We start from the raw sequence: 72089 nt of genomic DNA on the forward strand, positions 1-72089 counted from the left end.
ACACCTACCTGTACCCGGTTGTCGTAAACTGCTTCCTCGCTTCGTGGGGCCGTATCGTATTACCAAAGTCATCAACCCAGTAGCCTACAAGGTTTCCCTGCCAACCACTTGGCGAATACACCCTGTGTTCCACACTTCCCTTCTCAAACCATGTCCTCTCTCCACTCGTATCATCCTACCCCCTTCCCCTGTAATGAAAGGTACTTCTGAAGAGTACGAGGTCAATGATATTCTTGGATCCCGTCTCACGAAGGGCCGTCTTTATTATCTAGTGGACTGGTTGGGTTACGGCCCGGAGGAAAGATCTTGGGAACCTGCTGATCAAGTACATGCCCCACTCCTAGTTGCCCGGTTTCATAAGAACAACCCCCATAGCCCACAAGGACGTGTGCCTTTGAGGGGGGGCTCTGTCATGCTTTCAGTCTCACCCAATCACGACCAGGTGATATGCAGGTGGCGGAGAGAAACATGGACCCCTCCCGCGATCACCTCTGCTCGATCGTTAGTGGGACGCTACACTCTGAGGCATCCCCGGCATCGATTTCCACGCCTGCAGTGGGGATTGCCTTGGAGACTGCAGGCGCGGAGGAGATCACCACTCCATACTGCGGTCCTCCGCTCGATGCGGATCGTCACGAAGAAGGGGTCATGTGACATGGCTTCCAGCAAACAGGCACCAAATGAACCACTGGATCACGTGAGCAAGTGAAAGATCACGTGACCAGGAAATGGATCACGTGACCAAGTGAAAGATCATGTGACCAGGAAATCGTCCCCGATTGGCCAACGAATCAGGAAGACTGCAATAAAACGGGCTTGGCCTTTGCACACATTGCTTCTCAGCTGATCTCTCGGCGTTTAGCGATTTCCTGCGTTTTGAACTTCATGCTTATCGAATTTCTTGGATTTTGGACTTCGTTTTTCTTTTGGATTGCCCTCAAATTTTGGCGCTTGGATTTCTTCTGACCTGTATAACTGGATTATCTGAACTTTGAACTGTTTTCTTGGATTGTTTATGGATTGACCTTTGGATTTGGCGCTTGATAAACCTTCAGCTACCTTTTGTTTGAACTCTTGGAACTTTGTCAAGAACTGTGCACGTACAATCAAACCCTCTCCTCTCCCTTCAGATCCCGTGGTCCCGTTATCCCCTCTGCACTACTCATCTGACCCTTGCTGGAAAACTCACTTAGGTTCAAGTCACTCATCTTTCACCTCCAGGGTAGGTCTTTCTTATTATTTGTTTATGCTTGTTGTGAATACCGTGTAGCCATTAGCTAACCTGGTATTTTCTTTGCAGCCACCTGGGACCTGGAGTTTCCTGTTTACCCCCACCTGTGGCTCCAATAACCGGTCAGCGAGTACTTTGCCCCTCTCTGACTGGTGCTTGGGGACGGAGGTATACTAATCCACGTGGCCCTCAGGATTTGACACAAGGAAAGCAACACGCGGCCCAAATGGTGTACATTAAGAGTAAGTATTGTCACTTTGCTATAACACCATTGCTGCAATCATTCTAAGGTAGTGCCAGCTGTGCTATATGTTCTAGAAGCAGGGGGAGAGGTTGAAAAAATTGATCTGAATAAGTTGGAGGGGCACATTTGGAAGAAGGTTTGGCACTTCCAAACTGTTTGCCTGTATCTAAATTGCACTTTGAACGGCGCCTGTACTCAATGAACAGTCTAGTATATTTGAGTAAGTTGCTGTTATATCGAAAATGACTTTTGAGTAATTCAAATACATTATATGCCTTGATGGAGAAAATGACGGAAGCGCTTTGGGGCGGGGTCGTTTGCTCCTTTAAAAAAAAGCTGTGAGGAAATAATGACCCAATATGAGATCACCTCATCGACTCTGTTAGAAAACCCAGAGAAGGTGAAAAAGAAATTCCTAGAATATGACTGGATTCATACCTGTGAGGAGAGAAGGAAATATAGATCTTATGGGGCAATACACCTGCTCTACGTTTAAATATTTGATGTAGTGTCCAATCAGTTGGTATAGAGAAACCTTTATGAGATTTCGCTTTAACTTGATCCAAACTAGCAAAGTTTTATTTATCAGAGGCCTAAGCGAAAGTGCAGCTTGTCAGTTTTGCGGAATGGCCACAGGAACTTTAAAGCACCTCATGATTACGTGCCTGAAACTGCAGATATTTAGGGTGCAATGTTGTACTCACTTCGTTCATGACCCGAAGTCCATGAATGAGGAAGCCTTTTGATTCTATCTGTTCACCTCCACTTCTGATAAGTATTGTTCAATATTAAAAGGAAGTGGGGTTACAAAATAGAGCTTGTTTAAAGCTCATTCCATCTGCATTGTGGGGATAGAAAAGTAATATGAATGGAACATTATGATGACATGTGTTTTACGATTATTTTTATTGATGTTGAATTATTGTAGATCTGATGAAATATGTTTTTATGGTCGTATATTATGAGTGTAATGTTGATCAATTTTTTCGGGCGATGTATAAAGTTTGAAATAAACAATGTACAATAAAAAATGTGCTCCACTTGAAACACATGTGCAAGCTTATAAAAATGACATTTGCTTTCCAAACGTGCTTCCATTTGCCGTACATTTCTATAATGCAAACTAGGTTTTCTTTTGCACTTAGCAACATTTCACAAATATTTCTTTCACAATGGAAATGATAAGGTTCTAATATGTACATTCTTTTCTTCATTTGTAGCAGGAAGTAGACATGTTTTATTCATAAACGAGGCTTTCTTGAGTCACCTTACAATTCTGGAAAATTCTGAAAGTGTGGCTGAATCCGAATAGTGTTTCTAGTGCTGTCCCTGCATCCTGCTTCCCATAGGTGCACTCTTTTTGTGGTAATGGAAGACAACACAATTTATGTAAATTAGCGGTGCACCGTTTAGGCATTCAACAATTTAGATTCTTGAAGTGTCATTTTCCCTGACAGACCTTCCTCAGGTATCTGGGTCTTGTTAGTATTACGTTTAATCAACAATTGCACATGGCCATGTGGCCTCCATGAAGTCTGGGAGAAGGTATGCCACTTGCACAGATCCTGTCTCTTGGGGTTATCTGCACAGGAACAAAATGCAATGGCAAAGGATTGTATGAGCATTGCCAGTGACCAGACATATTTTTATTTATTTATATTTATATATGCTTCTATAGCGCCGTAAGCCCGCAGGCATCAGGGCGCTGTGACACACAATGAGTACAGGGTAATTAGACATCCAGATCTCTGGCTCCGGTGGGTATCAAGAGGACTATTTAAATAGGGGGGTTTTCAGGAGTTTTTGAAATTGGAGGTGATTTTCTTGGCTTCTCAGAGCTATCGGAAGTGTATTCCATATCTGAGCCGCCTTTACTGTGAAAGATCTGCTCATAACGGATTTGAGCCTGTGTTTCTGTTCGACTAATAGGTTCTTACCAACTGAGCGAAAATGTCTCTTGGATGTATACAATTCGATATTTTTCTTCAAATAGTGGGGCGCTTTGCCAAAAAGGCATTTGTGTACCAAGGTAAGGGCTTTAAATTCAATCCTGTCTTTGACTCTGAGCCAGTGGAGAGATTCTCTAGCTGTGTTAACATGGTCTCTTCTAGCCAGTTGTTTTACAATCCTGACCGCGTCATTTTGTATGACTTGGCAAGTATCTATGTCTTTGGTGCTTGCCCCTATCAATAGGGCATTGCCATAGTCCAGCCTTGATAGCACCACTGCCCTGCAAATGGTAGCCATTGTGTTGTCATTCAAGAACGGTCTGAGGGCCCTCATTAATAGCAGATAATAGGCAGTGTTCTTACGTAAGAGATTTGCCTGAGCCTCTGAATTAACCGAGGAATTCATCATCATACCCAGCGTCTTTACTTCACTGGAGACTGTGATGATGGCTTTTTTAATCTGGAAAGTTTTACTCCCCACCCAATTTTTCCAATTGACGGCTGGAGCCAAAACGCATCAGCTCCGTTTTTGAGTCATTTAGGCACATCCATTTGGATTGCATCCATTCATCAATTTTGCTATATATTGCGCCTAATTTCTCACTGTCTTTCTGATGTGATCCCTCTATCTCTATTATAGGCTGCGTATCATATGCATAATTGCAGAAAAACACTTCCAGTTCTGTCAGTAGGTCACACAGTGCTTGCATGTATAGATTAAAGAGCATGGGTGAAAGGCTCGCGCCCTGTGTCACCCCAAACAGAATTTGGGTGGGGTCTGAGAACTTGTCACCCCAGTGCACTCTGGCTTGACGGTTGGTAAGAAAGGAAACCAGCCACTTCAAGGCCAGGTCCGAACAGCCTACGTTGTCTCTGAGTGCTCTGACCAGCAGGTCGTAGTCCACCAGGTCGAAAGCCGCACTTAAGTCTAATAACTTCAAAATCCCCATTTTCCCTTTGTCCATGAAGCCCAGCATATGATTTTAAGGTCTAACATGGCTGTTTCCGTGCTATGAGCAGCTCTGAAACCCGATTGCCGATGGTGTAGGTATTCTTGAGTTTCCACGTGGGCCTGTAATTGCTGGGTAGCCAGTATTTTCAGGATGAAATTGGTGTTTGTTATGGGTCGTAGATTCCCTGGGTCCTTTGGATCTAACCCCACCTTCTTTACTAAGGGTGTGATTGTCACCTTTTTAATTTCTTCCGGAACTGTACCTTCTTTGAATGATGCATTAATGATCTTAAGTAGTATAGGGGCAAAATGCTCCTTGTGTTGCAGAATAATGTCAGGGGTAAGACATTTTCCGCGCACGATGTAGGTTTCATAAGATCGAGCAATTTTAATAATTCTGGTTCCGTTATTGGTGTAAACATAAACCTTTCCTGGCTATGTTTCTTTTTACACTCGTAGGTGCTGTCATCCCTTTTTTGTCTAGCTTAAATGATGTTTTGCCTGGCTTTGGCTATTTTTGCTATAAATGCATTTTGAACAGTGTTACAGTCTTCTTTGGATGGAGCTAGTGATGGTGTGAGAGTTGGCGGTTTTTCCACACTCTTTAATATTTCAAAAAGTTTGCTGGTTTTGTTGTCTGCTGACTCAATTTCCTTATTAAAGTGGTCAGCTTTAGCTAGTTTGATTTTTTCTTTGTATTTCTTATTAGCTATTTTCCACCGTTCTTTATTTTCAGTGGTTTTGTCTGCGAGCCACTTCCTCTCAACGGCTCGCTTCTCCATTTTGATTGCCTCTATGTCTGAGTTGAACCATTTCTTATGGTTACAATTTTTTCTGATAAGCTTAGTTTTGAGGGGTGCGATCTCATCTACTAGTAGTTGTATTTGTGCATTATATACCTTAAGCATTTCCTCACAGCTGTCTTGTTCCTGAAAGGAAGTAAGTATTTTATCTAGGCATGGCCGGATTGTGGTCTATGGTGATTTTTTGAAAATTTCTACTGGTGACCTTCGAGTGGGGATTGTCATTGGTGCATGATGCCTGTAGTTCAATATTTAGGGTGACCAAATAATGATCGCTCCATATGCATGGCTCTGTCTTGCAACTAGAGTATTTGAGGTTGTTAGCTATGATCCAATCCAACTGATTACCTTGAGGTGTAGTTGGGACCTCATTTATAATGCTAAAATACATATTCGTTAATTGTTTCTCTAAGAAGATGGCTTCCTTATCCTTTTTGTTTCCACGCCAAAGATTAATGTCCCCCACCACCAGGTTGGATACATTGGTAGATTTAAGCATGGCTAATTGGGAGCATAGTTCATTGGAGAAGTCTGAACTCAGTGAAGGGGGTCTATATATGACTATTATGTTGAGGCAGTTATGAGGGGTGAAAGTAAGTTTCATATGGATTGTTTCGCATCCTTCACAGCTAAAGGAGGCCTTAAACAATTTAAACGTCTCTTTTGCTATGATAGCAACTCCACCACCTACTGCTCCCTCTCTGTTAGCGTTATACATGATGTATCCAGTTGGGACCGCTACTTCACATGTGGGGCCAATGCGGTCTTTTAACCAAGTTTCAGTCACGCAACATATGTCCAGTTTTTGTTCCAGAATTAAATAATTTATGTTGTGTGCATGTTTTACCAACGATCGTGTGTTAAGCAAGCCTATCTTTAAAGTGGAATATGCTTTAGTGGGTGTTTGGATGCTCTGATGTGTCTCGTGTATCTCGAGTGTACTTCTGACCCTGTCCTGCGTGTGCATGATGCTTGTAACTTTGTCAATCATGATAACTTGTTCAACACAAGGGAATTCTGTAACAAGAAAATAGTTACCTTTAATGTGAGTCGAAAAAAGGGAGTAGCGGAGCGGAGCTCTCCCTGAGCAAACCGGAGTAAACCGGTTTCGAGCGCGCCGGCGTTGGACGCGCCTGACGTCGTATCAAATAGCAGAAAGAACTACAAGAGTTCTGGGAGTTGTCGTTTTTAAATAACTAACACTCCTGCAGCAAGCAAGGCACACGAAACGGCTCACTAGCACGACGGATTCGCATACAACTTTCCTAATCTGGTCAACAATGGTATTTAGCAGGGATTCTGTATTAAAAAACAAATTAAACAGTTCTGCATTCAAATATAAAAAACTACGTATAGAGCCTAATGAAGCAGGCGGACAGGCATGGATCACAACTTCCGCTTTAATGTTAAAATGAGTGTGTCTTTACCTGTCGGTTTTTTATAGCAATCCATAAAACATAGATATGGTCAGTCGGTCAGCGCCCTTAGGCACTCCACAGTGAAAGAGATGAGAAGGGATAGTACAAGCAGGCAGACAGACCACTTCAGTGAGATCTTAGAGAAAAGAGAAGAAACAGAGTAAAGCAGTTCCAGCAATGCCACTGGCAGCAATGTGACTGAGTAAGATGGCAAGAATCACACCATTAACAGAATCACGCCCCTGACATCATGAACATCAGAGGCCAGGTGGAGATCATCCCGCATGGACACAGAGACACACTCAGAACCAACAGCCTGGCTGAAGTCACAGTGAGAAGATTTGATATACTAAGTGGACTCAAGAAAAGTCATTAAGTATGACAGTGATGATTAATTCTACAATGTTAATGGTATGTCCCTGGCAGAGTAAACTGTACCTACTTTAGGATGTATGTAATACTAAATGCAGGACACTGCTCTGTGTATTACATGTTTATCTTAGAATATATGATTCTGACTATGGCATCGCACACTGCACTTAGTCTATGAGGTATGTTTGCACATATGAATATGGGGCTACATCTGATGTACACATAATGTGAGACAGTATCTTTGCCATTTTGTATTGACCTTAACGTGGTGCATACACTGGTGTATAATGGCTATTCTTTGACAAAGCGGGGTGTCACAAGGCCATATTAGGCTACACTTTGGCATATGCAGCAGGACACATCTAAGCATGTAAGGCTGTTCCTAGGCATATGTGATCACACCTGGCTGCATGAGGTTCAACCCAACAAACAGATACATTGTCAGTGAAGGGACATATTAGATTATAGCATGTGATGTGTGCACCTTAGCATACAAGGCTGCACCGAACAACTGCCTTAAAATATGTGACTTGCTATTTTGTCTTCACAGTCCCTTGAAGATTTTGTTGGCATCACTTCCTAAACAGCATCGGCCCTGACACCCACCTGACCTTGACTGTTTCTCACAATTACTGCAGCCCTTACCTCTTTTGAAATTTTGAACTGAGGTGCTTTTTAGGAATGAGAGAAGAGAATTCTAAAACGAAACCAGAAGTACCGGTCCGTTTGGCTGTTTTGTGGTTATTCACAAATAGCATGCAAGTCAGTTTCAAATGGGTTTGTCACCCCTTAAAGGGAGTCAGAAGCTGTTTATTAAAACATTTTGAACTGCAAACATGATACCATATCATAAGTGGGTGAAAGTGCTAATAAAATAAATGTTCTAATAAAAGCTCATTTTAAATCATTCTTTTATTTGTAGTTCACTGAGGATGAGGGTTAACTATGTTAGGACTAATGTCTGGGTAAAAATCCAAACAACTGAAATAGAAATGTGAGCATGTATCCATTAAATGACAGTATTGCAACGTGCTGGGCTGTCAGAGCAGTTCAGGAATTGCTGATATATGTTCTATGTCAGAGTCCCTACTGTTTTCCTAACAGGTGTCCTCTTGTATTCATAGAAGGTCTCAGCAGTATGATGTAACATTTTGGTAGAAAAATGCAGATGAGTATTCCAGCACTGGAGGAAATTATGCCAAAGACCTCCACGGCCACCATGTATTTCCCCTGCGTACTCAGATAGCCTAGGACGAAAGAGAACCACACACTGAGGAACACAAGCATGCTGAACGTGATCCACTTGGCTTCGTTGAAGCTGTCCGGCAACTTCCGTGCAAGGAACGCCACAAGGAAGCTGACACACGCCAACATTCCCATGTATCCCAGCATGCACCAGAAGGCAGTCTGCGAACACTCATTGCATTGCAGGATGATGGTGCCTGTCTTCAGTTTCATGTTCTTCTCAGGGAAGGGGGGACACAGCAGCAGCCAGGAGACACATATAAGCACTTGCGAAAGTGTACAACCTGAGACAGTAACCATAGGAACCAGATTTCCCAGCCATCTCCTCATGTTACTGCCTGGCTTTGTGGCGCTGAATGCGATAACCACCATGATGGTTTTGGCCAACACGCAAGATATACAGAGGGCAAACATGATGCCAAAGGCAGGTTGGCGGAGTAAGCAGGTTGCTTGACTAGGTTCTTTAATGAAGAGTAGTGTGCTGAGAAAACTCAGTGTCAGAGACACCAGAAGTAAGTAGGTGACTTTTACATTGTTTGCTTTGACAATTGGAGTGTTTTGATGTTTAATGAAAGTACATAATATAATCACTGTAGAGAATGAGCAAAACATTGCAGAAGCAGTCAGTATGGATCCCAGAGGCTCTTGGTAAGAGAGGGATTCAATTCTCTTTGGGAAACATTTTGTTCTTTCTTCATTCGGCCACTCATCAATCGGGCAACTCCTGCAATTACGAGAACCTAAAAGAGGAAAGAATTGTATTTATGTTATTATTTATTTATTTATGCATTTGTAAAGCTTACCAAGCCCGTAGGCAACTGGGTGCTTAAGCTTATGAGATTGGTTACAGAGGTTGTGGTTACATTACTTAAGAAGTTGGTTACATTAGAGTGTTAGTCAAAGTTTGCTTAAATGCTTAAGAGATCGGTTACATTAATTGAACAAATTGGAACACAAATAACACAATGAATAACTCCTTTTGACAGTCTTGTGGCTATCACTCGGATCTTTTAATTCTCAAATAATGTACAATTCATTTAGGAATATGGATTACTCTTCTAAAACACAATGTGTGCGCTGGCTAATGAGATGTATTTCCTCTGCATTGTTCCATCCCTCCATGAGTGGAGATGGTTTTCGTTACCTGTCTCGTTAGATATCTCCCCTGCAGCGCAGGGGACACAGTCAAAGCAGCAGGCTGGCCGTCCTATCTTCAGAGCTTTCCTATACCCAGGGAGGCATATCTCACTGCACATGGAGAGCGGCACCTGGCGGAGGAAATGGGAAGAAATACCCGGATGCAATGTATATTAATTGCTGGTTTAATTTGGTTATATTTATGAAAATAAACAAGAAAAAACCTGTTGGAAGAGATTTAATTACAAAAACACAGATTTAAAAGATTTACAATAATGTATCAACAAATCGCGGAAGCATTCTCTCAAAGTATGCCTGTACACTAGCATAAAGATGAGAAGAAGTGGTGAGCCAGTTTATGAGGGGGTAAAAAAAAGAGGTTGGACATGTAGCAGGAACAAAACAATACTATCAGACAATATATATATATATATATATAAAGTTGTTAAATGGACGTTATGATTAAGTTGCGCCTACTAAAAACCTAGGACAATCAGTAAAAAAAAACGTTGTTAAAGGGAAATTATGGTTTGAAGTAATACCGAAACACTTATGGTAAGCTAAGCAACTATAACTCACACCACCACTGTGCACTGCTAAGACTAACACCCAGGACATCAAAGATGACATTACAAATGTCATTGATGATGTATGTGCTACATAATGTTTTCATTCTGAAAAGAGGGCATACCAACATCTATAAAAAGGCACAAACATGCTTTCTCCATTTGTGGACCACATGAAAACAAACGCAGTCACATTTGTCTCTGCGCAATATGGGAACAAATTAGTCTGGAGTTTGCATTCATGTCCATGACTTTCCCAAGTCCTTCTTTCATTGCAAATTGCAAATAGATTCCAGACACATGTCCTAAACTGTTCACTCCACAATGAATAATAATAATGTCTGCATGACACTGTGTCACCAAAGAAGCACAGAGAAGTACCAAATCCACCCACTTTCCATGCACTCCATGCCACTGCACTTCCACATGAGAGAATCCAAGATGTGCAGCCACTCCACAGCGATCTGCAGAGGAGTTGCTAGGTCTGGAAAAGACCCGGGGCTAAGCTGATGTTGGAACTGTTGGGACTGGGGGCTAGCTAGTCTTTTGGCTGTAGCTCCTGAGATTCTATCAGGGGCTACAACCAAAAGATCAGGGGCTATAGCCCCCTTAGCCCCCCCCCTAGCAACGCCCCTGGCGATCTGCATGCATGCACCTCCAACCAATGTATCAAGGAATCTCCCAAAATCCAAACAATCTGCATTCTGAAACACAAAGCCATAGCTATCTGCTCTTCTATCAGGAAAAATACCTACTGACAAACTCTCTCCTTACACAACAAACCCACTAAACTGTATTGACCAATCCCTTGCTCTGCTCAGTTTCATTTTCATGCCACTCAACCCCAAAATCCCCATATGTAATATCCGCTGTCCAAGGACAACAGCGCCGTCTGCGGACAAATCGAAATATTTGAGCATGGGGGATGAAAAATTAAATAGTGTGCCCCATTTCCCCTTTGAGATTGGCTCTGAAAAAAGTATTTTTTTGCAGATGCTTCAGAAACACCTTTTATTTTCTATTTTTGTTTTTTTTGTTTGTTATTATTTTCCTCCAAAAATCTTCACATTAGCTTCTCCAAAGCTACCCTTACGTGTCAAAACAGCATGGCATTACCCATGAAAGATAAAGAAAAGCCATCTTCCTTAAATTAATCAACATTACCAGAGTCAATGTTGTCATTGTTGCAAAACAACATGCCCGATCTAGTCATAAAACCAAACATGCCTCGGTTGACTAAGCACCTATCAACATTTTGCTGAGGACAAAAACCAGAACTATTGTCCCATATTCCCCTAGGTGTCAACCCAGAAAAAATAACCTTGGCATTTGGAAGGACTTTCATAATTGCCTGAACCACATGTTGCAGATCTTGCAACAAAGTAGGGCCACTAACATAGCCCAAATGCACAGCACCACAGTGTAGGACAACTACATGTGGACTATGAAACCTAGCCACATCCTGACAAACTACTAGAATTGCCTGCAAATTCAAATCAGGCACAGTGCTCCACACCACATCCACTCCTTTTGTGTCAAAATGGTTAGCCACATTCCTAGATTTTGCATAATGCTCCAAACCATTCACAAACATATCTCCAACTACCAACACCCTGACTTTCTGCACCTGCACCATCTTCACTACACACAGCCTCTCTCAATATGAAGCAGAACCTCTACACCTGATTGGCTAATCCTCAAAATACACTCCCACTTCATGCTCGGAAACCTCGGATATAGCATGTCCTGTCTGTGAACAGCCGCACTGTCCATGGAGCGCGTAAGTAACACTGAGGGCAGCCCTTATACCCTTTCCACTGCACGCTCTGAACCATTTCCTCATTGGCTACTGTTAAGCAGTCACACAATCATCCACCAATCACATCCAAGAACTCTACATCTAACTCTGTCATCACAGATCAGCACTTTAGATGTACTATTGATCACTCTCAGTACAATTTGGCTGTCACTTCAAAGGACCTACAGCAACAACTACTATAAAACTTCCCAAGATTTCCACTTGCAGATTCAAGCACATCCGAATGCATGAACGCAGACTACAGGTATCAATATTTTCTACACAGTACATGTACACCTCTTCTAGAAATACAATACATCCCGGGAGCATAGCTCAGCGACAAAGTGAACGCCTTAAAAGCAAGACGACACGAAGCAACACAGATTCGATCCCGGGGTCCGCGCTTAAAAACCTCTGGGTGTGTAAGCGCATTATAAATACGCAACAAAAACAAAATAATTGCGCAACTAAAAAACAAACAATTCCAGTATCAGCCCCTCGATGGCCGCGGGCTGTGTACAAGTAAATGCCACTGACCCTGTATAAACTGTAAAATGCTATGATGAAGTGTCTCCACATTTTTGTTTACACACCCACTTATCTAAAAATATGTTGTTTTATATTATAAAATGTGAAAAATAACAGTATAATTATGAAAAAGACTCTCACGTGTGTTATAAAATTACATGCAGCCAGGATGAGTACATAATCTTCATTCAAGCACACACACAGAAAATATCATTAGAAAAAGGCTCCCAAATCAAACAACACCGCTGCCTCTATATCAAATCCTTCTGCTTTATTTCCCACACCTTCACAAAGACATACATTGAATGCTTTTATGTACAATCTCTGCCATTTACCCTGTAAAAATAGCACAAAAAGGCATGATTATTTCTTCTATCTCTTAACATCCATTAACATAACATTAAAAAAACAAGTGTGCTCTATACGTTTACTATTATACTCATTCGAAAAACATATTCAACTAACAGATTCTAAATAAAATATACAGGATGCACATAGGCAAAGAAAAGTACAAAACAATGTCTACATTAACAAAAGTGCTAAAAACACACATATGCACTAACTTCTTTCTTTTACACTTTCAGTGAACGCCACTCTCCTGAAAACCAGCAGTGTCTGAAGTACGAACAAGGACTTAGAAGAAACCTACTCTTTCCATACAAAAAAGTAAGTACAAAACTAACATAATGTTCTAACTGTTACTCAAACACACTAGCATTTTAGTGTTGTAGAAGAAACACATATATTAACCCTTTACCATTAGATGTAGTATTAGTGCTTTCCCTTGTCAGCTACATAGTTTATATAGTCATCTGAAGCCCAGTATAGTAACACACAAATACAAGAATAGCCTTCCCCACTTGATTTACCTGCCCATTGCACAATCACACAATTCCACAATCATACTTACCATCATACTCAGACACTCATGCACAAAGCACGCATACACTGCATAACAGCCCAACCCACACTTTCTTTTTTTTCTCCAACAGACCCCAAAGAATGTCTACCAAAAAGCAACTCAGTAGAAAGCAACACAGAAGTAAAGCAAATCAAAATAAAAGTGTCCAAAATAAGCATCCGTCTGTAGCAGATTTTGTACAAAAAGTTCAAACAAAACAGCTAATACAGTCATTAAGCAAAAAAAAAAACAAGCTTCCACTAAAGGACCTTTCCCTCCTCTATCAAAATGTAAAACCAAACAGAAAGTGATTAACAAGACTTCAACTAACACTACTGCTAACACTGGACCTATAAATATTGATGTAGTGGCAAGTAAGCATATAAAAAAAAGGTTTTACAAAAAATTTTCCTCCAAAGAGTCCTTCAGAACCTTTTAAAAACAGGAGAGAAATCATGCACAACCCTTAAAACCTACCATAGAAAAACAATTCTAGAAGCTCTGGTAGCGTAGTGCAATCCTTCTCAAAAGGAAGTTATTTATTTTAGTTTTAAGCAGGATGAAACCACTAACAAAACTAACTACTAAACTACAAAAAAGACTTTTCAATAAACGGAATATCACCAAAAATAGCTTCTTAAACATCTGTGGAGGTGAATAGAGTCACACCACGACCACATAACCATATTTTAATGAAGAAGCATTTAAACAAAATCAAACAAACCCAAATGCCATACATAGCAGTGGACGAGGGTATGAAAAACTTAATAAAACCATTATGGAATGAGAAACTCTGCTCATAAAAATATCCCCAGAAAACTCAGTATCACCTCCCCAATCTACTGAACCAAAACATCCAGTCTACAAATGGCTGTGCACATCAATGTGTAACATTGCCAAAACAAATTTCAAATCTTTACGCCAGTTCCTCAATCAGTATGTAAAAAGCAAATACAAATTCAAAATGAAACTACTACAAAATATGGATTCCTGTCCAGTGCGCAAATACACAGGACTACAAGGACATTCATTACCCTGCATTTCAGGACCTATTTGCAAAAGCACCTTCCACCATATCAAAAATGATTCAACTATAAGAAATCTAGTCCAAAAACTCTACTATGATAAAAGTCCTACTTTATCACTGGCCAACTTAAATAACAATCTTCTACATGGTACAGCCAAACAACTACTCAAAGAAATAGACCATATCCAGGGAAAATATTTTGGAATTGAAAACCACTTACAAAATGAAATAGATGTACAACAAACTAGCAACTACTGTAGAAATAGCAACCTTCTATTAAACACATACAAAAAAGAAATACTAAAGTTTAAAAGTACCTCCGCTGAAGTACCAAACCATGTGTGCGTGTGTTGCCGCAGGACTTCTTATAAAAGTACCACAAAAACTATAGACATAACGTAGAAAATAGAAGACAATGAAAATTTGAAATGGTTCCAATTAGCTCTCTACCTTATAGCAAAAAGCAAATACAACAGTACTGACCCCGTAATACTTTGCAATTACTGCACTGCAAAACTTGACAACAACCAAACACCTTCACCTGCTATCACAAATAACTTGGAATTATTCCCACTACCAAAACCCCTGCAACAACTAAATGTATATGAGAGCATCATAATTCAAACAGTGCACCCATTTCAAGCAATAATACGCCTAGAACCAAAAACAGCAAAAGTACCTCCCTCTGAATCGGTCAAAGGCATTTGCGGCAAAGTAGTTTATTTACCATTAGATCTCACAGAAAATGTACACACTCTAGGAGTGCAATGGCCAATACATCAATCGTTAATTGTCTTAGTAAATGGCATACCTACTAAAGACAAAAACAATTGGCAGCAACTCGTGGACTTACATACAGTTAGACAAGCCCTGCAATATCTAAAAAACAACAATGAATACTGCAAAGAAATTAATATTGAATAAAACCTGAGAGCAACCATTGAAAAATTGCAAGAGTCTCCAGAAACCGGTCAATTTGAACTTCTAAATCCTACTACAGAATCCAATATTTTAGACCATTTTATAATTCATCTTTTACACTCTAAAGACACTATAGATGATACACTTGAAAGGTACCAAATGCGACAAGCCAAAGGATCTCCAATCAACACATGGGAAAAAAGTATAGATCCACATGCCTTTCCGCTACTCGTTCCTACTGGAAAAAGAGGAAGGTACGATGATAGACCCACACAGATAACAGCATCAGAATATCGCTCTCTACGAATGTATTCTGACGACCCCATATTCAGACAAAACCTTCTGCTTGAAAGTGAACTAGCAACTCTACACTACGGAGTTGCTCACACATTAAAATCAGGTACCCATTTTCGAAATATGTCAGCTATGCCATTATTACAAAAAAGTGCAAGAAAAAGATGAGGTTTTATAGTCAAGTATTAAAAATCTTTTAGCAAGCATGCGTGCTGCGAAAGAATACTGGTTCCGATATCACGGAGATGTACGCTGTATGATAAGAAACATTGGCCCACCCACTCGGTTTGTAACATTAAGTTGTGCAGAATATGCATGGGAAGATTTACACAATTTCCTATGCATAGCAAACAAAAATAAAACAAACATAAATATAAAAACACCAGGAGAACTCTGCTCTCTAGATCCTGTAAATGTATCAAGATATTTCAATCATCGCTTCATTGCTATGCTACACTTTATTAGTTCAACACTTCTTTTGAAGCAAAGAATACTAAGCCAGAGGAGTACCACACATCCACATGCTATTATGGATTAAAGATGCTCCTAAATTTGGTCAGGACAGTGATGCCACTGTTTTGCAGTTCATCCAAAAATATGTCACTTGCGAAATCCCTTCACAAACAACACATAGTGACATGCATGCCCAAATCTTACAATTTCAAAGACACAAATGTGGGAAATAGTGTTCTCACAAATATTTTTAAAAAAGGCAAATACTACACCAAATTCTGCTTTAGTTTCTCTAGACCAGTTTCAACACCAGGTTAAGTAAACAACTTCATGTCTTCAGTCAGATATAGTGTCAAAGGTAAATCACCTAAGAACACATATTACATAAAAAGAACAGAATAATCAAAATACATCAATGATTACAATGCAATCCTTGCCCTTCTATGAATTGCAAACATAGATGTGCAGTACATTGCAGACAATTCCACTGCAGTTGCACAATATGTCATAGCCTACTTAACCAAAGCAGAGAAAACAGAGCTTAAGGACCTCTGGGATGACATATCATCTGACAAAACACTATCACAAAAATTGCACAGCTTAGGTGTAGAAAATGCTCTCTCATAGAGAATGTGGCTGCTATGAAGCTGCAGACCATTTAACCAGTACTGCCTTTTATGGAAAATCTGACCAAATAGTATAGCTTAGTCTTGATCCTGCTAAATCTAGAAAAAGAGTTCTCAAATCATATGAGGCCATAGAAACAATAGCCACAAATGATCCCAACAGCCAAGACGTTTTGAACAAAAATTGACTAGACACATACTACCCAAACAGGAGTACCACTTTGGAAACCATGTGTCTCTACCATGTATGCCAAAATTTCACATACAATTGAAAAGAAAGGTAGATACAGAGTGGTAAATTGTGAAGGCAGCTTAGTGAGACTTACCAAACGCAGCTTAATTAATCATATCAAATTGTCACTAAAAACTCAACAACATAAAGTACTGTATTACATACCACTGCTACAACTTTTTTAAACCATGGAGAAAAGAAGAAGAGTTACTGGATACATATGACTCCTATGAGGACGCTTTCAAAGCAAATAAAAGCACTATAACAGACGTAAACTTTACATAGTACCAAACAATGTTGCACAATGAACAGCGACACTCCCGACAGTAGTCAACCTTTTGTAACAGGAAGCCAAGAACCACTTGGAAAGCAACTAATAGCAAATGAGGCAGAATGAGCCATGACAGAAGTAGAAAACACCATGTGTCAGTATGAACAAGCTCCAGAAGACTTTACTGTACTGAAATCACAACTGAACAATGAGCAGCATAGCATTTTTTAAAAAAATAACAAAACAAATTGAACATGATTCGGAACATGAAAACAAAAACTGTACCTGCCAAGACTACAAGCCTACACTGCTATACGTGAGTGGTCAAGCTGGTTCAGGCAACACATTCTTAATCAAAATCATCAGCAAGTTCCTTCAACAATTGACAAAAAACAAACTGTCAGCTGTTGTAACTGCCCCCACAGGTTTAGCTGCCTACAACATAGGCAGTGTCACTTCACACCGATTGCAACTCCTTCTAGTAGAGCACCAAAACAAATTAGACTATTACAAACTTTCCACAGAAGCTGCAATGGAACTACGCAGAGTTTTCAAACAAATGAAAATGCTGCTAATAGATGATGTGAGCATGGTCTCCAACCTAATGATGGCTTAGATTCACCTCAGATTACAAGAGGTCCTCAAAACAGACTATGACCAGATCCTTGGAGGAAAACACATTATTGTTTTTGGAGATCTTCTTTAATTGACACCAGTGAAAGCTGAAGCTATTTTTAAAACCTTAGGGCACAAACTGTGCCGTAAAACTCTTGGCAACATAGGAAATGGCAACCTTTGGCAACATTTCCAATACTGAGAATTAACTGAAAACATGTGCCAGTCTGCAGACCTCACATACGCCAACATTTTAAAAAGTATTAGAGTTGGTGTACTATCTCAAGAAGCACAATCAATATTAAAAACCAGGCACAACCATCCACTCTATGGCCATAACTCATGTGCTACTGATGTCATGCAATAATTAGCACATAAAAATATCAATTGTATGTCCTTGATGCCACCTCTTGCAAGCTGTTCCAATTTCAATGAAACAATGTTGAAAAAAGAAATGCAACCAATAATTGAAATTTTCTCCACAGCTAAACTGGACATACATAGTATGACACTACCCATGTGTCAACAAGCAAATACAAGACTAAATAACCTAGAAAATCCTATTTCCAAAACAGCTGGTTTGGAGAAAATATTAAAATTATCTTTAAACTGTAGAGTAATGCTTAAATGTAACCTTGACGTAGAGCAAGGACTAGTTAATGGAGCACTTGGTACAGTTGTTGGCTTTCAAACAAACCCACGTGACAACAACATTCAATTTGTCAATATTGTCTTTGACAAACTATCAGAAGTTAAAAGGATAGGACGGTCAACAGCCCCCTTCCTTCTTTTCAAAGGCATGTATGTACGCAGAGAACCATTTTCACTAACTGTAGCATATGCAGTGACCATTCACAAATCACAAGGTATTACGCTAGATAAAGCATTAATAGATATCGGTAGCACAGTCTTTAAAGAAGGCATGCGCTACATAGCTACGTAGCACTATAACGCTTATGTACACTTGATGGGCTATTTCTAATCAACTGTGATGCAAGTAAAGTAAATGATGATATTCCTGGCATTCTAGAATACAATAGTCTGCATTCACTCCACACCCCCATCTGAAAACCTATCCTGTTCCACAACAAGCAAAAGGTTGTAAAAGAAAACTACTTCAAACTGAAATGATACAGGATATCACTACAATTCCTCCAAAGAAAAAAAAAAGAAACTAATACTTCATCAAGTACCACAATCAAACAAGAATCTAGTGGTCAAAGTAACTCAACTACTTCTTGAAAGAAGCAACACACACTCCAAGCAAATGACCTCCACACAGAACTATCAGGTCCATTCACATTTTCAAATATAACTGCTGTAAATTGCTACACAAATGTAGCAATAAATATTCTATTCCAATTGCCACCAATTATTGAAAACATTTACTTACACAGTACAGACCAATGTGTTTGCAAATGTTAGTCCTTCATAGAAATGCAACCAAAAATCTTGACAGCACTTTCAGGGGCCGATTCATGGAACAAACGTGCGCCGAAAATCCCAGCGCAAGGTGGCGCAAGCGTGAGAAAGCAAGCGCATGCGCACGCGTGCGATTCAATGAAGGTGCTGCACTTGTTTCCCACTGGTTGTGCACCAAATCGGTGCATGTCGCACGTGGGCACACACGCCATCAAACGGCGTGCGCTACGCGCACAGCAAAAGCGCACATAGCGCAGCGCACGCAAAACAAAGGGTGGCACACTTCCCCAAAGTGCTTGGTGCCATAGATTGCACCCATGTGCCCCTACGTCCACCTAGGGCCACTGAGCACATCTACCGAAACCGCAAGCACTGGCATTCCATCAATGTACAGGTGGTATGCGATGCAAAGGGAATCATCACCTCTGTCTATGCAAACTACCCTGGCTCCACCCATGACAGTTTCATATACAGAATGTCCGCTCTGAGCCGGGCCCTGGAAACTGGGCAGCATGGCGACACATGGCTCCTAGGTGAGTACAATTGCCCTTGCACATGCATGCATGTCACACACACACACACAAACACACAAACCCCAATAATCACAACCATTATCACTTCTCCAGGGGACAGTGCCTACCCTCTGAGCAACCACATGAAGACGCCAATCCGGAACCCCACCACACCACCCCAGGTAAGATACAACGCGGCCCATATTGCAACCAGGGCCATAGTGGAGCACACATTCAGAGTGCTCAAGTCACGCTTCCGCTCCCTTGACCGCTCTGGTGGGCAGCTACTCTATGCACCCCCAGTAGTGTGTAGTATCATTGTGGCAGCATGTGTCCTGCACAATGTTGCAACACGGCAGGGCATACCGGTGGACATGGTGGTGCCCCCAAATCCCCAACCACAGGCACAGGCGCTGCCCATGGGTGGGGATAGGGCACATGGCGAGGAAGCCGGGACCCAGCTTGTGGACACATTTTTCACCTAAACTCCCACCCCTGCGGAGTGCACACAGGCCTGGCACATACCAGGTGACAATCGATGATGACAAAGAGACAGTCACTGTCACAACCTTACCACCCTGAGATTGTTGCCATGGAAGTGCCACATTGTGTGCATCCCTAGCTACTTAAACACAAGCAATCCTGTGTGACCAAAAGGCACACATGCAAGGTGTGAATTACACACACCTGCAAAACAAGCCATGACTATCACTGGTATGTCACTCAAACCCTCCCAAACCACAACATGACATGGCAAGCAATACCCATACACCAACACAGTAACAATAAGGTACACATTGCCATGTGAAAAATTTAAATTGGCATCAGACAATGATGCCTGACATGGAATCAGATGAAATGATTGCCCAACAACCTCCCACTTAAAATAAGTCATACCCAAATGCATTCCAAAAGTCATAGTTGTAACATAACAATGAATGCCTATCTACATGCACATTGTGCATTGCAAAATCAACACTGCAGCTTCTGTGTGCCGTGTCCACCTCCTGCAACACACTGCTCAGTGCACAGCACAGTTAACAGCCATTGCGTGTGATGCACACCCTGACCATCACATCTAAGCGACAAACCACATCAAAAAGCAAATTAGGCATGTACAGGATCCACAATTGGTCATAGGACATGTGCTGCAGGGACACAGTGGGCAACAGAAGGAAAACAGAGTGTACACGTGGACATGGAAGGGTGGTTGTACATGTAGTGTATTATAGTGCGAGTGTGTGGGTCAGTAGAGACATGCACTCAACATATGCATGTGCAATCAAGTGACCATCAGTGTCCTCTACACATCACATGTGAACATTCACCATGTGTACACCCCAGCATGTCAAACCACAACTATCCCCTCACACCTGAAAGGTAAACACAACACATGAACATGCATTTATCAGCAGAACACATCATGTACATAGGATACCACAATTACAATGTCAGGGTGCCCATCACACTGCAGGGCAAGGCAACTATCACCAACAAAGCACCCCCACCTCCCTCACAAATCACCATGACCCACTGAACAACTGCACCGGGGTTATGGAGCCTTCATCCTTGAATATCACCTGGGCACAGGATCACCCTTCTCCTTTGTCACCATCTCCCACCTTGTGTGTAAAAAGTTGCCTGCACCCTCAGAGTCCACCTTGATTTGTAAAAACACTACATCCAAGAGAACTCAAAGCAGGCCAACACAGAAGCCAAGCAAAAAGCCTGCAGGCAGAAAATCTAACCAGAACAGCCACCAGTAGATGACTTGAAGTAGCAGTACCTCACAAAGGCCAAGTACTACTACAATGACGTAAATACCAAGGTAGCACAGTAAAACAATGTCACAACAGGATGTGTACCATGTGTGGTACATAACATAGAATGATCCACCACAAATGGATGTGTACTGTCACTGCTCCCGTGTACAGGCGCAGGAGTGGCGTGAACCAACCGCCCCCACCGTGGTCTGGGTGGCTGCAAGGTCAAACTCACACAGGCCTCTGAGACCCCGGTGGGGTAGGAGGGTCAGGTATATGCAGTCGGGACAGGCGTTGGCATACTGAATAACCGGAATGAGGGGCAGGAAAGGGGAGTAGGATTGACAGGGGAAAGTAGGGAATGCCCAAAAATGTAGTACTCACATTAACACATACACAATCATACCAAACTTGTTCATCATGCACATAGCAGCAATTCACTGAAATGGAAGTCAAAGAGAACCTTATCTCTGGGGTGAGTGCTGGCCTCCTGTCTGCGCACTCTCAGGTCTGGTAACAGGAGCACTTCAATGCTGCAATGAGAGCCACAGTTAAAAATCTGTGCCTGCCCATAACACACAAACACACCACCAAATATGCCCCAAAGTAACAAACTACTCTACAAACAAACAATCTGGTGTGGATGCTTCGTACCCATACGTAACATTACCCCTGTGATGGTTCATACACAGTCAATGCAGTAAGTCAGGCGCCGGTGGGTGCGTGGCAAATGGAACACCAATGTGTTATGATTCACACAACATGCAATGTTCCCTGGGTAAGCAGACAGACGCATATAGTAAGGTATGACTTCAGAACAAGTCGTATTCCACCATGACCGAAATAAAGTAGGCAGTGCATGTTTCAAATTCTAGATGGAAATGAAATGCACTGCACACGAGTCTGTCCCTTGCTGTCTGTCCTTGTGAGCTGCTTCTTTCCATGTCTCGGAACGATACATGGGTGATACAAGTGCCTCAATGGACCATGGTGGACCGGAGGGTATGTGCCACTGCCCCTGCAGGTGCCCCAGACAACCTTACAATCAACTATCCATGAGTCCACCAACACATATGAGCTGTATTGTGGGCTTCAACACCAATATTCGTCCAAGCTCACCCTCAGTGCTGCTACTAAGCATGCATGTGCAACTGGCCTGGTGGAAGGTTTGCTGTGTTGTGGCCCCCCTGTGCTGCTCACCTTGCCTGGAGTCCCTTGAAACACGTCAGCAGTTTTAGGATGTATGATTGCAATCCCTGTGCCTCTGCTTGCGCCCACATGTGCATGTGGGCACCACCAAACGTGTCCAGATTCCAGACGTCCAATGGCCCATGTCCAATGGAAAGGGCATGGATCACATAATTAATGCATTAGATTCATCTGTGTGTGTCTCTTCAGGCATCACATCACTGGACCATGTCAGAGACGTACATCAGAAATCACACCATCATTCCATCTTTCACAGCCAAAGTGTGGAACACACTATCTACGGCATGAATTGCAACAAGCACATGTACAGTAAAGATAAAAAACATACTACACAATGCATAGCAATGAATGTGCACATGAATCATGAAACAGCCCATCTAGAAAAAGCAGAACAGTGGTCAATAACACCCCGATCATCCCCACTAGGGGTGTTAACACAAGTTCCATAGCAGCAGACATGCCACAGATATGACAGTCCAAAGCCCTTGTGTAATAGGCTGTCACACCGAACCATCCTTGCGAGCCCATTGATAAGGGACGCAGGAGTGGCATAAGTGAGTCAAGGACCCCAAGCAGTAAACACATACACAAGACAAGCCTGAAGGGCCCAGCTGGAACAGACAGTGGATGCTTTCAAAAGCCACAAAGCACCACACTGTCACATGAAAGCACAATAGACTAGCAATTTTAAACTATATTAACTAATTACACTAACTATGAAAAACCTACATTATCTAATTAAACTATCAAACAGAAACTAAACTGTAAGAAAAATCAAAAATGGCCACATACGACCCAGGGGGGGCACACAGGAGGGGGGAGGTACAGGGTGCTTCTCAACACCCACATGCGATGATGATGCTGAGCAAAAAAAAAAACCTCCATGAGCTCAACGTCTGCACAGCCCGACCTATGTGGGAGATAGATTGTCGTCCGAGTCTGGCTCATCCTGGAAAGGAGGACGTGGCACAGTAGCCTGGCCACACCTAGCCGCAGCTTGCCCCTCGACGACAGCAAGTCTGCCGGGCGGGTGAGCCTGGTTCTGTGTGGCGATGACTTGTAGGTCTGCATGCAGAACCGCCCGTGATACACGTGCTTCCTCTTGCAAGGTAGCACGTGTAACACAGAGTTCCTCCTGCAAGGCCTGGCTGGACAAGCGCTGCACCTCCCGGCAAGCCTGTAGCTCAGCCAAGAAGGTACGCTGAAGCTGTGCAAACCTCTCCTCTGACCGCTCCCTCTGGGACATCAAAAGGACACCCAGAGTGGATTTGAGGGAAGCATACTACTCCCTCAGGGCCCCCCTGTGTGCCTCTGCGTGAGCAGCAATTGCTTGATGCAGAGATGACATTTCAGCCTGGCGTGCCCTGTCTGATGCCGCCATGCCCAGCCTGAGCGAGCGGGCCGTGGACCATGCCGCCTGCTGCTGGAGAAGCACCTGCTAGCAGGGGGGAGCACGGATCGGGCAACACGCTCCATGCTCTGAGCGATGTTCTCCATTGCTGCCCCCTGCCGTTCTGAATTGGCAGTCATGTGTTACTCCCACTCAGTATACTTCGGTTGCACGCGGCGACCGCGTTGCCGGGCTTGACCCCTGCGGGACCCAAGGACCGGGTGTCCTCGTCATGTTGGCACCGCCCGCGGCTGCACGACTAAATGCCCCCGACAACGTGATTTCCCAGGCACATCAGTGACTGGTGTGGAGGTTGACCCTGCGTCCCGATTCACCACGTGCAGAGGTTCTAAGACTGTCTGACCCCTCAGTGCAGGTGTAGCGGACAGAGGAGTGTCCACATCACAATCACTCACCCCTGACACATGGACCTGATGCTCATCCAACTCGACATGGACGTCAGAGTCGTCATCAGGGCTGGACTCATAGGCAGCCAGAGACAAGATGGCCTGTAGCACTTGGGGGTTTTCATGGCCTGCCACCCCACTACCCCCACTTGTGCCGGGTTGATGTAGTGATACCAACCCTGTGTGTCAGGGCTGGAGCCATTGGCAGTGTTGTGGGGGGCCTGGGAGGAGTTAAGGAGGCTTTTGGTGGTGCCAGCAGCTTGTCCAGGCGTGTTCTCCATCCTTTTTGCAGGAAGAAGGCCCGAGGATGGAGAACCGCCCGGAAACTACATCTCCCAGCAGGCCGTGTGCTTCACAGACCTGCTGGGAGCAACAGGACCACACGCGTGTTACTGCGCATGCGCGAGCCGCGCCCAAGAAGCACCGCTCTCAATCCTGGACACCGGCAAGAGAGGACGTGTTCTTCCCGAGCTCCAGGAGGCACGCCTACGCGGGGCACCGCCCGCCTGCTACACCCCGGCCCCGCGTACATGAAAAGCTAAGTACACGTTTAACCTAGAGCAAGCTGTTTTATTCTGTTGGAGGGAGACGCGCTACGCGCTGCAAGACCTAAGTTCCTAGGCTGAATCGAAGCACGGGAAAACCTGATTGCTAGTTGCATGCAGAGCATGAATACTAACCCTAAGTTGGAGTGGGCTAGGCGGTGAAGTAACAGCACCACTTAACAACCTTAAACCCCGCAGGGAACGTGCTAAAGGAACGACTTTTCGCACGCACGTGCATTGACTTTGTTTTACTATTCACAGCCTGTTGTTTGATCGGATCCGGTGAGACGTATCACAGCCCGTCAACACGAAAAGGCCAAAGGACGTCGAACTCACGCAGAAGCCAGAGCTAAGTGTTTAGCACTTTGTGTGCATGTTTTTTGTTTGTTGCCAGCACATGGGTTAATGTGGGGTACTTGTGATTTGCATACCATTCATGATATATTAGGCAAGCAATGTGAAACCAAACGTAGCACCAGAGCAAATGGTGATTATTGGTTAGAGGTTCCAATACAAAAGCCTTCCAAAAGAATAATCTCTGAGCTGAATGTGTGATTCTAGGATGTGAATGTGTGAGAGGGCGGTGTACCTTCAAACGATTACCTGCAAGATCGGCACAGGAGTCGAGGAGTATGTTACCCTAATATCCCCCTACCCATCCACAGTTATTTCCTGAACCTCTTTCCGGTCATCCTGAACTCCCTCTACCCATCCACTCAACGGACCCTAACCCTCTTTCCCCAGAGGGTTGCGGAGGCCTGCGGTGTCAATTTCCCAGGTGCCAAGACTCAATGGGGACGGAGGCGTTTGTGCTGCTTCTGCGCCTGTCAAGAGGAGTGAGGACCTGACACTGTGCTTGGCATGACAACACCATCCTCAGGCTCCATTGCGTCATCATCTGAAAAATATAGAGAAAAAAGGTCACTACACATGTCAGAAGCACACAACACACACACACACCGACAACATCAGGCAGACATGTGACACACAAAATAGAACCTGGTTGCATGCTGGGTCAACTTGGAATTGCTTCTGTGATCAGACTTGTTGAAAGGTGGCAGTTTGCATTGAAGTGGGTCTATGCAGTGCACCCAATGTGTATGTTACTCACTACCTACATGTACAAGTACTTCATGGTGTGTGTCAGAACATGTGATGGCAGTGCAAGGTCAACTTCAGGCATCACGTGCAATGTGCATTCAATGGGTAGCATATCTACAAGCAAAGCACCCCTCCACCCAAGTGCAAAAGCATGGATGCCTAGCATGGTATCAAAAGGCTGACCATAGACCTGTGTATTGACAGGCAGTGTTGACTAGCATCAACAGCTTCATGTGAGTCAAGTGACAACACTGCAAATGATGATGGGACAGTAAGCAGGACATGTGATGAAACGTCTGGAGGCCACCCACGTGTGAAGAAGACACTAGACCAGTTGGACAGAGCCATTGGCCATTAAACAGGCTGAGGCCTGTGACCCACCAGATTGTCAGACCCTAAACATATGTGCAACACAGTACTGAGCCACAGTTGACATGGGAAGTCTGATGAAATGCCATGCAATGTATGTCACCCAGGACTTGTATTACAGTGATCATCCAGTCAAGGACACATAGGGGCATGCGTGCAATGCACATGGAGCATGAATGGGCACTCATGTCCCTGTGGGGCATCTGACCTCTGCACAGTACAAGTGAGATACCCTGCATCAAGTACTAAGGCTGTACCACACAGCATATTTCTGGCAGATTGGTTGCAGGAAGTTAGCATGTACACAGGACGCATTAACAGGGAAGTACCGAATGGCAATATTGAAGCAGACCAGTGCAAAGGTGGAATTGGGGTGCAGAGTGGGGGGTGGAGGGGCAAGGGAGCATGCCTACATGGAGTACCCGCATGCAGGCAGAGGACACATGCAAGTCAGTCATGCTATGACATCGTGCCTGGGCTGAGAGGAAGGTCACCCCACGCTACATGCAGAAGGGCCAGTGAGCTGGAACATGGACTGGAGGGGCATACTGGTAACCAGCATGTGAGTAGGGTGCAATAGTGTTGATGCGGACAGTCCCCGTCTGCTCCACATGTCCACCATCCAGCAGAGCAGACATGCATCATGGAAGCAATGCATTACTTGCACATCAGAACCATGTACACGTCACGTGTAGTGGCAATATTGCACAACACATCCCACAAGAAAAACACACACATCCTCAACAAACACGCATCAACACTCACTGGACTGGGCATCAAAGTCCGGCATCTCTCCCACTCCTTCGACCGATTCAGATGGTATGAACTCTGCAACGAGTGACTCATGCAGAGTGAGGACTTCCTCCTCTGGTGCAGGCCCACCGCCAGTCACGAGAGTCAAGTTGTAATTTGAGGCACGCTTAGCCTTAACGCTGACTTTGATGTCATTCCAACGCTTTTTGCAATCTTGCGCCGTGCACACCTCATGGCCGAATGCACTGACATGTTCAACAACATGCTTCCAGTGGGTATCACGTTGGGCAGCCGTAGTCTGACTATTGGCACCCACTAGCATGTCACGGCTGTGACCCCGCACGTAGCACACGAGGAAGTCCAGTTCCTGTTTGCAGAAAGGCTTCTTCCTCGACATGCAGGAGTTTGTGGCTGTGTGTTGGGTCCCAGCCTGTGCTGCAGGTGCAACCTTCCTCCTCTTGGATTGTGGCTCAGACCATGGCTGGCTAATGCCGCCCTGACCAGTATGGCCAGTGGGTTCGGTGGATTGAGCCAAGGGAGTGGCAGGTGGAGGGACGACCAAAGGCCTGACTTCTGTCAGTGGCAGCTGGGTGCCCTCTAATGGACCATGCGCAGCAACATCGCTGTGGCAGGGTCATTGACCGCAACTGTCCTGGTTGGCAGACTCACAACCGGGGTGTTGTTGGGTGCATCTGCCCCTGCACTTGCCAACACCCGGCTGTTCGGGGCAGCAGATGACATAACTGCCCCAGGGACACGTGTCTTGGTCAGGGCAGCCCTGCGTGCCCCTACGGTTTCCCTCCTGGCCTGTTGTAAATCTTCCAAGGGCTCCTCAAGTGCCAACGCAGTCTGTGCTGGCAGACCCTGAGCATGGGTGGCGGTGTCTACAGCTGCACCTGCAGCTACCACTACCCTTGGGCCGGTGGCAGTCGATGGAACGGACTGCCGGGTCACACGGGCGGCAGTGCCAGATGCAGAAGCTGCATCTCCCGGAACCACAGGGGGTGGTGGCATGACTGCACCGCCACATGGCATGATATCGTGCTCAAGTGGTGCACCCCTGCCTCTTCCCCCTCTGCGGCCGCCCTGGCCACCCTGGAGTCCCCCTACTCCCTGGTCACCCTGGCCACGTCCCTGATCACGCCCGCCACGAGAAGTACGCCCAACTGAGACGCCCCTCACCTTTGGTGTCCTCCCAACCATGGCACAGACGCAGTAGTGCCAGCACAGATGGAGTAGTGCCAATGGGAGGTGTACACCACAATTGACCTGGGCAATTGGGGTGAAGGGGGTGGGAAGCAAGATGTTAACAGCCCCCCTGAACCTGCAAGGCTGTATGTGACCCCGGTGATGTAGTGACGGGTCACGCAACGTGCAGGCACCCCAAAACTGCAGTAAAACCGTGCACGCAACCCTGCAGCCTACGTGCGTGGAATCAACCTCCCGCATTACGCAGTGGCACCCAGTAACACGAAAAACGCGTACGCGTGGTACACGCAGGCTACTATGACATCAAAAATGGTGCGATACACAGGGGCATCCGCAGTGGGAAAAATAGCGTGCACGACTCACCGTCTGACTAGCGTGATGCAGAAAAACACGTGTAGCCAATACCCCTGCCAAAAGAAGAGATAAGTCCTTGATAGTTGTGAAGTTTTGATGGCGCGTGAAACAACACGAAGCAGCAACACACGTCGGTCTCCACGTAAGGCACGTACAGCGAACTGCTGGCCCTGCTCACCTTTAACCCATGCTGAGGGAAACGCCCGCGTGTGCCACGTCACTTACGCGCGTAGGCCCTTTCCTCGGATTACACGCATTCACACGGGGACGTGCATGTTTTTCACGCGCATGCTAATCCACTATGCCCACATCACGGGGGAAACGCCCGTGCACGACCGCGCGCGTCATGTCACAGAAGCGCTTACGCACGAAGGGCCTTTGGTCCAATGAAATCGCTGATGCGCTTACGCACTAAGGGCCTTTCCTCGAATTACACGCTGACGTGCAATTTTTTCACATGCCAAATCACTTCGTATCGAGCTGGCCACGTGAAAACACACGGAAGACCACGCTCCTGCCCTGAAGGCAATTTTCCTGCTCGCCAGAGCCCCGAGCTGCTCCCACCAGCCATCTGCTGCTGCCTGACTGCCTGCTGCCCACGTGCCCTGCTATTTGGTGCCTGCACATCAGCCATCTGCAGGGGTCCAGTTGCTGTGTCCACCCCTGCAGGAACAGAAGACTCCCAACTGGGATACCATTGCTCCACAGCCCAGCCCCAGGACACAGTTGCCCACCCACGCCTGCCTCGGCGGTCGCCATGTTGGGGCAAGCACCATATGAGACCACTGGTGACCCCCAGCCAGAGGGGCAGAGGGCCACCAGCTTCAGTCAGAAGGAAGTTGGTGTCCTGGTGGAGCATGTCCTGGGGCATTATGATGCCCTCTTCGGAACATCACGCGCCAACAAGGAAGGATGGGATAGGATCTGGGACGACTTTGTGGTTGCCATCAACGCGGAGGGGGTGGCAACCCGCAACATCAAGCAAGTCAAGAAGCACTGGGAGGACTTGAGGTCCAGGACCCTCATAAAGGCCTGGCGCCTCGTGGAGGGGGCCGGGGCAGCATGAGTACCATCCAGATGAGGGTCCTGGAACGCGTAGGCCCAGCACTCCATGCCCAGATCCTTCAGAGGCAGACCCGTCTGGAGTTGAGCGGTAAGTGGCCAAGAATTGCTGTGTGAGACAGGGCATGTTGCAGGGTGCTGGTTGTCTGATACTTGCCTGCATGTGTGACATAGGCCATGTATGTATGTGTGTGTGCAGGGACATCATGGTCATGCATGTGAGACCAGTAATGTGTGAACCACATGGTAGGTGCATGTGTTACAATGCAACATGCAGAGCAGCAGGCGGAATGTACACATTAATGCATGCCTGTCTCTGTTATTGGACTTGGATGGGGTGTGAGACATGGGTGCTGATGTCATGGACATGTATGGTGTCCATGCCTGTGTGACTGACTTGCGTGTCTGTGACTTGTAAATGCCATGGATGCATGACACATGTCCGTGACAATGTTCAGATTCACTGATGCAGCCTACTCATCCTTGTATCCACTGTGTCTGGGGTGTACAAGTCCAGACGGATGAAACTACGGTGAAGTGTGTGCAGGTGATAGGCATAACCCATGATGCATGTGAATTTCAAACCAGCATTGTATGTTTAAAGAGTCCCTTGGACATGTATGCTAATGTTCATAGCATGTGCCATGCCTGTTACTGCATGTGTTTTGCCTGCATTGATCCATGTGTTGTGGAGGGACATGATGGAAGTGATGTTTGACAGTGCCACTCATCTGCTATTGCTTCCTGTCTAGGGGACCATTGTACAGTACCCTGATGCTTGTGTTCTATGTCTCCCTCTACACAGTGGCACGTGATGAAGAGGGCGGAGAGGGCGCTGTGGAGCAAAGCTGCGGGGATTCCTCTACCGGCCGGCAACGCAAGGCCCAGTCACCCTCCCAGAAATTACCATTGTCCGAAAGTGAGGGGACTGGTGCTGCGTCAGCCACTACGGCTGCAGCGGAAGGGGTGGGTGAGCCCCCACAGGGGCTTGCAATGGCGGAAGGCGGTATGGAGCCATCCAGGTTGGTGGTTTCCACAGAGGAGGAGGAGGCCGCTACTGAGCCGCACATGGGGCTTGGTGGGGGTGGTACCACTGGTGCAAGTGGTGCAGTCCAGGGAAGGGGCAGAAGGCAGCACAGGTTGCCGTGGAGGGGCCTGTGCATGTCACTGTCCCTGACACTGTGACTGCACCACCATGTACCAGCAGGGATGCCCCATCCCAGGCCCGTCCGCAGGTAGGGGGGATGTCCATGTCATCTGACACTCCTCTACCTGTGGACGAGGGGACCCCTGGCCGTATGGAGAAGGTCCTGATTGGTGTCGCGTTGCGCATGCGTGACATTCGTGATGACGTGCATGCTTCCCGGGGGGAGCACGCACGTCATCACGAAGAGCAGCGTGCCAACGTCGCCCAGTTGGGAGTATCCATGGTCAGGGGTTTTGTACATGTGTGGGCCACTCTGGTGGCCCTCTCCTCCTCTGTGGAGACTATGCGCCAGTCGTTCTCCATGCTGTCTTCTGGCCCAGATGCCACCAGGGCCCCCTGTGGACCTGCTCTGACCAGCAGGAGTGGACACCACAGCAACTGGACCCCAGCAGATGGAGGATGTGCCGGCATCATCGGGCAGGGCACGTGCACGACGGCGTCGGTGGATTCCATCAGCCTGGATGCCGTCGTGCTGGCAGAGGCAGTTACGTCGGAGGCAGAGGCAGGCTCAACGTGGGAGGCATCATGGCTCGGGCCATCTACATCAGAGGGGCAGGCATCGGCCAGAGAGCAGGAGGACCCTGGAATGGGAGTGTCTTCCATGTGGCAGTGGTTGGGCCAGCAGATAGGTGCGGTGGGAGGAGGAGGCACGGCTCACAGTGGTCAGGGCGGAGAACTCCATGTGCAGGGATCTGAGGCAGGCTGAGTGCCTCGAGGGAATTCGCAGGGAGTTGGAGGTGGACATGGCATTATCCCTGTGAGACCTCGGGGCCAGAGAACAGGCCCGCCTCCAAGACATTGAACAGGAGTTCGATGATGCCCTGGCCCATGACATCAACAAGTGAGCCGTTGGACTTGCCCACCACCATTGTATATAGTTCATTAGTGTTAAGTTTCATTTCTTTTATCTTTCATTTGGGGCGCATGGACTATGCCCCACATTTTTGTATATAGTTAATAATTATGTAGGTTTCATTGTAGGTTTCATTTATGTTGTTGGGCTCATGGACCCTGGATGTGCTATTTGTACATAGTTTTACAGTGGATTTTTCTCCTTCATCTTTTTTTATCTTCCCCATGGAGCAATGGATATTACGCTTTTCTTTCTCTTTGGATTTGCTTTGTTGGACTGTGACTTTGGACACATTTTCATTTGGATTAATTTGGATTCTCATTTTATTTATTTATCATTTTTTGGGACATGCTGCATTTTGATTATTATTGGCATTATTGTGTGTTTTGATTTCATTCCCTTCATTTTGACTTGAATACATTTTTGTTTCTTACTTCAATGTGTGGTCTTCTCTCATTGGTTTCATGCATGTCACAATGTGGGTTTTCTCAGTCATGTGTTGCCATTGTGTGGGTCTGACAGACTTGTACTAATGCGCATACTGCTTATTTGTGATCTATCATCTAATGGGGATTTCAATTTGGAGTGGATGTAAAGCTTGGTTGGGTGTTTGGACTGGGGTGGCGTGGGGTGGGATTTGGGTGGCCATAAGAGCCAGGGATCTAGATTGTGATGACGTGTTGGCTGGGGGACATGTGTCGGGGCCTGCTGGCAGGTGCCTGTCAATTATGGGGGGGTGGGGGTGCTGGGGGACATGTGTCGGGGCCTGCTGGGAGGTGCCTGTCAATGCTGGGGGGGTGGGGGTGCATGGGGACATGAGTGGGGGCCTGCTGGCAGGTGCCCCACACTGCTGGGGGGAGGAGGTGCTGGGGGACATGTCTCGGGGCCTGCTGGCAGGTGCCTGTCAATGATAGGAGGGTGGGGGTGGGGGAGCTGGGGGACATGTGTCGGGGCCTGCTGGCAGGTGCCTGTCAATGATGGGGGGGTGGGGGTGCAGGGGGACATGAGTGGGGGCCTGCTGGCAGGTGCCCCTCACTGCTGGGGGGTGGGGGTGCTGGGGGATATGTGTCGGGGCCTGCTGGCAGGTGCCTGTCAATGATGGGGGGGTGGAGGTGCAGGGGGACATGAGTGGGGGCCTGCTGGCAGGTGCCCCTCACTGCTGGGGGGTGGGGTTAATGGGGGACATGACCTGGGGGGCAGGGTAGTCCCCTGTGGTGTGGGCTGCCTGCAGGGGCCGTGGAGGGGATAGAGGGGACACCTGGGAGGACCCACACTGCCAATTCACGTGTAGGACTCCCCGCGCACCCCCGAAATATGCGTTCCCAGCTCTGACAGCAAAATTGCGTGTAAAACTTCCCGCGCACCCCTGAAATACACGTACACAGGCCAATCGCATGTAAAACTTCCAGCGCACCCCTGAAATACACGTACCCTGCTGAAATCACGTGTAAAACTTCCTACGCACCCCTGAAATACACGTACCCAGGCCAATCGTGTGTAAAACTTCCTGCACACCCCTGAAATACACGTACCCAGGCCAATTGCGTGTAAAACTTCCCACGCACCCCTGAAATACACGTACCCTGATGAAATCGTGTGTGAAACTTCCCGCGCACCCCTGAAATACACGTACCCAGGCCAATCGCGTGTAAAACTTCCTGCGCACCCCTGAAATACACGTACCCTGCTGAAATCGCATGTAAAACTTCCCGCGCACCCCTGAAATACATGTACCCTGCTGAAATTGTGTGTGAAACTTCCCGCGCACCCCTGAAATACATGTACCCAGGCCAATCGCATGTAAAACTTCCAGCGCACCCCTGAAATACACGTACCCTGCTGAAATCGCGTGTAAAACTTGCTGCGCACCCCTAAAATACACGAACCCTGCTGAAATCACATGTGAAACTTCCCGCGCACCCCAGAAATACATGTACCCCACTCGCAAAGGGCCTATCGCATGTGAAACTTCCTGCACACCCCCGAAATACACGTACCCTGCTGAAATTGCCTGTGAAACTTCACGCGAACCCCAGTAATACACGTACCCCGCTCGCACAGGGCCAAATGCGTGTGAAACTTCCCACGAACCCCAGTAATACACATACCCCACTTGATGTGCTGGTACAGGGTTAGAGCAGCCCTTTGCGCTGGATTGGGGATTTTGATGGCTTTTCCCTGCGCGAGGGGTGTTCTTGGGGGCGTAACTGGTGCTGCTGCAGGGTCGCTGCGCCACTGTGCGCCACGGCTGGTTTTGGTAGCTAAAATCCATGAATACGCTGTGCGCGGAAATGGATTTTAGCGCACGCGGCTGGCACAGAGATTTGCACGCGCACACTGTGCGCCAGCCACGTGCACCACTTGTGCGCTAAATTCTATGAATTACCCCCACAGTGTTCATGGAATAAGACAATAATTGGACTACTTTGCTGGAATCGTCAAATTCACTATAAACTCAAAAGAAGATCCACAAGAATGTCTAATGTACTTAATACAAGTACTGGAAAACAAAAACATACTTATAAATGAAATCTTTCAGATTTCATACATGGGTAAACATACATGCACTCTCTGCAACCATGTGGCACATGAAGAAGTCACTAATGAACGTGTTGTGTATGTATCCATACCTAACTGTGAATCCATTCCATTTCAGCAACTTGTACGAAATGCAAACCATGGCAGATTATGTACTACCTGCAATTCAGATTATCGCTCCACCTTACAAATACAGACACATAGTAAATACGTAATAGTAATGCTTTTACGTTACAATGCAGATGGTACCAAAAACAACTGTAAACTGACTGGATTCACACATGGTCAAGTATCACTTGGTAAGAAAACCTTCAGAACAATAGGTATAATGTACCACGCAGGAGCCACATCCAATGCAGGTCACTACACTGCATACATAAAAAAGAATTGTGGATGGTTCAAATGCAATGATAGTACTATTACTCTAAAGCAGATATTGCCAGCAAATCTTGTAAACGCTTACTTAATATTCTTAAACCTAAAATTGAATACGTAATCTGTGTATGAACATAAGCAAAACTTCAACTTCAAAACTGTGCACAGTTAGAGTACACCAATATGTATCTAACTGCCCCAAGATTCTGCAACAAGCAAACAGATAAGTAAATACCACTAAAATGCAACATGAAATACACAGTTAGACTATGGCAACAGGTATCTAACTGCCGCAAGATTCTGCAACAAGCAAACACATAAATAAATACCACTAAAATCAAACAATGAATATACGGTTAGACTACGCCAACATGTATCTAACTGCCCCAAAAAATCTGCAACAACCCAACAGATAGAAGATTAGCAAGAAACAAGAAATAAACAGTAAAACAATGAAAGAAATTTCTTGTACCATGCCATAAAAGGTTTTTTTTTTAATCCAGCATGGATTTTCTTTCACACATATTTAGAAAAAAAACACAGAAACTGAGCAAGTTGCGCAGTACTCTGGTTTGAACTATAGTACTTGTAAAGTACTAACTATGAGGGTCAAGAAAACACAGAAATGTCTATTATGCAATGCAATAACTCATTATGAACTACCGGCTCTAACATATGATATTTTCTTTTATCACAGAGATCAAAAAAGTATGTCTGGTCCAGTTGCCCATGTCATGAAAAAACTGCATACAACCACAAACAACTCAACCAGTAAGTATCCAATAAATAAACTCAGAAAAACTGCACTCCTTGTTACAAACTCTACAATCTTAACTGCATAACCTAGCCAAAACTTCACATACAAATTCTACAAATGAAACAGAACACAAACTTTTGGGTTGTGGATATTTGATGGGTGTTTGATCCTATGGGTGTGTTATGCTGCAGTGGTTGTGGCCAGGGCCTAGAGTCTTGGGTGCATGGCCTACCGCCTTCGGCCATGTGACCAAGACTCTAGGCCCTGGCCACAACCACTGCAGCATAACACACCTATAATACCAAACATTTTGACTGCGGTATGTGGGCTGCTTATCGATCATATTAAATGTAATCAATGCTGTACTAACAACCCAAAACCAACATCATACTAAAGTAAAATAGCTCGTAGTGCATTCAATATGTCCGCAGACAGCCACTACGACCACGGGCATGTGGAACACATCAAGGGCACCTGCCACCTAAACAAATACAGTATTTGACCCATCTCTTAATCCTCAACCTTCCCCAAGCACTCCTGCACACCAACACACTCCCCAAAGTTGCATTTTTCCTCTGTTTGCTGCCGCGCTGTCGGTGGATCCAAGATGGCTTGTGCATCAAAACAATGTGATGTGCCTCACGCATCACCCCATCCAATCGGCGAACATGTTGCATGTCCGCGGACGTGACGCAAGCGGACTAACCAATCGATGTCCTGTCCGCGAAGCAACTTAACCATAACTACACAGCCACTACCATGGCTGTGTAATTACACGGCCTGCAGTAGCGGCGGTGTAGTTATGGTTAAGTTGCCAACTCATAGGAAGAGCATTTTATGAGCAGCTTATAACTTCGCTCCCCCTGGATGAATGTTTCCCAAACTTTGCAAAAATGTATATGGCCCAACCAGAATTTCATTGGCAAGTTTGGTGAGGTTTTGTCAAGGGGGAGAGGGGGCGAAGTTATAGGAGCCTCCCAGATATTTTTTTTCCATAGACACAATTGAAAAGAACTTAGCTCATGCCTACAGCCCAAACTGCTAGACGGATTTTTACCAAATCGATGTCCTGTCCGCGAAGCAACTTAACCATAATTACACAGCCACTACCATGGCTGTGTAATTACACGGCCTGCAGTAGCGGCGGTGTAGTTATGGTTAAGTTGCCAACTCATAGGAAGAGCATTTTATGAGCAGCTTATAACTTCGCTCCCCCTGGACGAATCCTTCCCAAACTTTGTAAAAATGTATATGGTCCAACCAGAATTTCATTGGCAAGTTTGGTGAGGTTTCATCAAGGGGGAGAGGGGGCGAAGTTATAGGGGCCTACCAGATATTTTTTTTTTCCATAGACACAATGGAAAAGAACTTAGCTCATGCCTACAGCCCAAACTGGATTTTTACCAAATTTGCAGCAGTGGCTTGGTTCCGAAAGCATAAATTCGTCCAGTAGATTATTTTAAAATGGGCAAAATATAGGTAAAAATAAATGAGTGATAGCTGGGTTTTGTCTGCTGACTCATTTACCTTTTCAGTCTGCAGACAGGCAACCTGTTGTCCGAGGACATCTGACACGCCCACTTATTGGCTGGTGAAAAGCGTGCATCAGATTTTGGAAATGCTCGCGGTAAAAACATATTAACAAACACAACATTGCACTTGTCAAACTTATCTGGGGATAGAGGGGTGATGAGGATGGATGGGATATGACCGTAAGGAGCCAAAAAACTGGTGTTTTTCACCCCAAAAGTACATGCACGGTCCAGATGTCCGGAGACAGCCCTGTGAGGTCCGCAGACACTTCAGGTGTTTGGGGGCATCATGCCTATTTCTGCATTACAGGATCGGTAAAGAGCAGTTTATGGATGTCTTATAACTTTGGCACCACTCAATGAAAATGCATGTAATTTTGGAATGTTATTCTAGACATGATTCTGAATGGTATCACAAAGTGTGGTGAGATTCTGCCATGAGAGGGTAAAATTAGAGGGGGTGGTCCCACAATGTTATAAAGGTTGTAAAGGCTTGTGAACAAGGTGCCATTTGAGGGATCTACACAAAAGCTGGCAAAATAAATCTGTATCTAGATCAAAATGTTTTTTGCAAAGTTTGATGGGTTTCTGTCAAGAAGGGGCTAAATTAGAGGGGGTCCCAAAATATTGTAAAGGCTTATAAATGCAATTTGACGAATCCACACAAAAGTCTGACTGGCTAAATTAGATGTGGTCCTCAACATTTTTAGATGGCTTATAACTTTGTTGCTGTTTGACGAAGTGGACAAATGTTTTCAGAAAGATTATAAATCCAACCTTGAATGATTGTGTAAAGTCTGAATGGATTTTGTCTGCATTTGAAAAAATAAAACATGGGATGGATATCCAGCAAACCTGTGTAAGGAGCATTTGCAAGAACCTTAAAGCATGGTTTTGCAAATGTGCCCGTGTTTTATTTTTTGACAAGTGTCATAATGTAGGTACGAAAAATAGTGATATACCTTTGGTGACTGAGGTATAGTCTGTGGCCATGGGCAGTGGCCAGATTGTCTGGGTCATGCCATAAGGTCATGACCTGGACAGTCTGGCTACTGGCCATGACCAGGAGGGACAACAAATGGTGCTAAACTGGCCATGTCCACCTGGGAACGGCTTTGTCTTAAAGTTATTCGAAAGTGGGATAGGTTTGGAAGGGAAGAAACATGTGCTTGTGGTAATACGGTCATAAGGTTCTCTCTTCGCCTTCTTAAGTCTGCAATGGAAAGTGAAGAGGGGTTCTGTACGGAGCCCCACCTTCCCTGTCCATGATGGCCATATTGTAAAAGGATTTTCCTTTCTACAGCAGGATGCCGCCACCAAGCTCTTATATGGAGGGGCAGGTGGCCAGAGGAAGATATTGCGCGTGTGTTACTTCTAAGGTATGGGGCAGTGTTAATCATGCTCCTTGATTACAGCTTCAAAAGCACTTCGAAACTGCTTCCATCTGCAAAATGTTGTGTTGTTGTATATACAGAGGACTGCTGTCTTCGAAAAGTATGAGCCAACAGCCTCTTTTATTGCTTACAATGTAGCTGGTGGGATTGTATGTCCCACAGAAGTAGGATGTGTGGTTACAGTATTGGTTGAGGAAGATGAGGTGGAGGAAGACAGCCTCTTACTTCCTAAGAAAGGAACAACCTTTCTGAGAGCATTGTGTTCATTGGATTTGGTGTGGCATCACATGGAGGTGGTCCTGTAGGAGTACTGTCCGCAACTGAGTACTCAGTACATTTCATAAATGACATTTGTGATGTCATCTTTGATGTCCTGGGTGTTAGTCTTAGCAGTGCACGGTGGTGGGGCAAATTATGGTTGCATATCTTACCATAACTGCTAACTTACTAAGGTAGCATTAGCCTAAGGGGTCAGTGGCTTCAAACTAAATGGCTTCTCTCCCATGGATCATCAGGCCCCTGTTCCCCAGCATGCTGGGTCTAGCAAGGGTCTGCATCTCTGTGGCTTGTTTAGGATGGCCGGTGCAACAGAGCTTCCACCAGGGAAATGATAACCTAGCCCTCTCTACTTTAAGTAATTTTTCACCTTTCTCTTCATGGGTCCTGGCTCTATTCAGTGAAACCATGGCTTTATCCTCCTATTCAATGATTTGCAATGGTCTTGTTCCTAAAGGGAATGCTCTTTGTTCTCCTCTTTCTGTCTATAATCTATCTTGTCTCTCCTCGCATACCTTTGATCTTCTATCTCTAACCTCTCCACTGATGAACCACCTAACATCCTAATATATACAGGATACCGCTTTATGGTTTCATCCGGCATCCTCCTTGTTTCTCGATTACACCTTTCTCCTTATATTCCAACCATCCTCCCACTTGATCTTATCTTCACCCCACCTCACAACTCCAATCAACCTCCTTGCTAATGTTCTTCCAAGCCTCCCTTCCAATGCTCTCTACTCCTTCTTCCCAATTGCTCAATTGCCCAATTGCTCTAACCAGCCTCCTTTCTCCACCGTCCTTTCACCTTCTTTCCCGCTTTGCCAAACCCTCCTTTCTCCGACAGTCATTAAGTTTTACCACCCATCACAAAGCCAAGATATTCACATTTTGTAGTGAGCTCAGGGTCCTCCACTGGTCCCTGCATAACGGGGAAGGTTGCACATGTTCAGCATTACTGAGAATTTGGCAGAAATGTGAACACACATGCTGCAGGGTGACACAGTTCGAACTCTTATAATGTTCATTGTGCATCTTGGATTGGAAATAAACAGTTTGGCTACTTCCTGGCAGAAGATCCTCCTACTTCATTTGGCCAGCTGGCTCATGGATCCTCTTGCTTCTTGGATGCACTGTACAATGAGAAACCAAACACAGTAATGTATTCAGCTGAAGTTAGTAGTGTGTTGTAGTGTGTTGTAGTGAAGTTAGTAGTGTGTTGTTCCTCTGCTTGCCTGGCTGATTATAAATTATAAATGTGCAATAGCCAACTAGGCATCAACACAGTGATGTAAGTTGTACAACGGGGCATCCCTTAAAAGGACAGGGCTAGCATGGACATCCTTCCAGTAACACTCAGCTGCTATGGAGCTGGGGCATGGTGGGTGGTCAGAGGGATCTCCCATATGCTGCCTCCAGGTCCAGCATCACGAATAAGGTGGTGACAATCGTCCCTTTTCATCAACAAAATACATTGTCACAGATCTTTCAATTTTGTCATAGTTGATGAGTTTCCTAATGAATTTGAAAATCCATAAATTATGTCAAAGTTCTCACTCAAATTAAGTATCAAGGATAATAATAGGAAGCTGACATTTATTTGTCTGTGGTGCAACAGGAGTAGATGTCCACTATGAGTATCTCTGCATGAGACGGATGCGTTATCTACATGCATCTCTAACCGTCCAGTCTATGAGTTTGCAAAAGGAGGACATGCGATTTTGAAGCTGGCAGGGGTCCATCTCTGAAAAGCTGCATATTTGGTGGTCTAGAGTGCTTCATAGCCTTAATGAACAATAGACATGTGTGTCTGATGTGCCCAGTCCTTTGCATGTAACAACTGTGCTTGCCACAATCAGGCAGACATGTGTGTCTCCTGCTTCTACATGATCTGCATTGTTTGAGTCAGTAAGCATGTGCACTGTTCTCATGGTGATCATGTGCTTGACTTGTCAGGAATGGATAGGTGGCGGAACCTGTTGGGTAGGGTGGATAATAGGTTTGTAGATGCAGCATCCCATAATATTCCTTTCACACAGTGGGGGAGGGGGGCTAGAAATGGCTGGTAACAGCTTACCAGCCCGCGCCAAGGTAGGGCAGTGGGCTGTTATCGCCTATTTCTGCTGGTGTGGCATGAAAGCCATTTGCATTCTGGTTTTTATCCGGGTAGTGAATGTTTTTCTTTGTTTCCCGTTAGAAGATTCATACTGCTTGCACAGCCAATCTCCCAAAGGGGAAAAAAAGATGGCTGCCACTAAGTCCCTTTTCCATTTCTATGGTGGCGGCCAGAGCGGGAAGTGGGGTGAACCAGATCTAAAAGCTCTGATCCCACAGGAGAGTGTGGATGGAGGGTGGAGGTGGGGGAGAGGTTTTGTTTGGTTTGGAGGGGTTAGGGATGGGGAAGGAATAGGGCTCTTGTTGCCGCCCCACTTAAAAAAATAAGAAAATTATTGGTGCCACCCAGGGCATCAGGTAGCTGGAACAGCAGGCAGAGAATGTATATTCTTGAACAGAAGGAGGCATTTATGTTGCAAGAAAGCAAACCATACATTTGTTAGCTACCTCTGTACTCCACATGTTCCATTGGGCAACAGCCATGTCATTTCTGAGGGGTGCCTGTCCTTGAATGGGGAATATGATATGAGCAGTGAATGAAAGTGGAGGGTGTCTTGATTGTAAGTCAAATTTAAGGGTACATTGGCATGTTGGAACAATTGCCTATAAATTGCACGTCCTTAACATTTTTGCCTGTGAAAACAGAGGCATACAACCACTAATGCACCCTCCTGACAAAAGTGCACCCTTTCACTAAGACAGGGCTTGCCAACACACGTACGGACTGCCGGGTAGGGAGCAGCACAGGCACATGCAACTAGCCTATGCCATGGGATCCCAGTCTGAATCCCTGGAAGAGATTTGAAAAAGCTAATCTTCTCCCTAAACGCATTGTTACCAAGGTAATATCCGCCGCATATCAAGTACTAACGGCGCTCAGGACTATGGAGCTGACCCTGCTAAAGGAAAGATGGGAACAGGATATTGGGTCATTGGATCCTGAGGAATGGGTGGAAGCGCTCATGTTTACACAGGAGGTTGGAATATCTGCCAGACTCCGACTTATTCAATACAAGACACTTCACCATATATATTACTGTCGAACATCAGTGGTTAAGTGCGGTAAATCAGAGAAAGATATCTGCATTGGGGGGCGGGTGCGGGGGGTGGGGGCGGTCACCTTTTTCCACATGGTATGGTAATGCAGGCAAATTCAAGTTTTCTGGGGGAAATCTATTCTCAGGTTGACCATGCAACTGGGTTTTCAGGTGCCTCAAGAAACAAAAACGAATTGGATTGCTGAGGTAAACAGGTGTATGTCCCTGGAGAGAAGAGTTTATAATGCATGGGGTGGCCCCCAATTATGTCAGATGGTATAGGGTAGGCGGGAGAGGGAGGGTTGAGGAGTATTATTTTGTGCATTTGCCTTGTATTGTGTATGATGTCGAACCGGTACACACTGCGGTATTTTCATACCTGCTATGTTACACTAATCAAGCAATGCTATATGGTATTATGTTCTGTTATTGTTTTAAAAACAATGAAACAGTCAGGCCTTGAGATATATTAAACTTCAGACTCTCATGGAAGACAAGTATTACTTCCAGCTCAACTCACAAACTTTGATGTACAGGTTTAAGCTGCAGGCCTACTACTATTGCCCGCCCATTACTTTGGCATGGGAGTGCCTAGGTCCGGACCTGCAGTACCCATTTGGTCACAGTTTGTGAACTGTAATTGGAGTCATAGCATGAATGCAGCCAAAAAAGACAAGCAACTAGTCGGATGTGGGTGCCTACCAGGGGCGTTGCTAGGGGGGGGCTAAGGGGGCTATAGCCCCTGATCTTTTGGTTGTAGTCCCAGATAGAATCTCAGGAGCTACAGCCAAAAGACTAGCTAGCCCCCAGTCCCAACAGTTCTGACATCAGCGTAGCCCCTGGTCTTTTCCAGACCTAGCAACTCCCCTGGTGCCTACTCAGAATCATTCCCCCAGCAAGAGAGAACACAGGGAGACTTGAAATCTGTCTTCACCATGATACGGTGCCTCATGAAGATCAGCTTAACGCTATCGAATTGAAAGCTGCACGCAATCAGCGCTGTGATACTTACGGGTGTGGGTGCTATCAACAAGTGAAATAAATAAATAAATACGTCCCAACTGGTCTCAGCTGTGCTTGTGTATGCCCATGAACGCAAAATGTTAGCCCCTTACTTCTGGGGAAAGAATATCTAATTTACATTTTTTTGTCAGGCGCCATGCAAGGAGGTCAATGATAGGTGCCATAGTCAATCCAGAATTCTGTAGCTTTGTTTTGTTTGACAAGTATGGACAAACACGACTCGTAAAAGCTCTGGTCCCCATAGCACTACATTTCCTTACACTGAATTACAAAACTCCCTTCAGGAATCCATGCAATGTGTGGAAACGAATGAGAGCTTTTCGTGAACTCCTCGAAATACCGCTGTTTCCCGATATTGAGTCGGCTGGCCCTAATTCCTCCGAGGGAATTATCACCGGGGGATTTTCGCCTATTTTAATAAAACCAGAACTCAAGTTGTAAACATGACAGTAATTCTATTATGGACCATTTTCCCCTCACTGCCAAACTCGGTTTCAGCGCTCGCTGCTGCGATCTGAGCCTGATCTGCAGGTCGCAGATTCGAATCCCGGCAAGGCCAACTTAGCCTTTCATCCTTCTGAGGTCGTTAAATGAGTACCACTTTCGGTTGGGTGATATTGTATGTAAATATATGCTCTGTAAAGCGCTTTGGATAAAGGTGCTATATAAATAACACATCATTAACATTATCCTGCTCTCCACTTGACATCAGAGTTAAAAAAAAACAACAAAGGGCTTGTAATCATTCACTATTGCATAATAATAAAACCAGAATCATATTTATCCATTCTTATGAGGCATCAGAAAGTGTGAAGGACGGGTGTGCTCGTACTATTTGCATAGACCTGCATAGAGCTCAGCATTTAAGGGGTTACATTGACTTTCTCGGTCTCTGACTACCAAACCCACAGACACATGCTTCAGTAGATCGCATTCGAAAGTATTGGCTCTAACATAGATACACAAGCTTGAAGAAATGGACACCTCAGGCTGGGAATCCTCAGTCATACTATGAAGGATTATAATTATAATTGGTAATTTATAACGTGCTTAATACCGAAGAGATTTCTAAGCACAGACCAGGGATTCGGGCCTGATCCGAACCTGTGTTGCTTTGCATCATCCTGCTTCCAAGTTGAGCATGTTGACACTGAGCTATATTACACATTTTGCATACCAACGCTGGAGAACTGCAGTCACAGGTAACTGACTAGTAACCAGGGGAGTTGCTAGGTATGGAAAAGACCCGGGGCTAAGCTGATGTTGGAACTGTTGGGACTGGGGGCTAGCTAGTCTTTTGGCTGTAGCTCCTGAGATTCTATCCGGGGCTACAACCAAAAGATCAGGGGCTATAGCCCCCTTAGCCCCCCCCTAGCAACGCCCCTGCTAGTAACCCACCAATTTCAGTGGTGTATCGAAGCAACACGAATGATGTGCTGTGTTAACGCAGCACGAGCCGGCAGTGAAGGCATTTGTTACCTACTTCTGTACTATGTGTGTTCCATTGGACAGCACTTATGTTGATTAACAGCTCCTGTCCTTGGGGCGATCGGGAATCAAAGCTTCCCACGTTAACATAGTGGATGGTGCCATCCTCTTCTGACTGCCAGTTGACCACGTCGTACAAGGCGGGTGGGTCTCCATTGTCATCAAAGTACATCTCGTCTCCCAAGCTGTTTTTAAAGTGTACATGTTTCACATAGTACAGGAGCTAGCAAATGACATGAAGACAGAGTGAAAGTGATCATTAAAGTCATGATTCGAATGTCAGCATTTTCTCTGCAAGTGGAACAGTAATGATGGCTGGGCCTCCTCCTTCCCACGTTCACTGACTTCATTCTGGATGTGCCGGTAAGCCTATAATTTAGCCATTGTGGTAAAATATATTGAATACATCAGATTTGCTGCCTTTCTGATTCCACAGGATGTATTTTTTGGCATCAGGATCCATTACAAATTGACCACTGCAAAGGCATACACAATATCCCTTTTCGGTGGTTGTAACTAGGGGAACACCCAATGTTCCCCTATTTGGAGGATGTGCCAGGTTTTACCAAAGGTGATTTTCCTTCTAGTCATGCACTATTTACCAATTGTATTTTAAATTGACAAAATGTGCGACATTCTGCATGCAGCTCCAACCCATACTCATCCATACCTGCCACTAAAAGGCATTATTTTTTCCCCAATACTGCATTATTTTCAATAATCGCTTTTAATAGCTAGGCCTATTCCGGACTAATTGCAGGTCACTCAGCTTCTAGCTATGGTTCGGGTTAATTTTGCCATCAAACAAGGACCTATTGAGGGGTGCATTGAGAAATCTGTGCAGGTGTAGGTACTTCTCAATTTCCTCAGAAAAAGGTAGCATAACACAACGTTTATTTGACCAAATTTTGAGTATTATGGAAACAATTACTTTGGAAAGTATACACCCTTTAATGTAGTGTTGGGAGTGTCTTTTTCATCAACTATCTGAGAACCATTATCCTAAGATTGACTTTAAGATAACAATTCGGCGCATCCAATTACTTTAAAAAAACAATTAATCTATGTTTCAATGTAGATTTCGTCATTTCAGTATAAGTAGAAGAAAGCATGGGATTCGTGTACACCTTCACTTATGTAATCATTATATTGTACACAAAAACTTAAAAGTGTTCCTCAAAACAGCTACTCTAGCTGAGCTTCCCAAACTGGATACTCTATTAATGTTGATATGCTAACATTCTTAACAAATGACTATGCAGTCCAAAAAGTTCACTAGCCAAGGAAAGCCACTGAATAATGAAAAATGCTATCTGGTTCCAGCCCATTCATTCTTATACCCAGTCTCAATATAGTTAACTGCTTTTATTATTCTTTGCTTGGCTTAGTCTGATGGCTGTGGATGCAGGACAAAAGGAAACCGCTGTACTTTCCCCCAGCATTTGCACATTTTGATTTCGACTGATATTTTAAGTGTGCACCGGAAACTCCCATTGGAGTTTCCACACATGGTGTATAGGCCGCTGGGAGTAGCCTCATTCTAAGGTTCATTGAATGTCCTTAATTTCCACAGAAGCCGGTTCGCTGCCTGCAAACAACTGGACAATGACAATCACCATGCGTGCCGTGGCATCTGCCATAGAACTCTGTCATGGGCAATCCTAACTGCCATAGAGCACCATGGATGCTTTCAACAGCACGCGTGGGTCGAGTCTACCGACCATCTTGAACTTCGGTACAGTTGGACCAGAACTGCTGCAAAGAACCAACTAAACAGACACGGGGCCTTATTACGAGGTTGGAGGTAGCCGTGCCACTTTTACCAGCAAGGCTACCTCCAAACTTGGATCCGGCCCAACCAGACCCGGTAATTTCCCTTTCGTGGGTGCCGGTCACGGTACATCTCCATAACAGTGCTACCATCATGTTCTGCTCGCGGGTGTGGGTACGGCCACCAGGTCAGACCTGGTGGCTACAAGGGCACCCGCGAGCAGAACTCCTAGTAGCGATACCAGTGCCTTTGCTGCCTTACCGCCATATGTGTACTGAGGCCCATGCACTTAATCAATGAAAATGCATTGTCTTTGGTCAAGCTTAGAAGTTTAAGACTCCAGGACTCAGATGATTCTAGTACATTATTGCTTTGAACATCTACCTGCCATGCCTGAAAACTTCCAAGGTTGGCACACGTGTTATGAATGAAAGGTCCATCTTCCGGCACACAGTAATGCATTTCGTGTAATGCATGTGCCACAGCGTAAACTGCATTGTAAATATTGTAAGTGGTTCTGTGGTCATAGTCATTGGTTGGAATTTCGAACCCATCCATCTTTTCAGAACCTATGCACCAGTCCGTACTGTTGATGTTGCCATCTCGTTGAGGCTGTGAACTGTTCTGCCACCTGCACTGAAAGACCTCCTGCCAGTAGAGTTCAGCAAATATGTCATTGGGTGATGTGTAAGGGTGAACACTAAGAAGGGAGTCTTTCATCTGTGGCACTTTGCCCTCCTTAATAGCTAATCCTAGAGTACCACGCATCATGCTGGCAAAATCTTTGATGGCAACAATGCTCAAGGTGGACCACACCTCACTGGCAATCCACACCTTGCCAGTGATGTTTTCCATGGCAAGTATCTTCAACGCTGGCAACAAGTAAAGATCATCTGAAAAGACAAGGATGACATTGGCTGAAGATGCCTTGACTGTGTTGCTGATCGCATTGTTTCTAATTGCAGATGGGATGATGGGGAGCGTCTCATGGAAAGCAATGCAGACTCCAGATGCCAAAAGGTTCTCTTTCAAGAGTTGAGCACCTAGAGCACCATAGTCATTCTCAGCAGAGAGCAAGCCCACCCACGTCCAGCTAAAGTGAACCACCAGCAGGGCAAGGCCACGAGCCTGAAAGTGGTCACTTGGCATGGTCCGTAGAAAAGATGGAAACTGGATCTTGTTGCTGAGCAGGGCGATGGATGAGAAGTAACTGACCTGAAATAACAAATAAATGAAGTCAGTAACTAGACAATTAAAACAATTTCTTTAAATGCGCTGACATATTGGACAGCAAGGGCCAAAGAGATTTCCGAGGTATTGTCATAATGAAAATTCACCATACAGCAACTGCAAGCTGTTTTAAACCCATCTGAGAGGAATGGCAGAACAAATATTGTTGTATTCTGCACTGCCCAGTTTGAGCAAGCAGGCTCATGAAATAATGTAAATCCCATCTGCTGGCTGGATAAGGGTTCCATGGAGAGAGTTGAGAGAGAGAGACCTGATGACCAGTGTCTATTGATACATAATTGTTAGGATGACAACATATATGTTTGCTTTAAAGGGGAAGTGCGCTCTAAAATAGTATTGTTCGGGCATGTTTATTTAAGCATACTTTAATCGTTATTAAACATTGTTCCTATGCACCTTACCTTAGTTTTCCTCACTTTTACACATGCGAAAACAACGTGCGGCATGCAGCCATCTTGTGCTAATCTTATCCGTTGAGTCATCGCATTAACCAGAGGTCACTCACGGCAAATTTACAGATCGCCTGCCCCTGATGCTGACATCACTATTCCAAACAAAATGCATCACCTATTTTCATGACGTTCGCGGCCAGCGTGCCCAAATGCGCACAGTCATTACCCACGCCAGAACGTCAGTTACTGCAGAACCAGGAAGATAAACACAAACCTCCTCTCACAGCGCGTCCCATATTGTGTAGGAATACATATTAGTAAAGAAAACATAATTAGTCTGCAATGTAGCTGTTGCTTTTATTTATCAAACAGCTCTCCCAAAACTGTTTTCGCCATTCAAGTTGTATTTTGCTAAGATTGCATGCTTCGTTATATTTTCATATAAGCTCCAGCGGTTAGGCTAATTGCGATCGATGACCGATTTATCCCGGTAGCCCAATTGGAAGTAGTCTGTATGGCAGCATTATTGTATCAGCATCTTTCTACATGGGAAACGATGAGAGGTTGCTCCTTGTCGCTCGTACCGCTAAAGGGTCCTTGTCTGTCATTCCACATTAACGTCACGCAGAATGCACCGTGTATGCTTATCTGCCGTTGCTGGTTAAAGAAGCCGTCAGACGGCGGCTGGAAACTATGGCATGCGCAGAACGGAACACTATATCTGTGTACAAAACAGAAAAGAAATACATGTTATTAGACGTTCTTTAATCGAATCTAACCATTTACTGTGTCATTCTGCACCACACAAACCCCCCATAATTAACACACTAATGACAACATGGTGAGTATTTGAGACCATGATGTGCATGAAAGGTTAGTGCTGTTAAGTGGGTATAGCTAATATTGGGCAGGAGATGGTCCTAGCCCACCCGCCTACAGCCCTCATCAGTATTCTGATGACATGCTCATGAAGGGGGGAGATTACCTCCCCCACAGCACGAGTGATGTATAGAATAACATAGAAATCCACAATACAACACAGGTTCTTGCCTAGGTTGCAGACTCGATTTTGTACCACCACAGCTTTTCTCTAGGCCCAATTATCAGCTCATCTGTAAACTCAGCTCTCCCATTCCCAGCACCGCACATAGATAGCACACAGCCCCTGCCACCCCTTGCCAGCTCAGCGCAAACCTTGTTCTCAAGGAAGTCCAAACATTTATTGTTGCAATTGTTCAGTATCCTTCCCAATGACTGTGCTCTCTGCCGACCATGGGACCAGAGCATAGCCCGGCTCAAGTGCCCATCCATCTCCACAAAACTGCCCATGCCTCATTGGCCCCCACACTACCAGGCCATAGTCCACAGGCCCACAGCCCTCCACTCTTTTTGATGTAGGTAAATGCTTGCCCCATGATCCCTGGGTACTGGTCGTAACGGTACCCCCACTGAGTGCCTAATCCGATAGTATATCATATTGCCCCCTAGTACTAACACTTATCCCCAAACATCATAGGTTATCTGGTACATCAAACCTCCCAAGAGTGCCACCTGGGAGGGGAGACCCAGCCCCCGATAAACCCCCCAAGTACAGGGGTTGTAATGCTAGTAAATAAGCCCATTGTCCTCGAAGTACACCTACATGATGGTTTTATGTCTACCATTAATCATTCATTATCACTGTATGTTGTTTAGCTTAGATAGTTAGCAGACTGGCCTCCCCTATGGAGCAGGCTGCACCTTAGTAGTTGCCCAATCCATGCTTCAATTTTCTACTATATGTGATGACACAACAAGTGACAAAATTTCGTCTTATAAAATGCGGCCCACGTAATTTTCAGCAGGCCAATGGGATGTAGAACCTGATGGATATGGAGAACCACAGTTCGATGGCGTAATAACAGAACTGAGAAGAATATCGATCGCAAAGCGAAGCTAGTTCCCTAGGAAAATGTCCAGCCCCGTCGATTCCACCCCACACACACTTTTTGCCGCACAATAATGCAATATTGACAGTACACCCTGTAATTCTATGGGGCAAAACGGTTTGGATATCACTATCCCAATTAATACTGCACAAAAATCATTACCTCAATCTACTCCTCTTAGAAATATACAAAAATGCAAAATATTATTAGTACTCGACTTTTAAAGAAACTGTGAGTTACGCACTCGGTTTGTTATATCACGCAGTATAAATATATTTCAACATAACACCGTATTGTGTCCATTATATTTATATGCGTTCAGTTCAAGAACAGCTCAGAACCACAGATACCCAGAAATGAAACTATATTTTCAAATGTCTTACTCTCAAAACAGTGAATGTTATAATTTCTGCGTGTTTTCCACACATTATTGTTTTGTTGGGCAGCGTTAGAAGATTTTCGTTTAAGGCTGAATCACAAGGTCCAATTGTTGTCAGTGAAGGGATCCGCAAGAGGCTAGGTATTTGAGAATGAATGCCACAATAATGCAACAAACCAGACAAGATGTGTCAGTGTGACTTTATTAATTGCTTCCATACCCACAAGCATCAGCCCACTACCTGACCTTCACTACACCGGTAGCTGAGCCCAGCCATGCCACGTGGATTTTTGAAAGACGCCTGTTAAATAAACTAATTATAGGCTTGCATCTACCGATGGATCAAGATCATGTATACTGCGTTAACAATCAATAATACTGTTTTGGCCCTATATGTGATGTGATTACTGACACTGTGTACTTTGAAAAGGAAACAACATTCATCTATCGCACCTCCGGCAGCCCTCAATACCATTTTGCAAGAAAGGTGACAGTTAGTGCTCACATACTACGGCTATGCCTTGGGCCAATCGGTTGTGCGAGTGCATAGGCCAAGCAATGCAGAGCATTAGACTTTTTGTTCTATAATGTTATAGTGCGACCCTGAGCAGTGGGTAGCCTTGCGTTGCAGTAGTGCGTGTAAGCGCACAATCACACGGGTGAAGGAAAAAGAGGTTCTTTCGGCGAAGAGCGTAGAAGTCAGGATGGTCCGTGAGGCGATGAAGAAGCAGTTCACACTATTCCAGTCCAATGGGCCCTTGGCGGCAGATCAGTTTTCCAAAGTTAAAAATTGCTGGGTTGCGCTGGCTAACCCTGACAACATCGAATTCCTTTATGGGACAACCGGTGTTTCAAAGGTATCGGTTGTGCTATTCACTGATTATTATTTCTCTTTCATCGAGCACGCATCAAGCCCCTTGTTGCCTTGATCCTTTGATTTCTTCTGTGCCCTGTTGATTTCACAACCTGCTCCTGTTCCAGAGCCCTGTGATCCCTGCCTTGCAGCCTTACTACTCTGCCTTCACGCCCTTGCACTGTGTCCCCTGTCTACAGCCCCTTTCCCTCTAACAGTAATTATATTGTTCTCTACCTGCAGTGATTTATTTGTGCCCATTTCCTGTGTTATCAATCTTCAGTCCTGGCCATGTTATCCCACTTCAGAGCTACAGTTAACTTGTTTTATCTCTTCCTTCCCACCATTGTTATTACAGTCCAGAGTTACTGTTCCCTGTTACCAGGCAGGGAGACAACCCCAACCACACAGCAAAAGTGTCTTATAATATACTATAGAAGTTCATGCTAATAATGTTTTTTTCTGCTTCACCATAGACTCCATCTTGTAGTACCACTGACGCCATCTTTTCCTAGGCCCAAAAATAATCCCACTGTAAACTCAGCTCTCCCATTTCCCCAGCGGCGCAGACAGACATTCCACAGCCCCGCCACCCTCCATTAGCTCAGCACAAGCCATGTCCACACGGACGTCCAGTCATTCACTTTTGCAATTATTTAGTGTCATTTCCAATGACTATGCTCTCTGCCGACCATAAGACCAGTGCAGGCCCAGGCATGGCTTCCCATCCATCTCCACTAACCTGCCCATGCCCCCATGATCCCCACCATGCAAGGCCATGGCACACTGCTCCCCCAACCCTTGTTTCTCTTTCATGAAGATGCACCTGTTACTTCTGACCCCTTTGCACTGACCATTCCAACACTCCATGGTAGAACTAATCCTGTGCTGCAGTATAGTCACACCCCAGACTAACGCATGCCTGACTGTATTAGTAGCCCTCGGGTAGCTCAAACATGCCGGGTGACATTTAGGAGTGGTGTCCGGGCACAGATGATACCCCAAATGCAAAGGTTGGAATGTCAGTACATTAATTTGTCCTCTATAACGTACCCCCGTTCAAGCAATGGTTTTATGGTCGTCATTATTCTCTCAGTATTAGTTCCTGTGGTTTAGTTTAGTCAGTCCTGTACTTGCATACTTTATTTTACAGAACGTGTGTTGATTCTTGAAACTCATCTCTTAGTCTTATTCCCTCATGGGTTGTCTATTTTATATCCATCTTGCTTGAGGACACAGGTTCATTTGGGGAGGGCCCCTTAACTCTGTAAGAAAAAATTGGTACCAGTAGCAACCATTGACCTGTGTATTTTCACGATAGAGGACCAGTAATGAAAATCAATGGAAGGTTATATGAATTGTACAGCAAAATAAATGAGTGTAATAAAATACTGTTTAATACTTTCATTTGCATTCTAATTGCGAGTGTAACAGCATTCCATTGTTTATGCTGCTTCCTAGGAACACATTCTGGATTGATACCATGAGTATGCATGGCCAACACAGTCAATGTGAAATCTTTCACAAATTCAAAATACATTTCCTCTTATATTGGCTTGGTCACCCATTGTTTGCCTCGTTCTGTAAATACCATGAGGTAACGAAGCATCCCACAGGTTCCTGCAGTTTTTGCTTGTTTCCCTCCCAACTTATTTGTGTGCAAGCACAACTAGTCTTGTTCTGGCCTCCAAACCGTCTATGCCAAAATGCAACCTTTTGGGCCTGTTCTTTAGGCACATATTATGGAACACCTCCAAATCTCTGGTATGACGGAATTGAAAGCGTTTTATCGTACACAATCTTCTCAAGTGCTTTGTGTGGATGGGAACATGACAACAACCACTTCTTCTTTTGTTCCTGCTCATTCGATAAAGGTCCATGTGCACATTCGTGAAAATGTTTGTTTTATGTCCATGTGTGTACGTTGGAACAGTGATGCAGCAATGAACGCCATTTTTCAAGTAGAATGTCTACAGATCCACCACAAGTTATGGAGCTCCACCAAAGATAGTTGCTGATAGACTGACACCACATTAAAATGTAATTTTTTAATTGACTTATTTGGCAAGGTGCCATACATCATATTGATGATGAATGTGTGGAAACTGCTCTCCCATGCCTTTGGCTATTGAAACGTGACTGTCAGTGGCTATCAGGTCAATTTGCATTCCCCTGGACTGAAGATGTTTGACAGAGTTGATGAAGCCATGTTGCACAATCTCCGAACTCACAATTCCTTTACTTTCCATGTCTTGAAAGTGGTATGTGCAGTACTTTGCTGAAAATCCGGGGCTGTCACACTGTCCGCCGCCAGCCAGCCTGAAAGGTTTGCCAGCAAATGTACTTTTGATTGACAACTGTTCAATTTTCCAGGCTTGACTAATAGCGGGGAATAACAATTCCCTTTGATATTTGTTATACTGGGTTTTAGCAAGGAACTCAACTCCCAAAAATCTACAGAAGCTTGAATTTTTTCCGAAAGTCATCCCGCTGAAAAGTAAAGCTGCTGAACCTAGTAGATTTTCAGCAGGCATTTTGCACAACATCGATTGAGCGGACCATGAAAATATAGTATGGAGGTGGACACAGCTGGCTTGGATTTTCAGGTTAGTGCCTTGCAATACACGAGACACATTCACCAATGGCTCTCTGCATATGTTACCTCCAAGTGTATGTACACATTTCAGCATCTGTACAATCTCTAGTAGGCAGCTGTTGAAAACAATGTATTTTTGCTCCTTTAATAGCCAATCATCCTTCATGAATGTGTTTTGTGACTCGACTGTGTTGGACAAATCGGGCAAACTCGGCAAACTGAGATCTTTAGCAAGTTCCTCGGTCAATTCCGTCGAAACTTCTGTCTCTGTTAGTTCAGCTTGTGATATTTGCACATGAATTGGAGAAACAGGTAAAATTGAATGTTTCTTGGGTGGAACTTTTTTTGCGGGTGTAGATTGTGAGAACGTTTTTGCGAGGAAATGCAATGCATCTTCATTGTATTCAGTTTCATCTTGTGGAGTTGTCACATGGTATCAATGGTCCCTGGATACTTTGTACAGGTCGCCAGTGATATTCCAATAATTTTCCGGCCACTGGGCATAAGCATCGAAAGTGTGCTTATTGACTTGACCATGCTACGCCCCAAATAGTAGTTGATCGAATGTGAATTCTGTTTGGCTTGTAACATCTTTGGTTTCATTTGTTGTCTGAGTCTTTATAATTCTTTTCCTTCTGAGTTCTCTAAGAGATGTGTTGAAAAAGATGCTCATTGTATAGCACACATACAGCAGATACAATAAAAAACATTATATGAATAAAACATCAGCCTAAAAACTTCTACAAAAGAAAGATGTTTGTTCTTTACCATTGTTTTCTTAATTTTCTTCGGAACCGTGGGCTTCTCTTTGCACACCGCACGATCAAGCTGGAAAAATCTGAGTTTTGATATGGTTTAAATCAAGCACATTTCATTGACTTGAAAAGAAACATATGTACATATCTACATACAGAACAAACAGCAGTGAATTGAGAACATTACAACATACAAATGAGTTCCAAATGCAATGTGATGTCCAATTATATTCAATATTATGCTATCTTCACCTCCGGTCCATTTGCCTCTCTTCTAATTCCACACTTTGGGTACATTCCTTGAATATAATAATCATCCAAAAATGTTTTCATTCATATTGAAAATTTAAATCTTTCATCACAGAGAGCACTTACACACAAAGTACTGTGAGATGATTATGATCCATATACTATAATAGTTGTTATAACCACACAAATTGAACAAAATTATAAAGATACATTCGATTACAGTGTATGTGATTTGATCACAATATACATTTCAGATTACACCTGATAACTTTCTGAAATGACACATGTAATTGATCTGAGATCAATGAGCTAAACAAACAGATTGAAATGTCGATGTAGGGAACTGTAAAAACACATACCTGACACTCTTAACCAGTTGCAACGGAGGAAGTGATTGTAGTCAACGTTCCAGCATCCTCCTATAAGACAGTTGTTTTAGTATGGATGAAAACAGCGAAATTGACAATGAGATGCAGACAATGGTACATATAGAGACTCAGCCATAAATGCAACTTAGTGTAAATAACCGATAGCATACATAAACATTTACATTTTATTTGAAATTCAAAGCATAACACATTCTGGTGAAGGACAAGTACAATACAATTACTTGATAGGCGAGCAAGCTTGATGTTGAAAAGTAATCGATGCAGAATCTTGCTCCTTCATTTTCAGTACATTGTGAAAAAGTAGTACAAGGGAAAAATAAATTTGTATTAAATATGTCTGCAGATACAACACTCGAAATATCACTTTGTTTTTTTTGGTAGTGCTCACCATTGGGATACTGGACGTGCCTGTGGTTTCGTCACTTGTCAGAGGCTGTGCTTCCATCAGTGTGCTCTTTGAAAAAAAGGGACATGTCAAGCAACAGATTACAAAAACATTATGTGAACTTTAAAGGGCACTATGGCATTGTTTACTAGGGTCATCAATCTTGGATGTATTAGAGGCTCCAGGAAGCGTGAACAGATGTAGTATACTAAAATGTAGCTTAGTAAAAATTCATTAAGTCTGGTTACTATGGAAATGTATTCACTTATAGACGCACTTATGTGGCTTGCAGGGGAAGGGTCTTGAAGAGGAGAGTCTGGAGGCACTGGGTCTGGGGAGGCCATGTAAACAATGGTCCCTGTGCGGAAGATCGCTTTGAAGTATACATGGTGTTTGGCACATTGGCCGTCTACACCTCCCCAGTACTGGAGTGAGTTATAATGGAGGGGGGATGGATTGTAGCGAAGGAGGTGAGCGTTAAAGGGCACCAACCATTCTATCATGTCTCTCATAGACAAGTGAGCGTTTTCTTGATTCAGTGAAAAATTGAAACAATTATTTCCATATACGCTCATTTGTATTTTCTTTAGTTGGTGATGTTGATGGCACAAACAAACTACACATTGTATAGTTGAGGTTGCATCATGTGTAAATCCAATGTACTGTCCACTGTCACTACGGAAATTTGTGCGAATGGCTCCAACGACACGTGCAGGTATTACTCGTCGAACGCGGAATCCAAGCCTCCCATAAAGCCACCATGTAGATGAACGGTAGGCCACCAGCCTGTACCACCTGTTGAAGAGAAAGATACATACTGCAAATGAATGAACCAGATACATGTGACACACTTCCTTTAAAAATCACCCTAAATTATATAACGTATTTGTCCTTACAAAAGCTAATTCATGGTTAATTTATTTTTGACTTTGAATTCTCGACACATAACAAAAGTGAGCATCCATTCAACCGATAAAGCTTTGGGCCACAGATAAATATTCGATTGGCTTGAAAGGTAAAGACACTTAAGCGATGAACACTGCGATTTAAAAAAAAATGTAATTTGTCAGTGAACGATCAAAGTTACAACAATGTATGAGACAAACATGAAGTGTTAGCCATCTCAGTGGTCAAAATAACATCGCATCTTGAGTACACTTACTTGTTACTAGGATTCCGAGGGCGAACTGTTGCTCGAAGTGCGTGCATAAGCACCATCATGATCCTCAACACAGACCTTGTGAGGGTGGCTGGCCTGGAGTCGTGGAGCTCTGTGATGCACAGCAGTGGTGTGTCTTCTTCTGATTTGTAGGCCAAGCATCCAGAGTTTTCTTGGCAGCAGCAGTTCTCCACCTCGGTTGGCATGACCTTGCAACGACTGCAGCTACACCAGGTGGAAACGTCTTCCATGCGACTAGGCTCAGGCTCATGATCCGGTGATTCATCGTTCGATTCCCCCACGTTTCGGCATCTTTCTCTTTCAATCACTTCATCCTTGGAATACTCTGCCCTGTATTGGTAGGGCTGTATTGTTGCCATTGTACGATATCTTATCTAGAATGCGATTAATAACGATTCAGTGCTGATACAGAAAGTATCTTTTCGCAGGGTTTTCGTACTACTCATGTAGCCGAACAGAGCATAAACTAGTCACAGGCGATCGAACAAAAAAAACACAGTAAAACAATTCAAAAAGCAACCCCAATGTTGTCTGATGAGAAGGGGTCTGTTTATATTTTTTGAGGAAAGAGGCGTCCTGGTGTTTCCATGGAGACAAGTCAATAGCTTGCACACAGAGAACGTTGACTCGAGACGTGCATTGGCATTCAGAAAAGGGCAGTACTCATCTGGTGATGTAAGCTTTAGGGGCAGAAGATCTGTAATCTTGCCACGAGCGACCTCTGGTTAATGCGATGACTCAACGGATAAGATTAGCACAAGATGGCTGCTTGCCGCCCATTGTTTTCGCATGTGAAAAAGTGAGGAAAACTAAGGTAAGGTGCATAGCAACATTTTTTTATGACGATTAAAGTATGCTTAAATAAACGTGCCTGAACGATCGGGACAATACAATTTTAGAGCAAACTTTTCCTTTAACCAATAAAAAGCCTTACATTGAAATTACCGTCTGCGAGTCATGGATGCATGCAGGGATGACTCACAAATAGTCTCTTCTTTCATATGTACTGCACGTCCCTCCTATTTTAGCTCAAAGGAAAAGGCGTTGAAGTATTTTTGACTTCAATTGGTGGATTTCTCTTCCTGATTAGATTTGAGCAAGCAATGTTTGTGAACCCCTACCCACAACGAGAATTGTGTCGCATCACATCTATAATGTTTAGGGTCTATTTGTTTCCACATAAAATAACAATAAGCATGATTTTTGTTGAAAATCATCTATCTGACGCTGCTTCAATGCTTCAGCGCCCACTCCCCCTCCATCCTAATCCACAGCTTGACTTGGCAGCCTTCTAGCCCGTTTATCTCCCGCCTCCACTCTAGATGACACTGTGCTCCTCTCCAGCACTATTTGCCTCCACCTCACCACCTAGGTGCTTCTGCGGCTGCCTTACGGCTGCTAACTCTAACTGACTAATCTCTCTTTTACGTGCTCACCTCTCTGCTGCTCTTGCTGATCTAGTGGGAATTCCAACTCAGTTGTGCCTCTATACCTATGCATTCATTGTTACCTGCTGCATGGTGGTGCTCTGGTGGCTGTCGATCTCACCTGGACTTATTAAGCCTTGCTGCTGTAATTTGTGCACCACGTGAAATGTATCTTCTGTGCTCACGGATGCCATTTCACCAAAATGCCAGGGGTAGAGCAAGTGTCATCACATGAACTGTGACCTCTGATGACATCACAGGGAGTTATGTCACTGGACCACACACCCAAGTGACATCACAGAAAGTGATGGCACAGATCTTTTCACCACTTGACAAAACAGGAAGTGGCATCACATAGCATTGTTCCCCAGTACACTAAGAAACATATAGTTATGATATCACTGTAATACAAGAATGGGTATGCATATTTAGCATTAATATCAGTGTGTATAGGCCCATATTACCAAATTACTTTGAATGTAAGCAGCTATCCAACACAAAAACCTGGATTATTGTACATCATTTGAGTTAAATGCTAAACCCCAAAGCACAGGCATCCAGTGCCTGCCAAGTGTCTGCCCACAGACTGGAAACAGCAACTGACCAACACAAGAAAACGATGGGCTGGAGGATTTCCCAGAGCTGTGGCAGTGGTTTTGAATGATTTGAAGCATTCCACCCATCACCTTTCTGTTTTGCGTATCTGATAAGTAACCCACTGATTATTTTGTTAGATGGGAGACAGAGGAGAAGGATGTGATGCTGGTCACGGTAATTACAGTTTTCTTTTTATTTATTTTAAAATGTAACCAGCAGCAGCTCTATGACATCACCCCTACAAAAGGCCCATTTTATTATGTTCTTTGGTCCATTACATCTTGCTTAATGGCACCCTCCTCCAGTTTCTAAGGAATTGAACAGTAACTGAACCCATGTTGCACTGTATCCTCTTGTTCCTAAGCAAGTGCGTTGCCCCTGAGCTATCCTTCCAAATATATGTGTTTGTTGATTGAGGAAGCAACAAATGGTTTACTTCAAAGGTGTAGGGCAGCTTCATGTTAATTAATTATCTCACCTTGTATCTATCTACAGTGTGTCTGTGATGCAGGTCTGGCGATCTGGGTCAGGTCACACAGTGCCTGAGCAGGATTGGTGGCCGAAGCCACAGAGGCACACCCCTCTCATGAAATGCTCAGTGGCTTACTGGATCTACAAGGCATACAATGAGAAACACTGATGTGATTTGTGTTGATGTTGTGCTCACACTGAGTACTATAGACTGCTCTTACCCATTCCCAACTAGCTAGACCTAGCCCCCATAGCCTTCCTGTTGCTACAGTACAGGCTATGCGGCTGCACAGACATCCCTGCCTCTGAACCCAACCATTCAGGCATGCTTCACTAAAGAACTGCCACCCTGTTAGTGATGGCGGCTTTATGGTTTTTCCTTTATCCCTGTTATTTCTCCAGCTAATGAGATCTAGATTCCAGTTGAAAAAGCTGTGGCACATTTAGCTGCATTTACAACCACCTTTTTCAGGAGCAACACAGATATCTGCTCTTGAGACAGCCTCTTTGTCCAGTGGTCAGGGGTTGGGTAGCAGGTGGGGAGCAGCTGCTACCCCTGGTACCCTCCAAATGAGGTCCCTGTCTGTGCTTCCTTACGTTGATTATTTTTCTGCTGCTGCAATTTAGTGCATTGATTGAAATCCGAGTTTAGGTGTGCTTTTAAATCTCTGCACCCACCACTTTGTGCTGCATTTTAGTACTCTATTGCAAAATCAAATTTAGGTGTGCTTTTACATCTCTGCGCCCACGATGTTGTGCTCCATTTTGGTACCTTGCCTCAAAATCGAATGTAGGTGGTCCTAAATACCTGTGTGAATGATACAAATGTTGCACCTTGCTGTGCTTTTGTGACACCAGCCTAAGACTTTGTGTGAACCTCAACCTGCCTCCTGCCAACCTGCTAGGCTGGCTGGTGAACTTGCTTGTGCATTGATATGATATGATATGATAGTTTATTTATAAAGTGCCTATAGACAATGTGTTTCAAAGCGCTTCAAGGCAAGGGAGGGAACAAGGCAAAATACAATGACATTCTTACAGGCCATGAAAAGAAAGGATGTGAAATTAACTATCACACTCGGCCTGACGACAGTGCAAGTGCTAAGACATAGATCAGGAAGGGAGAGGGAGAGTGGGAAGGAAACGGAAAAAGACAGGCAACTACCGTACTAGGCCTGACGACATTTCTGGTAGAGCTGGAGAAAAACAAAAGGTGAGGGAGAGAGGTGCAGAAAGGGAGGGGAGGAACAAAACAAGCGGCTTTCATACTAGGCCTGACTACATTTCAGATAGTGCTGGTGGAGTGTGAGGGTGGGGAGGTGAAAAACAGTAATGGGCGGGTGGAGGAAACAGACAATTATCATATTAGGTCCAGGGACAATTCTGATAGAGTAAGTGCATAGAAGAAAGTAAGGGGAGGAGATAGGAAAAGGGATAAGGGAAAGGAGGAGAGAACAGAGAGTAAGTAGTCAAAAAGAGTGAAGAAGCAAGAGTGGAGAGCGAATACAATTGCAGAAGTCAGTAGTAACACATAATGTTGCAAACCAGGATACAAGATGAAGATGGGAACATCATGATTCAGGGCCACCATGAGTACAAGATGCAAAGTAAGTCCAACATGACAGTTGAGAAAGAGTGACACACCGTGAATGAATGAAGTCTATAAAAGACAAATCATAAAAGCATTGTGCAGCCTCTCCATCTGTCCCTCCGTCCTCCACCTCTATGGCACTCTCCGTCCCCCCATCTATTCTAACAGTTAATCACCTATCCCTCCTCTCTCACGAAGTCTGAAAGAAAAATCTTTTACAAGGATCACTTGGTATTTAACCCTGGCCTACCTATTGATGACACCTACGTCAGTGCTACTTCCAGACATACTATCACTGATATCCTCTTGTCTGTGCCCTCTCGAGACCTATGGACCCCCCCATCTGATCTCAACCCTCTTCCATTTTTCTTCTTCACCCATTAATTGCCACACTAGATGGGAAGTTCTCTTGGCTCACTTTTCATCCTCTAAGTGCATCATTAATGTCTATCACAATGGCACTGTCATGGTTCTCAACCAAAGCTATTCCTCTTTGATCAACGCCTGCTGGCCCCCATCAATTTCCTACCTTCTCCTGCTACTCCTCCTTCCTCTCTCTCCGCAACACCTTCCACCACCTCCAACGGGTGTACCACCACCCAGTGCCCCTCCTCGGAAAACATTCAAAGGTGGAAACGGCTTCACTTGCTAGGCCATAAAGACCTCATATGGAAACTAAGGCACAATAACTATACACTATAGTGACACGTCAGACACGAGGTTCGATTTCCAAACAAGTGTGGTTTATTCCAGAGTATTCTCAGTCGGCCGACTGGGTCTGAACGCCTCACGACGTGTGTTCCCAGACCTCGTGAGATGCGAGAGAGCGAGCAACGCTCAAGCAGAAATATATATACATTAGATATAATATTTAGGAATGCAATTCGATCCGCCCACAAACATGTCATTCGGGCTAGGGTTCAGTGATTAACAATCATGACAATTATGAAACGTTATGACAAGTCTTCATTCAGTCTAAGCATAGTTATTCTAGCAATGGCAGCAGAGACAGCTTTCTGTTATGGGGAACATAGAGCTCTTAGCTTGGTGAAGCTATCATGTTCTTAGCAAAGAAACATTCCTTACTACGTTGTCTGTGTGTCTTGGATCATGAGCTAAGGGTCAGACAGTTCTGAAGTAAAAAAAAAAACACTCTCCGTGAAGGAGCACTGCTAGGAGAATATAATTCATGGTTTAATTGTCTTTTACTACAGCGTTTGCAAGACAAGCCGGCACCTGGACTACTGATTAGATGCGGCTTCTGCTCAACTTCAAGGACTTAGTGAGAGAGAAAAACAGTGTATTTCTGCACAGTTTGACATTCCTGTCTGTGTTAGTATTTCAGCATTCAGGCCGTAGCCTCGCACTGTGTGTGAGTTTGAAGCATAGAATACATTTGCAAAGCGTTTTGACAGAAAGGCAAATGGCCGACATTTCACAAAATGGATGCCCTCTGGTTACATTGACGATTCTAGGATTACGATGTTTGTCACATGATGGGATTGGTTTCTGGCCAACATACTATATATACTATAGGGTTGTTTCTGGTCTAACACACTGGGCCATGCTGAATGCTTGAACTGCTGTCAAACACTCTTCTGACATCTGCCTCCTTCTTGAAGACTTTGATCTTGACGTCCTCGATCTTACCAAGACGTGGTTCAATGCCAGCTCCATCACTGCTTTTGACTGCCCTCCTCCATGCTGGCTACGAGATCCTCTCCAAATCTCAGCCCAACCGATCTGGAGGTGGGGTAACCATTATCTTCCCTGAGTGGGTCCCTAACTCTCTCATACCCACCCAGCCCTACTCCTCCTTTGTAAGAGTTGTCTGCAAGCTTGGTGTCTCTCCTACTCTCTATCTCACCCGTCTTGGAATGGGCTGACTTCACCTCCTCTCTTTTGGCTTATACCTCTAAACTCCTAATCCTTGGAAACTTCAACATCAACCTTGTCCCAGCCTCCACACTCTCTGCATCTCTCTCTGCCTCAGAATTTTCCCTTCGGGTCCTACCCACTCTGCTAGACATTCTCTTGATGCCTTCCTCCACGCTGATCTTCCAATCTCCAACTCTCTCACTACTCCTCTCTCCTGTCCTGACCACTCCCTCCTCTCTTACTACATGGGACCACTCGGCCCCCTGACCAAGTCTCCCCCAGCACTGCCAGCTGCCTTCGCAGTCATTCGACCGATGAAAAGAGTGTCAGTTGCTGCGTTTGCCTCCACCTTCATCCCACCTGCCTCCCATTGCCTCTCCCACTGGCTCTGTCCTTGCCAATCTTCATCTTGCTATCACTAACACTCTTGACATGCTTGCCCTGGTCATGAGGATCTGCCTGAAACATGCCTCCAAGCGTAACAGTTGGTACGACTCCGATCTAGCCGCTCTGTAGTGCAACTGCAGAGTTGCTGAATGGAAATGGTAAACCTCGGGCTCATCCTCTGTCAAACTGGCCTGTCACCTGCTCCAAAGGCAATACCGTCTCTCTTTCTGCTCAAAGAAGAGTGCCCACATCCAGGCACGTATCTTTGGAGCCACTAAAACACGGCTGAACTCTTAAAAATCTGCAAGGAACTAGCCAAGTCGCCTACAGTCTCTACCTTGCCTCTTCTATATCATGCCTCTGTACTGAACTGGTCATCATTTTCACCTCTAAAACTCAGGACATTCCCACTCTCCCACACCTCTCCCTGTCCCCCTGCCTCCCTTGGCTTCTCCCCTAGCCCCACCCACTCTCTCCTCCCTCTCACCTCTCACTTCGGGTGAGGTCTCTAGAGTAGTTGCTCTATGAAGATCTCATTCAAACAGGTGTCTCCCTGTTCTTCCAGAAACATCAAGTACAACCTCTCCTCCCTCGCATTGGCTCTTACTGACTTCTGCAATCACTCCTTAGCCTTTCCCTTACTCTCTCAAGCACTCCCTTGTGCACCTCCTCCTAAAAAATCCTTCAGCTGACCCCTCATGTCTGGCCAACTACCGCCCTACCTCTACCACACACTTCGTTGGGAAACTCATAGAGAATTTGGTCTTCCCCCAACTGATCCAAAAAAACTGAGCTTGTTGGTAGTTTATATGATCATCAATCTAGATTCTGAGAATCCAGAGGCATGGAAACTTCTCTCCTGAACACCCATGAAGAACTTCTTGCTAATCTTGACTCTAACTCTCCTGATGTTCTCATTCTCATTGACCTCTCTTCCACCTTTGACACGGTCAGTCACTCTATCTGCATAAGGTGGCTGCAAGATAACCTTGGTATCTCAGACCGGGGACTGTATTATTTGACATCATTCCTCACTGACCACACCGCCCAGATGCTCCTCGGCTCTTTCTCTTCCACCACCACTCTCTCTACATGTGGTGTCCCCAGGGCTCTATCCTGTTGCCTTGCTCCTCATGTCAAGTGTTACGCATATGACACACAACTGTTCCTCAAACTCCCCTCCTCCTCCCCTTCTTCCTCCTGCCTCTCTGCCATTCAGTCCTGTTACACCATGAACAATATCTGTATTAGTGCCAGTAAGACTGAGATCAGCACACCTGTTCCCTGTTTCCCTCCTTCACTCTGGCCACACTCTATGGACTCTCCTCCCTCTCCTTCCACTGAAGCCAGAAACCTCAGGATCGTCTCGACTCCCTTTATTACTCACATTTTGGAGCTTGCCAAGAAGGCCCTCTTTCAACTTAATCTCCTTAGAGGAATTCTCCCTTTCCTCATCTTCCCCAAGAAGCTTAATGTCTCTAGAGCTCTAGCCCTCGCCAGACTGGATTACTACAACAGCCTCTTTCTCAATCTGCCTCTTTCTTCCCTCCAACTAAACCATAATAGGGCTGCCAGATTTATCCTTGGCCTCAAGCCCAGGGACGGCATCTGTCCAGGCCTAAAATCTCTCCACTAGCTCCTGGTTGCTGCAATGATCAAATTCAAGACCCTTTGCATCATGCACAAGGCTATCTCAAACCTGGGACCATGCTACCTGCAGCTCTCTCTTACTAAATACTCTCCTTCAAGATCCCTTTGATCTTCTAGCTTCAACTCTCTGCTGATCAAACGTTTCTCCAAGCAGAGAGCTGGGGGCAGATCTCTCACCTCGGTTGGCTCCGTCCTCTGGAACAGTCTCCCTCTCTCTCTCCGTCTCGAACCGGACCACCGCAAGTTCCAGAAACAACTCAAGACTTTTCTCTTCTCCTCCTCCTTTCCTCTCTCTCTCCCATGCTAACCATACCCACAGTTGCTGAGAATGGCGCCATCGTTCCTCAGGAGTCCAATAGCGTCCTAGCTATCCTCCCGAACGCCTCCAGCAGCCGCCACCTGCACTGTCCTCTGGGCCCACACCCACCAGTCGGGTGGTCGTTTCCAGCCTTGCACTTACCTGTTGGGAGGTAGACCTCCCTCTTCGCCCATGCACTTACCTATTGCCTCCCCAACATGCACCTTTGGCACTTATCCCATAGGGGGACCCTATAGCACTTACACACTCTGACCCCCATCCCCTTCTTTTTCACTGCACTTACAAATTCCAAACGTCACAAAAGCTTGATAGAAGCCTTTTCTTTTTTGTATGTATTCATTGCCTTTTCCACTGTTTTTTTTCCCCTTGCTCCCTTCCCTTTTGCTTTGTGGTGCTTTGAAACACGGTTCCTGTTTTACAAGCACCTTATAAATATCCCAGAAATAAAATTAATAAATATAGGTCAAGAAGAAACTTTAGAACTCTAAATGCAGTTATATTTGTTTTGGGGCATACCTTAGTTGTCTAATGTCCGATATGTTGAACCCTCCATTCTGTGCTTTCATGAGACTCACCACATTTAAAAAGTAATTCCCTGACATTTACCTGTGGAATTCTATATAGTCCCAGCAGTCTAGCCATGGAAAGTGAGGAGGTGGACATTGATTCTCCAATGACCACTGGCAGCAAGTATTTGCTCTTGCACTGATAGTTCAGGAGAGGTGTTGCAATCCCAGTTAGCATCCATGCAGTTCCAAGAAGAGCTCGTCCCACAGAGAGGCATGTGTCAAAGATCCTGAATCCCAGCGTGATGTTTGGAAGAAGGATTTGATTTTCGTTAATTTCACTGATGGTGAAGACCATGGCTTGAACCCAACTGTACACCCGGGTATAGAATCTGGTGTGGAACAGTGGAACATGAACATACAGTATTAACGCCATGCAAAGAAGCATGAACAAGTGTTTCAGAACACTAATATTATACCTTTCCTAGGCATGCTATTAAAGAAACATCAGATAGTGTGGAATTAAATCAGTTTACAAAAACATGGTACATCGTAAGGTAAAACATGAACATGAACTGTAGGGTGATTTGCAGACACAATTCTCACAGAACACAAAAACAAAAAATATATAATTTGATTGCATGCTTATGGTTTGAGAAATTAAGACAATCATCTATTACTTAGTTGGGTGTGTAGTTAGTGAAGAATTATTTGAGGTTCTGAATTATAGTAAAGGTATCATAGGTGAGAATTTAGGCTGGGATCAATGTCATAAAACTACCTGAACAACAACCCACAGAAAAAAGTGTAATCCTTACTCATTACAAACAGAAGGATTTCTAGGCATTGTGAAGGGATTTGTAGGTTGTTCCATGTGAAGATTTACAGGAAAGATTCCGCCAATCTGGATGTCTCCAGCCTGTTCATAGCCAAACTCCTCCTGTGTTCGCAGAACACATCCACACATGTCCACACGGCACATCCCAGAAGGCATCATAAGGAAGGTCATCACCAAATTCAGGAGCATCGCAGAGCTGCAGACGGGTGACAGGCTTCTGTTGAAATATTCCCAATTTATATTCATTCAGATTTTTGGAGAAATATTCTCAGATACAAGTTGAATTCGAATTTTCTGAGATATGAGTAGATCTTCTATCATGAGCTAATACAGCATTACATTTATTAAAACATTACTAAAGATAATTGATGTTTTCTCAAAAGTGGAAAAACGACAATAGAAAATGTATGATGATGGGAAAAATGTATGTGGCTTATTTAGAAAATTGAAACTGGGTGCATTTGCCCAACACAAATGCTTCCAATTCAATTTCAAAACGATTTGTTTGAATACATCAGATTTTACAAAACAATATACAAATGATTCAGGCAGGTTAAACACCATGACATACAAAAATATCATAAAGAAATGCTGATGCATAAGACCAAAACAAAATTAAAATTCGATATGTTCCAGATAAAAATCCTAGACAGATATGATTATGTCCTTTTTATCACAAATATGCAAAGCATTGGATACAAAATGCAGATGCATGGTCATACATGATACATTAGATAGGAGCATTACATGTAAAATGACATGTCTGCATCAGCAGACACCTCTCCGCCTTGACAAAGGGAAGAGACAATAGTGTGTAGGCTTGTCATGTTAGGGCTAAAATAATATAAAATACAATAAGGATCGTGTTTTGCAGAATTGCCAATTCAGAGCCATCCTTTCCTTTAGTGGAAACAATCAAAATATTATGCAGGTTAACAGGATGCAATGTATTTGTTACTTCACCATCTCCATTTAATACACACCCCAGGCATATAGTGCTATTGGGATATATTCCAAAGTCAATCTATTACAAAGGTAATATGTTCTCTTTTTCCCCTCAGGACAATCATTAGGATGACCTTTGCAATAGTTTTAGCTTTATTTGATATACCTCTCGGGTCTCTGTGCCATCAATTGGACCCATGCAATGTTCCTATCCCCACCCCCATGCAAGAGGTCGTTCAGTATTCCATGTCTGAACGTTTCCCTAATACTATTCAATAATGCAAACCAGAGGAATAGTGGATGATAGTCAATTCTGTCAAAAATAAATGGTATTCCAAATTCACTGTTAATTGTATATCGAATTTGTATGTAGTAAGTGCAGAAATAAACTACTTGCAAGTTCTCTACTTCATCATAGCCAGAAATACCCCTATTAAGGTCATACAGATGCTCTTGTGTTATATATCCTAAGCATGTGGATCACTCAGGAACACTTTACCTAAACCATACAACTTAAATGCCCACTTTTTACGCAGGTCATCCTTGGATGATATTTCAGTAAAACCTAGTGCCAAATAACCAAAGTGATTAAAGCTTCTAATGTTCCCCCTTTGTAAAACAGGTTTCCACATGTCTCATTTCTTAGAGACCATTGTTATATTCAATTACTTGTCGATGTGAGCAGCGCTCACCAGTGTACAGCAGTGTGCCATATCAGCATTCACACGTCACAATAATAATTACGGGGCCCACACGGCTGTACTGGTCTGAACTCCAACTTTAATGATAACTAACCCCCATTCCCAAACACTTCCCCCTTCTTCGATCCCACCCCCACTCAAACCCCGCCTTTCAAATGACGATGTGGATGGGATCTATGACTGAACATGACAACATTCCCCCTGTCTAATCACTTAGGGCTTCATCACGAGTCTGGCGGTAACCCTTAAATGCGGCGGTAGTGTGTAGAGAATAGATAGTGTCTCGCGGCGGTCGCGCGCGCTCTCGTGTTTGCTTTTAGAACGTGAGTCGCGTGACCGCAGCGAGAGACGGCGGTTGAGGAGAGAGAAACGTTGAAGCTGGTGAGGGAAAGGGGCGACCGGCGAGCTCCGTAATAAAAGAACTCACAAATTCTTCAGTGTGGCTCATCCTTTCAAATGGCGACGAGGAGAGCACACGGAGTTTGCCGAGGAGCCCAGTGACGGTTCCCTGGACTAGGAACACGTCGTTGGCAGTTGGGGGAGCAGATCCAGACACGTTGAGAGACCTGTGAAGAGGTGGGGCCTTGTAGAGGGTCTGTCTCCGCGGCGCCTGGGAGCGTGGCGCTGCAGGGGGACGCTCTCCCCACGCACTATCGAGCTGCCAGAAGAAGAAGGACTGTTTCTCCTGGTGGGTGCCGCCCATTCCCCCTCTCATTGGATAAGAAGGTGAGGAGCAGGGAGAAGGGGGAGGTTGGGGGCACACCCAGGGAGGAGATTCAGCCGAGGAAAAAGCTAAATTAAGAAGAAGGTTTTACAAGTGTAGTGAAGCCGTACAACGGTGACTCCTAGTGGACAATTAAGATATTGCAGTGTATCAAGATAAACATTACAGAAGTGAAGTAACTGCATAGACATTACACAGTACTGGATAGAAAAGGAATACGGAGATACAGTGAACATGTCATATTCATATGGAAAAGTTGCATAAGAGGGAAAGCAAGTGTAGCCAGCAAATAATAGAAAATATAATAAAAGTGGAAAAAACTTTGGAGATAAGGACACAGAAACACCAAAGGAAAATTGGTGAAATAAACACTGGTACAAGAAAATGGCTGAGGCTAGTATGTCACCTCCACCACCGTTCCTGTCAGAACCTGGTGCCCCACCCATAAGGTGGGATAGGTGGAAAAAGCTGTTTGACACGTACCTGATTGCAATTGGAGGAGATAAGTTTGCAGCAGCGAGAAAAGAGGCAATCTTGTTGCACAATCTAGGAACTGAAGGCAGAAGTGTTTATGATGGATTACCTGATATCCCACAACAAGGCCAGGGAGAAGAGGACCAGTATTTCATGGCAGAAAGGAAGTTAGAGATTCATTTCGAAGCCAAGAAAAATATAACATTTGAAAGGCACAAGTTTTTCCAAAGAGTACAAGAGCCTCAAGAGCCGGTGGAGAATTTCATTGCAGCATTGAGATCTCTTAGTCATACATGTGAATTTGGGCTACTCACTGACTCTCTTATAAGGGACCAACTGGTTCGATGCACAAATAACATAAAGATACAAGAGAGGTTACTATCTAAAGATGCATCACTGGAGTTGGCCATAGACATGGCAAGAAGTATGGAGCAGACCCATAAATATATGACCACTATGAAGGGAGATAAGTCGGAAGGAGAAGTAGCGGCGGTGAAAGGTATTCGCAAGGCTGGTTTCAATAGAGAAATTAAGTGCTACAAGTGCGGGAGTAATCGGCATATTTCCACAAGCATGTTTTGCCCAGCCAGAAATATCTCGTGTTTAAAATGCAAAAAGAAAGGGCATTTTGCGAGAGTTTGTCGTGAATCTGGGATGGTGCAGAACATAGAAGCAGGAAGAAGATTGTCGGAACAAAGTGAAGAGTTGGAGATGGAAAAATGCAACCAAACAAAGCATGTACTGGAAGTAACAGAAGTCTCGTGCAAGGGAGGTGCACCTACAGATGTATTCATGGTTGATGGAAGGGTGGTGACAATGAAAGTGGACAGTTGCTCACCATGGACATTGATGTCGAAAGCGACATTCTTGAGTTGTATGCAAGGAGATGTGACGAAATTGAAGAAGCATAATATAGAACCATATGCCTATGGAAATGTTAGAATTGGAATTATAGGGATGTTCCACGCTTCCATCAAGTATAAAGGGAGAAGCTGTGAAGCAGAAGTATATGTTACCCAAGAAGGTTCTTCACTCCTAGGATGGGAGGAACAGTGGAAATTGGGGATTAGAATACAAGCGAACGCGGAGAGACCAGTTGATGTAGCTGAAGTGAAGGATAAATGGGAAAAGGAGTATCCCATGGTGTTTCGGGAAGAACTAGGAATGTTGAAGGATTTTGAACATGAAATTAAATTGAAGGCAGGGGCTAGTCCGAAAGTGCATAGGGTGAGACCTGTACCACAAGGACTAAATGAGAAACTCAAGGATGAAGTGGAGTCGTTACTCCAAAGAGGAATAATAGAGAAGAGCGAAAGTTCAGAATGGCTGTCCCCGGTGGTAGTAGCAGCTAAGGCCAATGGAGACATTAGGTTATGTGTGGATTTAAGAGATCTGAACAGAAATATATTAGTGGATAGGCATCCACTACCAATAATAGGAGACCAGCTATCAGTACTGAACAATGCTAAAGTGTTTTCGGTTATCGATCTCTCACAAGCTTATCATCAGATTCCGTTAAAGGAGGATTGTCAACACCTGACAGCATTTATCACGGTGTTTGGCTCATTTAAATACTGCAGGATGCCATTTGGGCTGGCATCTGCGGCAGCCGTATTTCAAAGGGTCATGGAGACGGTGTTGAGTGGAGTACAGAACATTATAGTGTTCCAGGACGATGTGTTGATCTATGCCAATTCTACTGAAGAACATGATGAAGTGTTAAGAAAAGTGTTAAGTAGATTGAGTGAGGCAGGTTTGACAGTGAAGCGGAGCAAATGTAAGATTTCGGTACATAGTGTGGAATATTTGGGGCATGAGATAGATGAGCAAGGGGTAAGGCCTAAAAAGAATTTGGTTAAAGCAGTAAGGTGTGCACCTGTACCGAAAGATAAAGAGCAGGTGAAATCTTTCCTAGGTTTAGCTGAATATTATCATAGGTTTGTACAGGATTTTGCTAAAGTATCAGTGCCTCTCAGAATGTTACTTAAAAAAGGAGTGAGATTTGAATGGTCTACGGAGTGCAATGTTGCTTTTGAGTGCATTAAACAAGCGGTGGGCGAAGCACCATCCATAGGTAGGTTTGACCCTAAAGACAAAACGGTCTTGGTAGTGGATGCAAGCATGTTAGGATTGGGTGCAACGTTAGTACAGTACAACAAGGACAACAATGAGAGAGTGATAGCATTTGCGTCTAGGACACTGAGAGGGGCAGAGAGCAAATATTCAGTCATTGAAAGAGAAACGTTGGCTATGTTTTGGGCAGTAAACCACTTTAAGTTCTTCTTGTGGGGTAGAAAATTTGTAGTCAGGTCGGACCACAAGCCCATGGTTCAGATGTTTGAGAGTGGGAGGTGGGCCATGGGTTCTCCTAGGATAAGCAGGTGGGGTCTGGGACTCCAAAACTTTAATTTTGAAGTGAGTTATTTACCGGGGAAGCGGAATGTTGTGGCAGACTGTCTTTCAAGACTACCTCTTAGTGGGGAATCTAGGGAAGACAGAGAGATAGAAGAGGAGTCTGTTGTAGCAGAGGTGAGAAGTGCGGTCAGTAAAGAGGAATGGGAGAAAGAAGAGAATTCTGATACTGATCTCAAACTAGTCAAAGGTTGGACGGTGACTGGGTGGCCAGAAAAAAAAAATGTAGATGATAAATTCAATATTTGGTGGGAAGTAAAAAATGAGTTAAACCTATGTGAGGACATGTTAAGGAGGGGAAGGTGCATTGTTCCTCCTCATTCTCTTAGGTCAGTATTAGTTGAACTGGCTCATCAGGGGCATCCTGGAGAAGCGGCTATGAAGAGGAAATTGAGGCAAAATTATTGGTGGCCGGGAATTGACAGGTGTGCAGAAAGGTGTGTCAAGGATTGTATAATTTGTCAAACAAGTGACAAGTGCAGAGTGGTGAGAGAGGCTCCGATGATTTCCAATGTGGTACCGGACCAGCCGTGGAGTAAGTTAGCAGTGGACATAATGGGTCCTGTGGCGGGTCTGGGAGATGGTTTGAAGTTTGTGTTTGTGGTAGTGGATTTTCATTCCAAATGGTTTGAGTGGGAAGCGGTAAGGGAAGTCACAGCAAAAGAGTTGATTGGATTCTTGGAAAAGGTATTTCTTAAGGAGGGGGTCCCGATAGAAATTGTGTCTGATAATTGGGTGCAATTTGTGTCTGGAGCAATGAAGAAGTT

The 72089-nt window shown here is 44.6% G+C and overlaps 1 protein-coding gene across 1 annotated transcript; it reads right to left on the reverse strand.

Annotated features, from left to right (window-relative positions):
• Positions 1-8055: 8055 nt before the first annotated feature.
• Positions 8056-56761, reverse strand: LOC138470721 (extracellular calcium-sensing receptor-like). The gene is made up of 7 exons (XM_069609037.1): positions 56385-56761; positions 55945-56017; positions 55226-55291; positions 46307-47260; positions 44270-44497; positions 9359-9482; positions 8056-8954 (listed from the first exon to the last, which is right to left on the reverse strand). Exons 1-7 carry the CDS (start codon positions 56759-56761, stop codon positions 8056-8058), a joined length of 2721 nt encoding a protein of 906 aa, XP_069465138.1.
• Between the last annotated feature and the right edge of the window lie 15328 nt (positions 56762-72089).

This window comes from Ambystoma mexicanum, chromosome 1p (assembly GCF_040938575.1).
Source record: "Ambystoma mexicanum isolate Mex_15411 chromosome 1p, UKY_AmexF1_1, whole genome shotgun sequence".
NCBI lineage: Eukaryota > Metazoa > Chordata > Amphibia > Caudata > Ambystomatidae > Ambystoma > Ambystoma mexicanum.

Bases quoted from the DNA above. Each gene is read 5' to 3' on its own strand.
- LOC138470721 (XM_069609037.1), bottom strand. From the start codon at position 56,761: ATGGCAACAATACAGCCCTACCAATACAGGGCAGAGTATTCCAAGGAT. The intron at 9,483-44,269 runs GTAGGTAACAAA...TTCCTCCGCCAG, and splicing joins GGAACACACATAGTACAGAA to GTGCCGCTCTCCATGTGCAG. The intron at 8,955-9,358 runs GTAACGAAAACC...TTCCTCTTTTAG, and splicing joins GGAGATATCTAACGAGACAG to GTTCTCGTAATTGCAGGAGT.